General features: G+C 42.2%; 3 protein-coding genes across 4 annotated transcripts; 1 reads left to right on the plus strand and 2 right to left on the minus strand.

Annotated features, from left to right (window-relative positions):
• Positions 1-973: 973 nt before the first annotated feature.
• Positions 974-11440, minus strand: LOC124014085 (protein c-ets-1-A-like). Of its 2 annotated transcripts, XM_046328788.1 has the most exons (9): positions 11325-11440; positions 7292-7318; positions 6945-7064; positions 6556-6759; positions 6372-6446; positions 6076-6276; positions 2119-2331; positions 1645-1763; positions 974-1502 (listed from the first exon to the last, which is right to left on the minus strand). In XM_046328788.1, exons 2-9 carry the CDS (start codon positions 7308-7310, stop codon positions 1284-1286), a joined length of 1170 nt encoding a protein of 389 aa, XP_046184744.1. In that variant the 5' UTR covers positions 7311-7318; positions 11325-11440; the 3' UTR covers positions 974-1283. The 2 variants fall into 2 exon arrangements, with proteins under 2 accessions (XP_046184744.1, XP_046184743.1); XM_046328787.1 differs by lacking the exon at positions 11325-11440 and having other exon boundaries at positions 7292-8295.
• Positions 8303-11314, minus strand: LOC124014084. Its single transcript, XM_046328786.1, has 3 exons — positions 10178-11314; positions 9709-10038; positions 8303-9464 (listed from the first exon to the last, which is right to left on the minus strand). Exons 1-3 carry the CDS (start codon positions 10767-10769, stop codon positions 9136-9138), a joined length of 1251 nt encoding a protein of 416 aa, XP_046184742.1. The 5' UTR covers positions 10770-11314; the 3' UTR covers positions 8303-9135.
• Positions 11441-11761: 321 nt separating the features above from the next.
• On the plus strand, positions 11762-21682 carry LOC124014492 (caspase activity and apoptosis inhibitor 1). Its single transcript, XM_046329563.1, has 6 exons — positions 11762-11993; positions 15916-16107; positions 16508-16592; positions 16860-16917; positions 17349-17413; positions 21041-21682. Exons 1-6 carry the CDS (start codon positions 11889-11891, stop codon positions 21538-21540), a joined length of 1005 nt encoding a protein of 334 aa, XP_046185519.1. The 5' UTR covers positions 11762-11888; the 3' UTR covers positions 21541-21682.
• The last annotated feature ends 50407 nt before the right edge of the window (positions 21683-72089 follow it).

Genomic DNA, 72089 nt, shown 5'->3' on the forward strand with positions numbered 1-72089 from the left:
TTTAAAACAGTTATATAGTTTAATGGCTGTGATAGGCGAAAACTGAGGATGGATTAACAACATTGTAGTTACTCCACAATACTAAGCTAAATGACAGAGTGAAACAAAGGAAGCCTGTACAGAATAAACATATTCCAAAACATGCATCCTGTTTGCAACAAGGCACTTAAGTAAAATTGCAAAATATTTGGTAAATTAGTGAACTTTATGTCCTGAATACAAAGCGTTATGTTGGAGCAAATCCACCACATATCGGAGTACCACTCTTCATATTTTCAAGCATGATGGTGGCTGCATCATGGTATGGGTATGCTTGTCATTGGCAAGGGAGCTTTTTTTAGGATAAAAATAAAATGGAATAGAGTTAAGCACAGGCAAAATCCTGGAGGGAAACCTGGTTCAGTCTGCTTTCCAACAGACACTGGGAGACCAATTCAACTTTCAGCAGGACAATAACCTAAAACACAAGGCTAAATATACACTGGAGTTTCTTACCAAGAGGACATTGAATGTTGTTGAGTGGCCTAGTTAGATTTTCAATACAATTTAAGTCAAAACTGTATGGCAATACTTGAAATTGGCTGTATAGCGATGATCAACAACCAACTTGACAGAACTTGAAGAATTTGGTAAAGAATAATGTGCAAATATTGTACAATCCAGGTGTGTAAATTTCTTAGAGACTTACCCAGAAAGACTCACAGCTGTAATCGCTGCCAAAGGTGATTTCTAACATGTATTGACTTAAAGGGTTGAATACTTAAGTTATCAAGATATGCGTTTTATTTTTCATTTTTTTGTTGTACAACTGTTCGAACATTTCTTCTACTTTGACATCACAGAGTACTTAGTGTCGATCATTGACCAAAATGTTTTTAATCGACCTTTTAACCCAACAAAACGTGGGAAAAGTCAAGAGGGTGAATACTTTCTGAAGGCCCTGTATAAACAACAATTTAAACAAAACTGATATATACATATCACATATAAAAACATACAAGCCCCACAGCTTACAGTTGACCATGATCAAAGAAATGATTGCCAAATGATAAGGAGGTTGAGTTTTTGTAAACACAGTCTCTTGTCTCTTGACCCGTCTGCACCAACGTCTGGGTGAATTTCAAAGTCTTTCCTTGGTTCTTCAACCTCCTTCTCAAAACTCATTGGAGGAGAAGATCTGAGGTTCCTCCCCTTCCGCTCTACGGCTCCTCCCCTCGGACCTTCTCCTCCAATGCGTGTTTAGAAGCGGTCAAGGAATAAAGGAAACGCCCATTTCCCCGCTTTCACTCATGGCCTCCTTTGGACGTGATATCCAACATGGCGTGCAGTTCCCATGGTTCGTATCCCAGCAGGCCTTGCAGGTCACAGACGAAACGGTAGACGTAGCGCTTGCCAGCGTTCTTGTGGATGATGTTCTTGTCGTAGTAGTAGCGCAGGCCTCGACTCAACTTCTCGTAGTTCATCTTAGGCTTGTTCTTCCTCCGGCCCCATAGCTGGGCCACCTGGGATAACAAACCATTAAACTAATATTATCATCAACATATTATACAGTATATAGGCCTATCTAAAGTTGGCTAATTGACCTTACTTCAAAATAAGAACACTGTAACAACATGTTTGCATATATTAGGCTACAACTCTTGCCTCGTCAGGATCTGTCAGTTTAAACTCCCATCCATCCCCTGTCCAAATTATAAATGATTGACAGCTGCGGTCAATGAGGAGCTCCAATAGAAACTGCCACAGCTGAATGGGACCACTGCCTGTTGAGACATATAGGGAGGGATTAAACTGTTAAGCAAGTCATTTAAGAACACATTCTTATTTACAATGACGGCCAACCCCGAACAAACCCTAACGACGCTGGGCCAAATGTGCGCATCGCCCTATGGGACTCCCAATCACGGCTGGTTGTGATACAGCCTGCAATCGAACCAGGGTCTGTAGTGACACCTCTAGCACTGAGATGCAGTGCCTTAGACCGCTGCACCACTCAGAAGCCCCAGGACTAAGGAGATCAAGATCTAGGCAAAGGAGTTGGCTAAAGCAGAACCTAGATTGTAGATCAACGGGTAATCAAAGAGAGTGGTCAGTTTCTACACAAAGAACATCACTCACCAGTATAAGCAGACAGAATGCCTGCCGGAATTACAGCTCTACCCAGATCAGTCTTGTCCCCGATAAACTCTTTGAAGCTCCTGTGTGGGGGTGGCACATTGAAGGGGTCCTCAGAGATGGACTCTTCCACACCCTGCGTTGGTCTAGTCAAGGACAGAGAAGCGGTGATGTCCGTGTCCTCATAATGCAGGGTCCCAAACTCAGAATCACACTCTGAAGTCAAGAGATTGAGAAAATTGGTTGATGATAGGGAACTATTCCATGAATCTCTCTTAACAGAAGGAGAGACACCTCCAAAGCCCCTGGTCTAAAGCAATGATACATTTCCAAAGGCTTATCAATTAGAAATACATTGTGAATGTTAAACCCTTTCCCTTCAATCAAATATGAATCCAACACAAAAGGAGAAAAGTTCTTCACATAATTCAATAGAACACACATAGTGGTATGAAGAACACAAAGCATATCTATATGGTTTCCTACCAAGGTATCTATGGTGTCCTGCCAAGGTCTCTATGGTTTCCTACCAAGGTCTCTATGGTTTCCTACCAATGTCTCTATGGTTTCCTACCAATGTCTCTATGGTTTCCTACCAAGGTCTCTATGTTTTCCTACCTGTCCTACCAAGGTCTCTATGGTGTCCTGCCAAGGTATCTATGGTGTCCTGCCAAGGTATCTATGGTGTCCTGCCAAGGTATCTATGGTTTCCTACCAATGTCTCTATGGTTTCCTACCAATGTCTCTATGGTTTCCTACCAATGTCTCTATGGTTTCCTACTAAGGTCTCATTGGTTTCCTACCTGTCCTACCAATGTCTCTATGGTTTCCTACCAATGTCTCATTGGTTTCTTACCTGTCCTACCAAGGTCTCTATGGTTTCCTCCCTGTCCTACCAAGGTCTCTATGGTTTCCTACCTGTTCTACCAAGGTCTCTATGGTTTCCTACCTGTCCTACCAATGTCTCTATGGTTTCCTACCTGTCCTACCAAGGTCTCTATGGTTTTCTACCTGTTCTACCAAGGTCTCTATGGTTTCCTACCTGTTCTACCAAGGTCTCTATGGTTTCCTACCTGTCCTACCAAGGTCTCTATGGTTTCCTACCTGTCCTACCAAGGTCTCTATGGTTTCCTACCAAGGTATCATTGGTTTCCTACCTGTCCTACCAAGGTCTCTATGGTTTCCAACCAAGGTCTCATTGGTTTTCCTACCTGTCCTACCAAGGTCTCTATGGTTTCCTACCAAGGTCTCTATGGTTTCCTACCTGTCCTACCAAGGTCTCTATGGTTTCCTACCAAGGTCTCTATGGTTTCCTACCAAGGTCTCTATGGTTTCCTACCAAGGTCTCTATGGTTTCCTACCTGTCCTACCAAGGTCTCTATGGTTTCCTACCAAGGTCTATGGTTTCCTACCCGTCCTACCAAGGTCTCTATGGTTTCCTATCTGTCCTACCAAGGTCTCTATGGTATCCTACCAAGGTCTCTATGGTTTCCTACCTGTCATACCAAGGTCTCTATGGTTTCCTACCAAGGTCTCTATGGTATCCTACCTGTCCTACCAAGGTCTCTATGGTTTCCTACCTGTCCTACCAAGGTCTTTATGGTTTCCTACCAAGGTCTCTATGGTTTCCTACCTGTCCTACCAAGGTCTCTATGGTATCCTACCTGTTTTACCAAGGTCTCTATGGTGTCCTACCAAGGTCTCTATGGTTTCCTACCTGTCCTAGCAAGGTCTCTATGGCTTCCTACCTGTCCTAGCAAGGTCTCTATGGCTTCCTACCTGTCCTAGCAAGGTCTCTATGGCTTCCTACCTCTCCTACCAAGGTCTCTATGGCTTCTCACCAAGGTCTCTATGGCTTCCTACCAAGGTCTCTATGGCTTCCTACCAAGGTCTCTATGGCTTCCTACCTGTCCTACCAAGGTCTCTATGGCATCCTAGCAAGGTCTCTATGGCTTCCTACCAAGGTCTCTATGGCTTCCTACCTGTTCTACCATGGTCACATTGGTTTTCTACCTGTTCTACCATGGTCACATTGGTTTTCTACCTGTTCTACCAAGGTCTCTATGGTTTCCTACCTGTTCTACCAAGGTCTCTATGGTTTCCTACCTGTCCTACCAAGGTCTCTATGGTTTTCTACCTGTTCTACCAAGGTCTCTATGGTTTCCTACCTGTTCTACCAAGGTCTCTATGGTTTCCTACCTGTCCTACCAAGGTCTCTATGGTTTCCTACCAAGGTATCATTGGTTTCCTACCAAGGTCTCTATGGTTTCCTACCTGTCCTACCAAGGTCTCTATGGTTTCCAACCAAGGTCTCATTGGTTTTCCTACCTGTCCTACCAAGGTCTCTATGGTTTCCTACCAAGGTCTCTATGGTTTCCTACCTGTCCTACCAAGGTCTCTATGGTTTCCTACCAAGGTCTCTATGGTTTCCTACCAAGGTCTCTATGGTTTCCTACCAAGGTCTATGGTTTCCTACCCGTCCTACCAAGGTCTCTATGGTTTCCTATCTGTCCTACCAAGGTCTCTATGGTATCCTACCAAGGTCTCTATGGTTTCCTACCTGTCATACCAAGGTCTCTATGGTTCCTACCAAGGTCTCTATGGTATCCTACCTGTCCTACCAAGGTCTCTATGGTTTCCTACCTGTCCTACCAAGGTCTCTATGGTTTCCTACCAAGGTCTCTATGGTTTCCTACCTGTCCTACCAAGGTCTCTATGGTATCCTACCTGTTTTACCAAGGTCTCTATGGTGTCCTACCAAGGTCTCTATGGTTTCCTACCTGTCCTAGCAAGGTCTCTATGGCTTCCTACCTGTCCTAGCAAGGTCTCTATGGCTTCCTACCTGTCCTAGCAAGGTCTCTATGGCTTCCTACCTGTCCTAGCAAGGTCTCTATGGCTTCCTACCTCTCCTACCAAGGTCTCTATGGCTTCTCACCAAGGTCTCTATGGCTTCCTACCAAGGTCTCTATGGCTTCCTACCAAGGTCTCTTTGGTTTCCTACCTGTCCTACCAAGGTCTCTATGGCTTCCTACCAAGGTCTCTATGGCTTCCTACCTGTCCTACCAAGGTCTCTATGGCATCCTAGCAAGGTCTCTATGGCTTCCTACCAAGGTCTCTATGGCTTCCTACCTGTTCTACCATGGTCTCATTGGTTTCCTACCATGGTCACATTGGTTTCCTACCTGTTCTACCAAGGTCTCATTGGTTTCCTACCAAGGTCACATTGGTATCCTACCCGTTCTACCAAGGATTCTCTATGGTTTCCTACCAAGGTCTCTATGGCTTCCTACCAAGGTCTCTATGGCTACCTGCCAAGGTCTCTATGGCTTCCTGCCAAGGTCTCTATGGTTTCCTACCAAGGTCTCATTGGTTTCCTACCAAGGTCTCATTGGTTTCCTACCTGTTCTACCAAGGTCTCATTGGTTTCCTACCAAGGTCACATTGGTTTCCTACCCGTTCTACCAAGGTCTCTATGGTTTCCTACCAAGGTCTCTATGGCTTCCTACCAAGGTCTCTATGGCTTCCTACCAAGGTCTCTATGGCTTCCTGCCAAGGTCTCTATGGCTTCCTGCCAAGGTCTCTATGGCTTCCTGCCAAGGTCTCTATGGCTTCCTGCCAAGGTCTCTATGGCTTCCTGCCAAGGTCTCTATGGCTTCCTACCAAGGTCTCTATGGCTTCCTACCCGTTCTACCAAGGTCTCTATGGTTTCCTACCAAGGTCTCTATGGCTTCCTACCAAGGTCTCTATGGCTTCCTACCAAGGTCTCTATGGCTTCCTACCAAGGTCTCTATGGCAGGTCTCTATGGCTTCCTACCCGTTCTACCAAGGTCTCTATGGCTTCCTACCCATTCTACCAAGGTCTCTATGGCTTCCTACCCGTTCTACCAAGGTCTCTATGGCTTCCTACCCGTTCTACCAAGGTCTCTATGGTTTCCTACCAAGGTCTCATTGGTTTCCTACCTGTCCTGTCAAGGTCTCGGAGCAGAGGGACAGAGGACAGGTGGTTTCTGTAAGGTCCTTCCTGTTTGACCCGGTGGTAGTCCTGATATCTCACAGTCACAGGGTCAAGGGTCAGAAGCTGTGGGGGTTCTATTGGGAGATGGGAGAACTGACCATGGTGATTCTGCTTGTCCATGAGCTGCACATGGTCCACGTAACTGTCTGAGGAAGACAGAGCATAGCTGATTAAGATTATATGTATACTGACATAAGAGACATGCAGACTATATACCTCTGAAAGGATGCGTTTTTAATACCTTGGTTCATTTGCGACTGGCAGAGAGAATTCAACGTGCAAAGGACTAGAGAGGAACCACGATCATATTCACAATCTGAAACACACATAGATACACACATGCAATATAAATCTCTACTAACATCAAGGTTCAATGAATGAATAAATACACTGGTATGATACAGCATCACTTCCCCCCATTTGACCTCTCCGCATAGTTTCCAGATGTTCCCAGAGGATCTCTCCTGCTGTGTAGTCAGAGCTCAGGTCCAGGAAGGCCTCTCTGTCCAGGGTACAGAGCTCACTCCCAGGCAGCCCTCTCCAATCCGAGCCCAGGCTTTGGAGCCCGAACTCAGCCTGGCACCAGTCTAACCAGTGGTTCACCTCCCACTCTGACCACAGTTTAGGGTCTGGACACAAAAGAGGAAATACAATATTAGTCAAAAACACAATTTATATCGCTCTTTCCATCTTGATTTCCTGACACACTGTGCAGGTTAGGCTGAAACAGAGAGACCAATTACAGGTAGGCTATACAACAAAACTACAAGTTATATAATACCAGATGTCATTGTATGTATACCCCACATGGTACCTTGTGAGATGTGCATACGGCTGCTCTCCTGGGCGAAGCCAGCGAAGGTGGCCCTTATCGCCTGACTCAGGACCTCCTTACTGGTGGGGGTGAGAGGAGGGACATCCAGTGGGTCTACCTCTACACCGGAGACACGGGGAGCCAGGTCACCGAGTCATCCCAGAGACAATAACGAATCAGGGAGGAAAAACAGACAAGAGCTGAGAGCTCAATAGCAGACTTTGAGCACACACAAATTAACCGACCTCTAAAGACGGCACCATAAATGACAGTATAAAGTTGTAAATAAAGTAGTGAAAAGAATAAAACACAGGATTATGGTGAATGACAAAATGGGAGGGAAATACCGTAAGCGCTCCAGTCCATCCTTAGGTCTTTGGAACGAGGGATCAGGTGGAAGAAAGTGATCCAGCAGAGGGAGGAGAGGAGTTTTAATAAGACCAATGGGACGAGGAGGGAGGAGAAGGGTTTTAATAAGACCAATGGGACGAGGAGGGAGGAGAAGGGTTTTAATAAGACCAATGGGACGAGGAGGGAGGAGAAGAGTTTTAAAAAGGACCAATGGGACAAGGAGGGAGGAGAAGAGTTTTAAAAAGGACCAATGGGACGAGGAGGGAGGAGAAGAGTTTTAAAAAGGACCAATGGGACGAGGAGGGAGGGGACAGGTGGTGACGGATACGTGTCGATTGGCAGTGATGGAGGGGCGGGTATTGGGGACACTACCAAATAGGAAACGAGAACGCCCAATTAGGCAACATGGAAAAGACACGGCAAAAAGACATACAGGAAGGTTATCTAGAGAGACGATGCCACAACAGGAGCCATTACAACTGAGAAGGGTAGTTGTGATAGAGATAAGGAACTACTCTTTCTGTTTTTAAGTTGATAGCGTTTAACTAAGGCAATACACTAGTATAGCATCAAGATCATGGCAATTCAATTGGAAATATTTACACCAGCAGCAGCGAATCAGGTCTTCCTATTTCAACATGGCATGTGGTGATGTGACCTCCCAATGAGGGGCTGTAAGTGCATATCTGTGCAGGGGGTTTCTTCAACCCCATTCATATAACAGAAACACTAGGATTATATCAGGTAGTGTATCGTAAGTAAGTTAACATCTATGTGTGTGTGTGTGTGTGTGTGTTCCCCAGCACAGCAGGGAGAGCCTATAGAGCCAGACACCCATTACCGGACCACTGTGGCTGCCTTACTGCGATGAGGTTCTTCCATGAAGTGGGTTTAGGGAGCCATGACAGTGAGCAATTTAGTCACAAAATGAGTCACACATTGTGTAAGACATTTGTAGAAAACAACAAGGGGGGGGGGTGACAGACCTGGTTGGTGTTACAGGGGGAGAAATGACAGACCTGGTTGGTGTTACAGGGGGAGAAATGACAGACCTGGTTGGTGTTACAGGGGGGGGGGAGAAATGACAGACCTGGTTGGTGTTAAAGCAGCAATCAGCAGTTAAAACAATAAAAGTGAACTCCCCGCCACTGTTTCGTTAAGAGCTGAGGGACGGGGCTATAGAGCTATGGATGCAGGTGGTCCATGATATCAAAACTAAAGGTTTAACCATGTTTCAATGGTAGTCACTGTTTGTTTGTTTACATTAACTTTGTTTACAAACATCGGAGTAAAACAAGATCATATTTTGAGGTGTACGAAAATGGTAACTACGTTCAAAAAGTTATATTCTTCAAGAATCAATGGGTACATATCCTTATTAACTGACAAATCAATAAACATTTGTAGTGACTGCAGATTTCCCCTTTATGGCCTGGCCAAGTTTAATATGTTTTAATCTTGAAATCTGGGAGGGTTTGGTAAAGACTTTCAGTCTGTGCCAAGGGTTCTGGACCATTATGGCAAAGGAGGTAGTGACTGAGCTTCCCCTGCTGTATCCACAAAGCTGCCCCCCCCCCCCCCCCTCCCCTTAAAATCGCTACACTAGCACTGTCCCTGTCTACTATGGGAGCGCTGGTGGAACCGGAGTCCCCCACAGTTCCGGAATGTCTTTCCGCACTGACCGCAGACGTACGGCTTCTCCCCAGTGTGTATGCGGAAATGCCTGGTGAGCGCCCCCGAGTGGCGAAAGCGCATGGAGCACACCGAGCAGGTATAGGGTCTCTCTCCAGTGTGGATTCTCAGGTGAGTCTTCAGGTTCTCCAGGCGGTTGAAATCCCGGTCACACTCGCTGCAGTGGTAAGGGCTCTGGCCAGGGGGGGAAGACCTGACGCTTGGGGTGGGCCTGGGTGTGGTGTCTACGGAGCTCGCTGGGCTGGTGGAAGCCCTGGCCACAGAGTTTGCAGATGTGGCTGGGGTGGGGGATGGTGGGATTAGGGTTGGTTCTGATCTGGACTCCATAGATCTGAGGTGGGGCAGCAGGGATGATGGGAGCTGCTGCCTCTCTTGGTTGGAAGAGGTTGTTGGGGAACTGGGAGGAGAAGGCTGGAAGGGCACTGGCTGTTGGGGCAGTCAGTTGTGGAACATCTGTGTTGACCATATGAGGGTGAGCTGTGGAGAGAGAGAATACATTAAAACATATATATTTAATGTTTTATTACACAGGTTCCATATGCATACATCCTACACGCAGGCAAAGGTATTACTCATTCTAATAAAAATCATTTTGAGAGATACTGACTCATAATGGTTAGTGTTACTCAGTAAGTGGTCAATCTTATGAAGTCTGGTGGCATCTTGTGGGTGGTATAGTCAGTGGCTATTTGGAAGCTCTCTGCTATTATCTGGTACTTACACAGACTACGGCTGGTTCCAGGAAGCAGAGCGTCAGAGATATGTAAGTCCAAAGGGTCCGGTTTCCACTCCTCTAACATCTTGGACTGAACCAGAGACAGACTATCAGGACCAAAGTCTTCTTTTACCACAGAGTCAAAACTAGAACCAGAGCCGGAACCAGAACCGTTCTCCTCCTTCACTCTCACTTGCTCCGTCTCAAGGCTCTGGACCACTTCGTGAAGTGGTGATGGGTCATTATCTCCAAACGTTGTTTCTAGACCACTATGACTGATGCTTTCTGCACTTGCCTTGTGGTCCATAGACAAACTGGAGGCCTCTTCCCCGACTTCTGAAAAGAAAAAAGACATTCAGAACAATTGTCAGGCTTAAGAAGGTATGTCTTGTTCTTGTCTAGCTAGTCAAGCACAAACTGAATTTCTCTAATATTGTACGTATGACATATCATTTGGCTTGATAAATAGGCCTACCTTTAAGCAGGTCATGATGAGGGATAGACTGTCCTCTTGTAGCTGGGTGTAGGTCTTGGGAACACACCCGACCATCCTCGCTGATTTCACTGAAAGACCCATGGTCTTTCTGTCGTTCACTACTGATCTCTGCCTCCACAATTTCATATCCATATTCGTCCAATGAATATGATGACTTTATATTTAATTCGTTGTCCTTTGACTGCTTTTGAGTCTTTGCTAAGTTGTTGTTGTGGAGAGGACTTGTCGAGAACTGTCCCTGCGGACTTACACCTCTCGTTGTTTCCACACATTGACGCGCAGCATTCAACTCTTGCTCGGTTGTTTGCAAGCGTAGTTTAAGAGACTTGTTTTCCCGTAGGGTTTCGTGCATCTGATCGCGGACATCCCCAAGCGCTTGACCTACCAGTTTAGTGACTTCTAATACGGCAATTTCCACAGCCACTTCGAACGCACCGTGGATCGTCGCCGCCAGTTCGTCCTGGAAAGAGAGCGATACCTCACCCTCTCCAGCGGATTTCGAGGGGCGAGCTTGGGCTGACATTGAAGTCTCCCTTTTGATCCCTGTATTAGTTTTTGACTGAGGCTTCATGTTGCTACAATAACCTTACTGCTTGTCTGATTATAATATTACTGGCTACTATGTTGCAATGTGATTGGCTACAATATAGCAGGAAGAGAGTAACTCCGTCGGAATCTTCCTCGCTTACCCAGCATCTGGATATATCAGCTGGACATGATATGTTATAGAAAACCTTCTAAATGTCTATTGGCGAATGTTTTACATTTGCGCTATGAAATGTGTATCGCGCTCTTCTTCCCCAGCGTCTTACAAACAATGAATGTAAGGCAAAGAGGATCAATTATATTGACAAGATGGTTGACTGACCGCTCTAACGATGGAAATACATGTCCGCAAAGGCTAAAAGCACGCGGGAGGATGCGCGATCAGGTGGGAACATTCTAGCCAATGAGAGGGCAGGTACGCCTGTGAACAACAACTCCCATATAAAAATGTTTTTCACAAAGTTGCCGGAATGTTACGTGCATTACACTTAGGCTACATCAGTACACTCGTAGCAACCTAATCATTATCCAACTTATATTTGATTAAATGATAAGCTTCTCATATCAAAATAGTTCTTACCATATTCGCTGCGCTCTCATTGCCGCCCGTACAAAAACTCCGCCCTCTGCTTAACGCTTTTCGCCAAGACAGATTTTAGGCGGAGTCGACCATCTCACTTCACCGCTTCCTCTCGGCTGTATATACAAACAACATTAACGAGTCACGTCCGGGTCACGGGTTTTTTGAAGATTTCTAAAGTAAAAGTCCTCCATGTAATAGAATAAACGTTTTAATAACCTGTATTTATTCATGATATATGATGCTAATGTGTGTTATGTATTTGACCTTGGAAGTTGCAAATGCCACTTAAATATAAACATATATAAATCACTGTGAACGTTTTGACAATGATTGTGTAATATCATGATTAAATACAGGTTATTGACACTTTTCTACTATTATGGCGAGGCTTTTATTTAGAAAAATGTATAAAATTCCGTGACCCGGAAGAGCTTTTATGTCGGTTGCCGTCGAGACAGTGAGCAGCAGTCATCCCGTTCACAAGAGTAGCAGTAGCTAGTTGTGGAAGAGCACTTAGCTATATTGTTTGCTCGTAATTGTAACCAGTAAAACAAAACAAAAATGCTAAGGAAAAAATCTACTAGCAGAGAAAAGAAAAGGAAAAGTTCACATACGGAAGAGCAGCATGTCGACCGAAGACGAAGATGTACAGAGTCTAGTGTGGAGGTGAGAGAACATTGCTAGCTACGTTGGCTGCTTTGCTCATTTATACAAAAAAAAAAAACTAATTTTCCAAGTGTCTGTATCGCAATCACTTAATTAGTTTGTTTTATTCATGTTGTCTTTTTGGTCTCCTCACCTTCGCTCCTTCTGTTCTGTGTGCACCTTCCCATTACACACACACACACCAACCCCCCTCCCTGTCACTCACAACAACAAAGTTGAGATCACTTCTTCCTCTCTGTCCAGCAGAATCAGACCAAGGTAAAGTTGGTTTTATATCCCCCCCCCCCCAAAAGGTTTTAAAAGTATTTCTGTTAAATATTTTTTTTTGTTACAATTTTAAATGGATTTTGGTGAATGTCTTAATGTGAATATAAAACCAACTTTACCTTGATCAGAATTTATTTTCCTTTTTTAAATTAGGCAAGTCAGTTAAGAACAAATTCTTATTTTCAGTGATAGCCTAGTGGGATATTTTTGATTTATTTCACCTTTATTTAACCAGTTAGGCTAGTTGAGAACAAGTTTTTATTTACAACTGCGACCTGGCCAGGATAAAGCAAAGCAGTTACACACGGAATAAACAAACATGCACTCAATAATACAGTAGAAAAAGTCTATATACAGTGTGTGCAAATGAGGTGAGGTAAGGCAATATATAGGCCATGGTGGCGAAGTAATTACAATATAGCAATTAAACACTACAATGGTAGATGTGCAGAAAATGAATGTGCAAGTAGAGATACTGTGGTGCAAAGGAGCAAGATAAATAAATACAGTACGGGGATTAATATATAATAATAATAATAATATATGCCATTTAGCAGACGCTTTTATCCAAAGCTACTTACAGTCATGTGTGCATACATTCTACGTATGGGTGGTCCCGGGAATCGAACCCACTACCCTGGCATTACAAGCGCCATGCTCTACCAACTGAGCTACAGAAGGACCATTAGGTAGTTAGATGGGCTATTTACAGATGGGCTATGAACAGGTGCAGTGATCTGTGAGCTGCTCTGACAGCTGAGCGCTTGGTTACTTTTTCTTTACTCTGCGGTCCAACTCATCCCAAACTATCTCAATTTGGTTGAGGTCAGGTGATTGTGGAGGCCAGGTCATCTGATGCAGCACTCCATCACGCTCCTTTTTGGTCAAATAGCCCTTACACAGTCTGGAGGTGTGTTGTGTCATGGTGCTGTTGAAAAACAAATGATAGTCCCACTAAGCGCAAACCGTATGGGATCGTGTATCACTGCAGAATGCTTTGGTAGCCATACTTGTTAAGTATGCTTTCAATTCTAAATAAATCATTGCTCTTGTTTCTTGGCCCAAGCAAGTCTCTTCTTCTTGGAGTCCTTTAGTAGTGGTTTCTTTGCAGGAATTTGACCACAAAGGCCTGATTCACGCAGTCTCCTCTGAACAGTTGATGTTGAGATGTCTGTTACTTGAACTCTGAAGTATTTATTTGGGCTGCAATTTCTGAGGTTTAATGAACTGATCCTCTGCAGCAGAGAGAACTCAGTCTTCCTTTCCTGTGGCGGTCCTCATTAGAGCCAGTTTCATCATAGCACTTAATGGTTTTTGCAACTGCACATGAAGAATCATTAAAAGTTCTTGACATTTTCCATATAGACTGACCTTCATGTTTTTAAGTAATGATGGACTGTCATTTCTCATAGCCCTATCTGGTAAAGGCCAAAAAAACATTATACCACCCCGACCTTGTCACAACACAACTGATTGGCTCAAACGCATTAAGAAGGAAAGAAATTCCACGTTTCAATGAACACCTGTTAATTGAAATGTGTTCCAAGTGCCTACCCCATGAAGCTGGTTGAACTTTTCTTTTGTTGGTTACTACATGATTAGGTTGTGTTATTGGTTGTGTTTTATATATTTTTTGGTTACTACATGATTAGGTTGTGTTATTGGTTGTGTTTTATATATTTTTTGGTTACTACATGATTAGGTTGTGTTATTGGTTGTGTTTTATATATTTTTTGGTTACTACATGATTAGGTTGTGTTATTGGTTGTGTTTTATATATTTTTTGGTTACTACATGATTAGGTTGTGTTATTGGTTGTGTTTTATATATTTTTTGGTTACTACATGATTAGGTTGTGTTATTGGTTGTGTTTTATATATTTTTTGGTTACTACATGATTAGGTTGTGTTATTGGTTGTGTTTTATATATTTTTTGGTTACTACATGATTAGGTTGTGTTATTGGTTGTGTTTTATATATTTTTGGGTTACTACATGATTAGGTTGTGTTATTGGTTGTGTTTTATATATTTTTGGGTTACTACATGATTAGGTTGTGTTATTGGTTGTGTTTTATATATTTTTTGGTTACTACATGATTAGGTTGTGTTATTGGTTGTGTTTTATATATTTTTTGGTTACTACATGATTAGGTTGTGTTATTGGTTGTGTTTTATATATTTTTTGGTTACTACATGATTAGGTTGTGTTATTGGTTGTGTTTTATATATTGTTTGGTTACTACATGATTAGGTTGTGTTATTGGTTGTGTTTTATATATTGTTTGGTTACTACATGATTAGGTTGTGTTATGTGTTATTTCATAGTGTTGATGTCTTCACTTCTAGAATGTAGAAAATACTAAAAAATAAAGAAACCCTTGAATGAGTAGGTACAGTCTAAGTCGTAAGTTTACATGCACCTTAGCCAAATACATTAAACTCAGTTTTCACAATTCCTGAAATTTAATCCCAGTAACAATTCGCTGTTGTAGGTCTGTTAGGATCACCACTTTATTTTAACAATGTTAAATGCCCGAATGATTGTAAAGTGATTTATTTCAGCTTTTATTTATTTCATCACATTCCCAGTGGGTCAGAAGTTTACATACACTCAATTAGTATTTGGTAGCATTGCCTTTTAAATTGTGTAACTTGGGTCACACGTTTCGGGTAGCCTTCCACAAGCTTCCCACAATAAGTTGGGTGAATTTTGGCCCATTCCTCCTGACAGAGCTGGTGTAACTGAGTCAGGTTTGTAGGCCTCCTTGCTCGCACACGATTTTTCAGTTCGGCCCACAAATCTTCTATAGTTTATTATGTCAATTAGCTTATCAGAAGCTTCTAAAGCCTTGACATCATTTTCTGAACATTTTCAAGCTGTTTAAAGGCAAAGTCAACTTTAATGTATGTAAACTTCTGTTGCACTGGAATTGTGATACAGTGAAATAATCTGTAAACAATTGTTGAGAAAATGACTTGTGTAATGCACAAAGTAGATGTCCTAACCGACTTGCCAAAACTATAGGATCTTAACAATAAATGCGTGGAGTGGTTGAAAAACAAGTTTTAATGACACCAACCTAAGTGTATGTAAACTTCCAACTTCAACTGTATGTCCAACTTTTGACTGGTACTGTATGTGTGTGTATATATGTATGTAGATAGATATATATATCACACACACACACATCTCTTGAATTTCCAATAAGTTTGAAAAAAATATAGATAGGATTTGTAGGCTATATTGCTCAGCCCTTACACACAAGTTAAATATCAAAACCAACTGAATCGATTGTATTAGTTTGGGGGAAGGCCAACACACATATGAAACATTCATGTATATGTAACGTTAGATGGCTAGTTTGTCTCGGGAGATGAACTAGAGATGGGTTATTTTACCTGAAATTCATATGGTCCTTTTTGTTTTGCTGGTTCTTCGTATAATTTTCATGCAAAATCTGACTATTTGAATCCACTGGAAACAAAGTTTGTTTCCAACGTGATCGGTCTGTTCGGGGTGTAAGAGTTTTTAGGAACACTGCATTTTTCACTTCAGTGGTTACTTGCATTCTACCTTTTTGACACAATGTTGGCCCTCATTGACTCGGTTACTCCTGGTGAAAAAACGTACTGCTATATGACTCCTTGAAACAGGACTCCAAGGAGGAGCAGGCGGATCTGGAGCTGATTGAGCCTGGCAGCGACGTCGAGGAGGGAGGACTGGACCTGAGTGTGCCATTTAAACCCATCAGTGCCTATGTCGCAGACAGACATGAGATGCTCGATCAGTGCTTTCACGTGCTGGGAGAGAATAAGCTGCAGAAGATGCTGCCTGATGAACTCAAGGTGATTGTGTAGTGAAATTCAGGAGGTAGCATGAAAAGGACTGGAACCAGGGGTCCCTGCGTCACGGGTGTTGGCTGTGCAAAGTGGCTAGGCCTAAACTAATTTCGAACTCCTAACCCATGTGTGTGTTTGGTCAGCACATCTGTTCTATGCTACTTAATGTAAAGATTGGATGTGTTTGATGTATTGTGGACAATCAGTTAAGAGTATAATCAGACAGTACCATTAGTCACATTTTTAGTCATTTCTGTTTTAAATTAGATTTGGTGCTGTGGGCATTTGCCAGTTTTTTTTGTATAAATTTGTACTACATTGATAGGTTAAAAGTAGACTGTTATGGTATCTTGTCTCCCTCCTCCCCTCTCTTGTTTCCAGATTTGTTCTCTCTTTGTTTTTACAGAGTTGTAATCTGGATGAAATCAAGACATTGTGCAGGGAGCAGCTGGAGCAGCTGTCTCAAAGCCACCTCCTTCAGATACTGGAGGGTAAGCCCATGGGCCCATTCAGCATCACAAGGTGGTGGTCTACTGTTATCCCTGCTGTCTTGTCGGTTCTCTTAGTCTGTTATATGCTGGGTGGTGTTCAGAAAACACAAAATGGGGAAGTAGGCTATTACCGGAACTTTTCCCAACAAGAACTCTACAATTAAAAATATATCTATCTTTTAATGTTTTGCTACGTTGTGTCATTCTGAACACGACCCATTTTCACCTCATTAATCCGATGGTGTGTTTGGTTGATGTTCTCAAAAGGTGAAGAGCTGACTGGTTCATCTGAAGGGGATATGGAAAATGGCGCCACCGATAGCCAGTGAGTAGAACTGCATTTAATTGGAGCATAATGCTGCTTCTTCCCTTATCATAATCCGTTGCAAGGACCTGAAAAGGTCATGTTATCGCTGATGTTTTTGCTGTTGTGTTCAACCTGTGTAGCGAGAACCAATTGTAAGACATGGCTTTGTGTACACACAATAGGCCAAACTGCTTATTTGCTGTAAAAAGCTTTTTTTTTTTCGTTCTACAAAGAATGTTTTACTCTTATAGATTTCTATTGCTTTGCTATTACTGGTCTGTAGGCTAGTTGACATTTTGGTGCTAGTTGCAGGTAGAAATGCAAACATTTGTCATAATCGTATCCTGATTTTAAAAAACAACATTTTTATTCATTGTATCTGATTGGTCAATGTTAGTCTGGAAGTGATTCAACAAAGTGTTTTTTTTTTTTCCATTCTTTCTGTAAAGGCAGGATAATAATGTGGATTCTACGTCGTCCCTCAAAGAGAGTGTTGAAGTGGAGATCAAACAAGGTACTGGTAGCTGATATTGGTCTAGACAAGTTGTTCATTCAACCTCCAGCTGCGTACCCCCTCTAGCACCAGGGTCAGCTGTACCCCCTCTAGCACCAGGGTCAGCTGTACCCTCTCTAGCACCAGGGTCAGCGCACTCTCAAATGTTGTTTTTTGCCATCATTGTAAGCCTGCCACACACACACACACAAACTATACGATACCTTTATTAAACATAATAATGAGTGAGTTTTTGTCACAATCCGGCTCGTGGGAAGTGACCAAGCTCTTATAGGACCAGGGCACAAATTTTGCTCTTTATTTAACCATCTTGCATATAAAACCTTGTTTGTTCATCAAATTGTGAATAACTTACCACAGGTTAATGAGAAGGGTGTGCTTGAAAGGATGTACATAAATCTGCAATGTTGTATTTGAGTCTCAGTATTAAATCATTAAATCATGCTAATGAGGGCTGAGAATCCACTCTCCCATAGGTACGTGTTTGCAAAGGGCATCAGTGTCTTAACAGCACAATTTTCCAAGGCAGGATACTCTGAGTGCAGCCCAATCCAGAAACCTGGCAGTGGCTTCTGATTTAAATTCAATTTTCACAGAACCGCTTGTTGCAATTTAAATGAGGCGTTCTTGTTCAGATATCACTAAGTGGACTGGAGGCAGGGCATGAAAGGGATAACGAATCCAGTTGTTTGTGTCTTGGGAATGTAATTGCGCACCCAGCTCACTCAGGTGCCTCGCTATATATCACATTTGACATTGTCCGTAAGCGCGTTAATTTGCACAAAAAAAATCATACAATGATTGAAAGACCTGTTGTCCTTGTTAATGCAGACAGAAAAGAGCTCCCAACTTCTTAATCGTAGCCTCAATTTTGTCCCTGTACATTGAATATAGTTGCGGACAGTCCCTGTAATCCCAGATTCAGATCATTCAGGCGAGGAAGAAACCACCCAGATAGGCCAGTCATCATACAAGCGGTCAGACAAGTGGAAATTATGGTCAGTTAAGAGAACTTTAAACTTGTCTCTCAATGAAAAAAGTGTCAATACTTTCCCCCTTGATAACCAGCGCACTTCTGTATGTTGTAAAAGCGTTACATGGTCGCTGCCCGTATCGGTGCAGAAAATACATGAGTTCAGGGGCCTTGCTTTAACAAAGCCTCTTGGTGGATGCTGCATAGAATTCAATGGCTTGTATGCAAAGCTGTAATTGTTTCAAAACATCTCCTGCCATGTCACTGATGAGTCGTGAAACAGTGTTGTTTGATGAAGGCATTGTCTGTATCATTGTTTTTGAGCCTTTTCCCCCAGCATTGTCCCAGCCATATCCGCAGCAGCAGGGAGAATTAAGTCCTCCACAATAGTATGGGGCTTGTCTGTCCTAGTCACTCACCATCTAAGACGCTTCAAGCACCTTCTTATTAATGGTATCTGTTGCTTTTATACATGTCTTACTACTCGAAAGTCCGTCTTAATTCTCGCTCAATCATCTCCTGTGGCTTATTTGTCAAATGGGCATGTTTTCATTTCTACATGTCTACGCAAGAGTGAAGGTTTTAATGGACTGTTTGAAAATGTGAATCACATTTTGGGAAATAGCCGGTCTAGATTTTTGCCGGCATGTTGGCCACACTCTGCTCTCGTGTCAGGTGAAAGGAAAAATGTGTGCACGTACGATGGCTGCATCAAGGCTTTTGTTTGTTTGTTGCTCATCGTATAAAGTGCTTTTTGTTGATCGCTGATATGCTTCATTTTGGGTTGGGTAACATGAACCATTTACACACGTGGGCTGTATGAAAAATGTTTCTTACAGAAGAAATATGGAATGGCAAACTCGTAACCATGGTAACAGTTAAAAAGGAAATGGTTTGGCGATTTTTTTTATTTCAAAATGATTAAACTAAAAGGTGAGGGACACCACAGTTCACCTGACAAGACTGAATCATGACGTTAAGCTGTTGATTGTATTTTACAATTACGGTTCTCGTTGCATTTGTTGATGAGGAAATCTAAAAAATACTCTGGATTCATTCAGTAACATGATAAGACTGTTCCTGGTACATGGTGTTAAGGTGCAACGTAAGACGCAACAACAACAAATGACAAGGGTTTGTGTGAGAGGTCTAACTGGTGTTTCCAAGTGGCCACATATCTCTCCAAAGGGCGCACAGTTCTTAAGCAATTTCAATGCACTTTTTTGATTTTATTTAGTCTAAGGTACTTTTTTTTGTTGTTCTCCTGTCTGTGTCTGAGGAACTAGTGCAAACACACTTGTAGTTTAATTTAAAACAAAGCCCTGAATCCCCGACGTCACACAATTACTGTTTGCGCTATCCCAAAATTGTCAATTTTTATAAAGCGCAATCTAGATTTAGGTGGTCATGATTTGAAATCTTGTTCTATTGTCAACGTGACTACCAAAGTTATAAAATATAATCTTAAAATAGTGTTAGGCTTTCACAAGACAATTCGGGGAAACGGATTGTAATTTTGGTGAGCATAGAAAGGGGTCATAATGAGTACATTCAGGTGCATGTGCCACAGCGCATTTTCTTCACAATAAACCAAACAGGCTCATTCCGTTTAGAACAACCCAGGGTATAACGCAGTGTCATCTTGTAACTGTGCCTCAAACATCGTTTTCACAAATGTGGACACGGTGACACAAGTTTTATAATTCGTAAATGTGAAGTGTCTGTTTGGACTCTCAGGTGTTTGTCTTGCTTGTATGACAAAGTGGTATTAACTTGCCTAGTTAAATAAATATTATAATATTATAATTCTCAATGTCTCATCTTTCATAATATATTGAGTCCTTTTCATTTGCAGCATTTCTCTTTGACAAAACATTTCCGAAAGTTGCCCAATTAGCAGGAGGGAGGACGACTTCCTGTCACGTGGTGCTCAAGTTCAGAACAGCTGTCAATCAAAACCCCCATACAGAGCTGGGGAGCAGAGACCCTGAAGTCTGACGGCTTGTTGAGCATCTTACTGTACAGCCACTGTGTTCCAATGTAGGCGCTTATCAGCGTCCAAACCTGCCATTTCCAACCTGTATACGAGTGTAAAACAGTGGATTTTAAAGCACAAAATATTTAAAAGTTACTTTTGTGGTGTAGTATTACTTTAAGTCAATCGTCATAAAAACATTACTGAGTTTTCTGGGCCCTGATGTCTGCAGTAGTGCTGCACGGGGGTCAGCTGTTTGTTCATCCTATTGTATGAAAATCTGAGGCCCGACCCTAAACCCGCAAATATATCAAATGTGCTGTAGGCTACAGTCAGATGGTGGAACAATTTATTTTTATGGGGGTGAAAAATGGATATATATATATATATTTTTTTGTTGCCTAATTTAGATATGGTTCTGCTTAGAATTTCCAGGATTTTGGTAAGCTATTTGTAAGTCAACTTGTCTATAATTAGATACATGCAGCTTCTCTTCCGTGGTATGTGGCCCTACAAGACTAGATAAGCCTTTGCCTACCTGAATGTCATAAATGATAGAATGAATGCTTCAATCTAGTTGACATCGGTAAAGTTTTCTGTCATGTCTGCTGGGATGGTTGATGAGTGTGACGAACAGATTCCTTTTGACCCAAACTGATTCCTGTCACTTTGTCTGCAGAAGGTGGTGGCTCGGAGGAGAGCGACGTCCTTAGCATCAACGCCGACACCTACGACAGTGACATCGAGGGACACAAAGACGAGCCGTCTGAAAAAACTGAGGAAGCCGCCAGGACACCGGAAGTAGTTGCTGGAGAAACATCTAACCCCGGCCCCTCCGCGACCCCTGCCCCTGCCGACGGGAAAACCTCTGCGGACAAACCCCCCGAACCGAAGAAAGAACTCCAGAAGGACATAGACAAAAGCGTTAGCGAGATCCTAGCTTTAGCATCGACGCCTGACCAGGAAGACTCAAAGAAAACGATGGTGTCACCACTAGCCGCTGCTCCAGAGGCCGCCTTGTTGGTTACGAGGCTACCCGTTCAGAGTGCACCCGTCCCTGGCCTAACTCCAGCGCCAAGCCAGCCCTCCGCCCAGCAGCTGGAGCTCCTGGAGTTAGAGATGAGAGCTAGGGCCATTAAGGCCCTAATGAAAGCCAACGATGTGAAGAAACAGACGTAAACAAGGCAGGCTAAGGCTCTCAAAGACTTGTCGATTTTAGATGTTTCTAAAATCATTTCATTCTCAGAAAAGGAGTCATATGAGTCACTTGTTCTTTTGAATTTTAAGGCTTGTAATCGAGTAAAGTTTTTTTCCCCTTCTACTTAACGTGCTTTGTACATATTTATTTGAGAGAATGTGTTCAGTGGATTCTCTATCACGGGAACCGACGGCCCGAGCCGTGAGCATATGGAGCAGCTGCACCCACACTTTCAAAATAGGAGTGCAAATGTACACTGACTATACAAAACATTAAGGACATGTTCCTAAAATTGAGTTGCACCCCCTTTTGCCCTCAAAACAGCCTCAATTCATCAGGGCATGAATTCTACAATATGTTGACGTGTTCCACAGGGATGCTGGCTCATGTTGACTCCAATGCTTCCCACAGTTGTCAAGTTGGCTGGATGTCCTTTGGGAGGTGGACCATTCTTGATACATACACAATCCATGTCTCAATCGTCTCAAGCTTTAACAATCCTAATCTAACCTGTCTCCTCCCCTTCATCTAAACTGATTTAACAACTGACATCAATAAGGGATTATAGCTTTCACCTGGGGTGTCATTTGTGTCACACTAAATATCTGCTTGGGCCATTTTCTGAAAAGACTGCACACTTACAAAAAATATTGAGAGTTATCATCTTGGCTCATGCCATACATACCCATGTTTCTGTTTATAAATCAGACCGGTCCTGAAACACGCGTGAGCGAGCATTAAAACTCTGCCTGGAAATAAAAAAAGATGAAGTCTATTTAGTGTGAGAATATCGCCCGCATGTGCTATATACTTTGGAAGTATTTTGCATTAGGCCGAGGCATTTCTTCTAAAGTGAAGAGCAGTAAGCAAACACGGACAAAGTTTTTACGAAAGACTACTGCAAATGACTGTGCACCTGTAAACCGACCGTTAGATTTTAATATGGGATTATGTTTTGCATGGACTTTTTCTTTAACCTAGTGCTGCTGCACTGCTTTCATTCTGAAACCTTGTTCACCTTCCGCTGTAAGTAGACTTCAATGCTAAACATCAACTGTCTGTTCACCTGTTACATTCTACTGTAAGCTACAGAACGTTTCCCTTTCTGACGTATAGTGCAAAATACCTGCGCTAATAGCGTATCTAATACACCCAATTAAATGGGAAATGCACATGGTAATTTTAGGGCTATGACTATTTCGGGAACATGAACCCATCATGGCCAGAAAAAGTGAAGTGTGTTAAATGTTTATAAAAAAAAAAAAGATGGATTGTGTATTAATGCAATATTGTTTACTCAAAATTTAGTTTTCAGACGTAACCTAAAACAGTCTGTTCCACCGTTAAAAAATCATAATTTAAATTTAATTAATTTAAATTACATTTAAAAAAAACTGCGCTCATGATTGAATCGCATAGAGCAAAATACTAAATGTTTTATCTGTCCAGAGTTGAACATGTGGGGTCTGTCATCAACCTAGTTTTGGAGCATTCCGTATTATTCTGTACGTAAATCTGTAAATGCATTTACTATGTGTTACGTTTCTTATGTTACGTATTCATTTGTGGATGTCCATCACCCATTTTGTATGATATGTTACGAATTAGAGAAATGTATAAAATTGTTACGAATTGTAGCTACATGGCTAATGTTAGCTATCTGTCTTACATTTTGGGGTTTAGGGTTACATTGTAGGAGTTAGGTTAGGGTTAGCTAAAATGCTAAGTAGTTACAAAGTAGCGTAAAAAGTAGCGAGCAGTTGAAAAATAGCTCATCAGCTAAAATACTAAAGTTGCCAGTGATGAGTTTTGAACTAACAACCTTTTTGAGTTGTTGGACTTTCACGTTATTCACCCACCGAAACCAACAACCCTTTTATTTTTGCCTTAAAGCAACCATGTAACCATGTCAACCGACACTAATTCCAGTGTCCTGGATTTCTATGTATTATGTTACGTCTGGAGTAGGAGACCTTGCTTTAGTGTCAATGGGGGGTGGGGGCAGTCCATTGTGCTAATACAGTGTAGATGGGCTAAAAACACTCAAATGATCTTTTTTGTGATGTTTTTAATTTATTTAATTTCAGCTCATGAAGCTTGGGACCAGGTTGCGTTTAAAAAATATATATTTTTTGTTCAATGTATATAGTTCAAGTTCAAAGGCCGAGATCATTCTCGCACATTTTGTGAAGAAATTTGTTAACTTCCCTGTTCGTGAGCATTTCTCCTTTGCCAAGATAATCCATCCACCTGACAGGTTTGGCATATCTAGAAACTGATTAAACAGCATGGTCATTACAGAGGTGCACCTTGTGCTGGGGACAATAAAAGGCCACTCTAAAATGTGCATTTTTTTGTCACGTGTAAACCATGCCAGCCCAGGACCGCCACATCTAGCTGTTTTACCTGTGGAATCGTCTGAGACCAGCCACCTGGACAGCTGATGAAACTTTTGAGTATTTCTGTCTGTAATGAAGCCATTTTGTGGAGGGAAAATAATTCTGATTGGCTGGGTCTGGCTCCCCAATGGGTGAGCATATGCCCCATCCATGGCTGCCCAGTCATGTGAAATACATAGATTAGGTTCTAAGGAATTCATTTCAATTGACTGATTTCCTTATATAAACGGTAACTGTAAAATTGTTGATAGTCACGTTGCGTTTTCATATTTTTTTTGTTCAGTATAATTCCACTGCAAGATTCCCCTCCCAAATTGCCCCCTTAGTCACTTTATCCTGGAGTGTAGGCCGTCATTGTAAATAAGACCTTGTTCTTAACTGACATGCCTAGTTAAATAAAAAATCCTGGCTCCTGATTAGTCTGCTTGGCAAGTAATTTTAAATGTTTTCATGGCGACTGTTTCAAACAATGGCGCCTAAAGAAGTCAAGACCCCTGCTCCCAAGCTTCTGCAACCTCATTTTCAGACGGTCAGGTGACCATGTCCATGTGCTCATTAGATCCGCCCCACAGGAGGCCCACCTCCTACAGAATATTTGATTTATTTATTTAACTAGGCAAGTCAGTTAAGAACAAATTGCCTTAGACCGCTGTGCCACTCGGGAGACAGAAATGCAGTGCCTAGTGAAACTCTTCACGCCCCTTGCACAGTTGTCACATTTTTCTGCCTTTAATGTGAAAAATCTCCCTCAAGATCTACATAAATACAGAACTACATACAGTTGAAGTCGAAAGTTTACATACACCTTAAACAAATACATGTAAACTCAGTTTTTCACAATTCCTGACATTTAGTCCTAGTAAAAATTCCCTGGTTTAGGTCTGTTAGGATCACCACTTTATTTTAAGAATGTGAAATGTCAGAATAATAGTAGAGTGATTTATTTCAGCTTTTATTTCTTTCATTCCAGTGGGTCAGAAGTTTACATAAACTCAATTAGTATTCGGTAGCATTGCCTTTAAATTGTTTATCTTGGGTTTAATGTTTTGGGTAGCCTTCCACAAACTTCCCACAATAAGTTGGGTGAATTTTGGCCCATTCCTCCTGATTGAGCTGGTGTAACTGAGTCAGGTTTGTAGGCCTCCTTGCTCGCACACAATTTTTCAGTTCTGCCCACAAGTTTTCTATAGGATTGAGGTCAATGCTTTGTGATGGCCACTCCAATACCTTGAATTTGTTGTCTTTAAGCCATTTTGCCACAACTTTGGAATTATGCTTGGGGTCATTGTCCATTTGGAAGACCAATTTGCAACCAAGCTTTAACTTCCTGACTGATGTCTTGAGATGTTGCTTCAATATATCCACATATTTTCCTCACTCATGATGCCATCTATTTTGTGAAGTGCACCAGTCCCTCCTGCAGTAAAGCACCCCCACAACATGATGCTGCCACCCCCATGCTTCACGGTTGGGATGGTGTTCTTCGGCTTGCAAGCCTCCCCCTTTTTTTCCTCCAAACATAAAGATGGTCATTATGGCCAAACAGGTCAATTTTTGATTCATCAGACCAGAGGATATTTCTCATTTACTGTGGATATATATAGAGATTATTTTGTACCTGTTTCCTCCAGCATCTTCACAGGGTCCTTTGCTGTTGTTCTGAGATTGATTTGCACTTTTTGCACCAAACCTGAAGATAAATCTAACATATTTTATTATATATTCTGTGCTCAGATATGACACTGCCGTAGAGACTGGGGTAGAAGATGTTTATTTTGAGAGGGTACAGAAGGTTTCCAAAGAGAGAAATAAGACATTTACATGTGTGATGGGTACAGCTGCACAAAGTAGAGGTTTACTATGAAAGTTAAATATTTTAGTTGTGTTTTTGGGACCCTTTGAAACCAGAAAGGCAGTGTTGTTGACAATTCTCCATGTGTTTCCCTTTTATAACACTAGATGGTATACTTACTCTATCATACGTGGTCATTTCCTTAGAGCCACCATGCAGCCACCATGCAGCCTATCTCAGTTGCTGTTATCTGTCCTCCCACTCTTTATCTGCACTGATTGGACAATACTTGATATGTTAAAAGGCTCCTTGTCAGGCTGGCTTTCCCCTGGTCAGTTCTCATTGTCAGGCTGGCTTTCCCCTGGTCAGTTCTCATTGTCAGGCTGGCTTTCCCCTGGTCAGTTCTCATTGTCAGGCTGGCTTTCCCCTGGTCAGTTCTCATTGTCAGGCTGGCTTTCCCCTGGTCAGTTCTCATTGTCAGGCTGGCTTTCCCCTGGTCAGCTCTATTGTCTCAGTACAGTGAAGGACAGGATGCGATGGTGTGTGTGTGTGTGTGTGTATATATTTTTTGACTTAAATGAGAAATAGCCACTCCTGTTCAAATGTGTAAAACTTCCTTACTTCCTACCCTTCTTGAGCCTTGATTCCTTACTTCCTACCCTTCTTGAGCCTTGAGAATGTTATTGGGTTGGTGAAAGCCAGGTTTCAAACCTATTTCTGTCACGTACATAACCTTGTCAACAAAATTATTATTCAGAGGGAGGTCAAGGTGTCATCACAGGTTTCAGTATTAGGTCTCAACACTGGCACAGTGTCCAGGCAGATTATAGAGCCAAATGGCATATATTATAGAGCCAAGCCAGCAGCATTTACTTTAAAATACCATTTATTTATCATGAATACAAACTTGTATATATTCAGCGATCACGTTTTAAGTTGCCAACTATGTCAATATAAGTGAATTGAGCACATCAAAGGTAAATGATGAAGAGGGAAACGAGGCTGTTTTAATACAATAGGGATCGTACTAGGGTTCACGAGTGGCACAGCGGTCTAAGGCACTGAATATCAGTGCTTGAGGCGTCACTACAGACCCTGGTTTGGTTCCAGGCTATATCGCAACCGGCCGTGATTGGGAGTCCCATTGGGCGGTGCAAATGACCCAGCATCTTCTGGGTTTGGCCGGTGTAAGCCGTCATTGTAGATAAGAATTTGTTCTTAATGAAATAGTTCAGAACATAACGTTCCCAGTTCAATAAGCAATTCATGACCAGAGCTGTAGGTGGCACAATTACACTAGTTCACAGAGAACTATTGAGTATGCAATGTGTGAACAAAAATGTTGATTTTGATTAGCAGTCTCTCCTTAATTCCTTGTGTCCTCTCCACTTGATTCCTTTAAAACTTTTTTGGAGGAGAAAGCGAGGTACCACCAGATCTTCTCCTCCAATGAATTATGAGAAGGAAGCGAGAAGAAATGAATCGAGGAAAGACTAGTGGAGAAACAAAAGTATATGCTGCGTCAGTCTGTTAAATTACCCTACTCCCTGACCACTGATTTCTGTCAACTATCCATTAAAGTAGCATGGCCGAGACTGATACACTATCTGATCTATATAGTATCCACCATACTACTTTTACCTATCCAGTCTGATTCAGGTACGGTAAGAAAGGGAAAAGAGACTATTTGAATATTGTGCCACTGAAACAACCGCCTGTGGAGAAGCAATTGTGCATAGGCCAAGTGACTCATGGTGAAATTGATGCCATTTAAGTCCCTTTTTAAGCTGCGTTTGATACCTTAACCCTCTGTTGTTTTCAGATCTGCAAGGTGAAAGCTCAACCCCTACGCTGCTTATACCTCTCCAGACCCTTCAAATTGGCAAACATGGAAGGATTAGGACGAAGGGGAAGGGGTAGGGGGTGGGGCCGAATTGTAACCAGCAGATACTACAGGGAAAATAGGTCTTATAGGACAACATATTAACGATTGGCCATGGCCATTCTTCTTATGACGCCAACTCTCAACAATAGTGTAGTGGACTAGAAGATGGATACTTTTGTATATATAGTGTATGTGGACACAAATGAGTGGATTCAGCTATTTCAGCCACATCAGTTGCTGACAGGTGTATAAAAATCGAGCACACAGCCATGCAATCTCCATAGCTGAACATTGGCAGTAGAATGGCCTTACTGAAGAGCTCAGGGACTTTCAACTTGGCAACGTCAAGTCAGTTCGTCAAAATTCTTGCCCTGCTTGAGCTGCCCCGGTCAATTGTAAGTGCTGTTATTGTGAAGTGGAAACGTCTAGGAGCAACAACGTCTCAGCAGCGAAGTGGTAGGCCACAAAAGTTCACAGAACACGACCGCCGAGTGCTGATGTAACAGTATAACTTTAGACCGTCCCCTCGCCCATACCCGGGCGCAAACCAGGGACCCTCTGCACACATCAACAACAGTCACCCACGAAGCATCGTTACCCATTGCTCCACAAAAGCCGCGGCCCTTGGAGAGCAAGGGGAACCACTACTTCAAGGTCTCAGAGCAAGTGACGTCACCGATTGAAACGCTATTTAGCGTGCACCACCGCTAACTAAGCTAGCCGTTTCACATCCGTTACACTGAAGCGTGTAAAAATGGTCTTTCCTCGGTTGCAACACTCCCTACCGAGTTCCAAACTGCCTCTGGAAGCAACGTCAGCGCAAGAACTGTTCGTCGGCAGCTTCACGAAGTGGGATTCCGTGGCCGAGCAGCAGCACACAAGCCTAAGATCACCATGCGCAATGCCAAGTGTCAGCTGGAGTGGTGTAAAGCTCGCCGCCATTGGACTTTGGAGCAGTGGAAATGCGTTCTCTGGAGTAAGGAATCACGCTTCACCATCTGGCAGTCCGATTGACGAATCTGGTTTTAGTGGATCCCAGGAGAAGGCTACCTACTCCAGTGCATAATGGCAACTGTAAAGTTAGGTGGAGGAAGAATAATGGTTCATGGTTCGGGGCTACGCCCCTTAGTTCCAGTGAACGGAAATCTTAATTCTACAGCATCCAATGACATTCAAGACGATTCTGTGCTTCCAAATTTGCGACACAAGTTTGGGGAAGGACCTTTCATGTTTCAGTATGACAATACCCGCAGCAATGCTCCAACATCTAGGGGAAACCATTCCCAGAAGAGCGGAGGCTGTTATAGCAACAAAGCGGGGACAAACTTCATAGTAATACCCATGATTTTGAAATGAGATGTTGGGATGATACCATTGGTCATGTCGTGTATTGGACATGTCGGTAGATGCTGCTGTCCAGTGTCCAGCTCTATAAAGCACGATACACTGGGCTATCTATCTTCAGGTCCTATCTCCATGTACAGGAGGAGTACGTCAAAACCTTTTAATAACGGCAATCCGTGTGAAGACAGGGGTTTATCTGTTGATTTTTATATTCACAGTAACCCTAGGAGCACCTATAAGTCACCCTGCATATGCGTTAACCATGAGTAAAGATCTGCACTGTTGTTGAACTTGGCCTGCACACCCATATGCACCCATATGCCCACACCCATATGCACCCATATGCACCCATATGCACCCATATGCCCACACCCATATGCCCACACCCATATGCCCACACCCATATGCACCCATATGCACCCATATGCAAAGATGAAGAAAAGAAAAAACACCCACAATGGACTTTAAATCAGATAATTGGCCATGGTTTTATTAATGATATAAATCAAGTAAAGTAGGCACCCATTTGATCAATTAAAACAGCTTTTGAATTAATTTCTACTGCTTTTTCCCTCATCAACGGGGAATTAGAGTACATAGCATGCTCTCACCTTACATGTTTTTGCGCTTTGCCGTGATTTAGTCTGAAGCAGCTTTGTTCTGGTAAACTGTAAGGTTAGGGGGCGCAATTACATGCAGATTCAGAACCAAACAGCCCCCCCCTCCTCCTCCCCACAGGAACAAATGAAATGCAAAATAAGCGTTGAAGTGCCTCTTGGGTATTTGCATTTAAAATATTTTTTTACATTTTCTAAATGCAGATCGCTATTCTCCACGCCAACGTTTATCAACGGGTATCCCTCGTAATTAATTTCTGATTTCAAGGGGGAAATGTCCGCTTTAAAAAATATAAAGTCTGAAGTGTTCATAGTGTCTATGATTGATTACTGTTTTATTTTAAAACCGGTGTCATTTAAAAAAAACTTCCGTTAGGATGTGAATTATTATCTGGGATGAGCTGATAAACTGCTCTGACTATCACCGTGTAGACCTAGAAATAGTGGACAGCTGTGATCGTTATGCTGTTGACTCCAGCCAAGGTGGACTGTACATCACAGTGGCGTCTGAAATGGCACCCTAGTATTGTCTAATATAGTGCACTACTTTTGAAAATACGGTGCCATTTGGGATGCACAGAAGGGTAGCAGGGGCTTTCTTACTACAGTCATACATGTCATGAGGGTAGGGGGGCTTTCTTACTACAGTCATACATGTCATGAGGGTAGGGGGACTTTCTTACTACAGTCATACATGTCATGAGGGTAGGGAGGGCTTTCTTACTACAGTCATACATGTCATGAGGGTAGGGGGCTCTCTTACTACAGTCATACATGTCATGAGGGTAGGGGGGCTCTCTTACTACAGTCATACATGTCATGAGGGTAGGGAGGGCTTTCATGAGGGTACTACAGTCATACATGTCATGAGGGTAGGGGGGCTTTCTTTCATACATGTCATTACTACTGTCATACATGTCATGAGGGTAGGGGGGCTTTACTACTGTCATTGTCACTACTGTCATACATGTCATGAGGGTAGGGAGGGCTTTCTTACTACTAGTCATAGTCATACATGTCATCATGAGGGTAGGGGGAGGGCTTTCTTACTACTGTCATGAGGGTAGGTGAGGGGGCTTTCTTATTACATTCATATATGTCATGAGGGTAGGGGGCTTTCTTACTACAGTCATACATGTCATGAGGGTAGGGGGAGGGCTTTCTTACTACTGTCATGAGGGTAGGTGAGGGGGCTTTCTTATTACATTCATATATGTCATGAGGGTAGGGGGGCTTTCTTACTACAGTCATACATGTCATGAGGGTAGGGGGGCTTTCTTATTACAGTCATACATATCATGAGGGTAGGGAGGGCTTTCTTACTACAGTCATACATGTCATGAGGGTAGGGAGGGCTTTCTTACTACAGTCATACATGTCATGAGGGTAGGGAGGGCTTTCTTACTACTATCATACATGTCATGAGGGTAGGGAGGGCTTTCTTACTACAGTCATACATGTCATGAGGGTAGGGGGGCTTTCTTACTACTGTCATACATGTCATGAGGGTAGGGAGGGCTTTCTTACCACAGTCATACATGTCATGAGGGTAGGGGAGGGCTTTCTTACTACTGTCATGAGGGTAGGTGAGGGGGCTTTCTTATTACATTCATATATGTCATGAGGGTAGGGGGCTTTCTTACTACAGTCATACATGTCATGAGGGCAGGGGGCTTTCTTACTACTGTCATACATGTCATGAGGGTAGGGGGCTTTCTTAATACAGTCATACATGTCATGAGGGTAGGGGGCTTTCTTACTACAGTCATACATGTGATGAGGGTAGGGAGGGCTTTCTTACTACAGTCATATATGTGATGAGGGTAGGGAGGGCTTTCTTACTACAGTCATACATGTCATGAGGGTAGGGGGCTTTCTTACTACAGTCATACATGTCATGAGGGTAGGGGGCTTTCTTACTACTGTCATACATGTCATGAGGGTAGGGGGGCTTTCTTACTACTGTCATACATGTCATGAGGGTAGGGGGGTAGGGGGGGCTTTCTTACTACAGTCATACATGTCATGAGGGTAGGGGGGCTTTCTTACTACAGTCATACATGTCATGAGGGTAGGGGGCTTTCTTACCACAGTCATACATGTCATGAGGGTAGGGGGGCTTTCTCACTAAGATCGTTTTTTTTTTTTACTCATGAAGGGAAATAGACAGGTGCTCGTCAAGAGGTATGGATGGGAGGATGCCAGGTACTGTTGGACTGGACCCTGTAACAGGATGTTGCAAAGTTTTTTTGGGGAAATAAAAACAAAGTATTTGAATAGTTTGCCCCCTATAGCCTGCCATAGGGATGACAGCTAGACGGATACATCAACTGTGACTGGTAAATGACTGGACTCTGTGGTCCAGACCAAATCACATACATCAGAGTTGTGGTTACATCTCACGTAAACAGGTTTTACGTAAAGCCGTGGTTCTGTATTGTCTTGTGACAGTAGACATGTTGGGAATCCATTTAACATGTAGGCTGTGTATGTATATGTGTATATATATATGTGTATATATATATGTGTATATATATGTGTATATATATATGTATATGTGTATATATATATGTGTATATGTGTATATATATATACATATATACATATATATACATATATATATATATATATATGTATATGTGTATATATATATATGTGTATATATATGTGTGTGTGTGTATATATGTGTGTGTGTGTGTACGTGTATATATGTACACACATACATACACACATATACATACATACATACAGACATACAGACATACAGACAGACAGACAGACAGACAGACAGACAGACAGACAGACAGACAGACAGACAGACAGACAGACAGACAGACAGACAGACAGACAGACAGACAGACAGACAGACAGACAGACAGACAGACAGACAGACAGACAGACAGACAGACACAGACAGACAGACAGACAGACAGACAGACAGACAGACAGACAGACAGACATACATACAGACATACACGTATGTGTGTGTATATATATATGACCAATATACCACCGCTAAGGGCTGTTCTTATGTACGCGACGCAACGCAGAGTGCCTGAATACAGACCGTAGCCGTGGTATATTGACCATATATCCCCCTATGTGCCTTATTGCTAGTATAAACTGGTTACCAACATAATTAGAGCAGTAAAAATGAATGTTTTGTCATACCTGTGGTGTACGGTCTGATATACCACGGCTGTCAGCCAATCAGCATTCAGGGCTCGAAACTCCCAGTTTATTTATTTATATATATATATACTGTATATACTGTATATATATATAGTATATATATAGTATATTAAGTGTCAAAATGCAACTTACTTTCTTTTCACATTTCTCTACATTGCCTGGATCCCATCATAAATTCTCATTCACCAAACACAATTTGCTATCCAACTAAGTAAGACATTTTATTAAAATGAAAATTGGTTAAATGGCAGAGGGGTCCTATATTTCTTCCAAAGTGTTTATACTTTGATGCCAGCGATTTATTTTCTTCTCCCCCTCAATATGTGAACGAGTCAAATGTCACATCAATCTCTCAACTCAACATCCAAAATGGCGGCCTGCCCATTGTGATCCATCAATCAAAAAAAAGTTCTGAAGTGAAAGAGAGAAAAAAAAAAGTTACTCAAGATTCTCCACAGGGGACAGGACTCTAGTCTACAGTGCATGATTCTAGTCTACAGTGCATGATTCTAGTCTACAGTGCATGATTCTAGTCTACAGTGCAGTATTTTAGTCTACAGTGCATGATTCTAGTCTACAGTGCAGGATTTTAGTCTACAGTGCAGGACTGCAGGATTTTAGTCTACAGTGCATGATTCTCGTCTACAGTGCAGGATTCTAGTCTACAGTGCAGGACTCTAGTCTACAGTGCATGATTCTCATCTACAGTGCAGGATTCTCGTCTACAGTGCAGGATTCTAGTCTACAGTGCAGGACTCTAGTCTACAGTGCAGGACTCTAGTCTACAGTGTGCATTTGTTATTGCATAATATGTTTAAATAGCTTAAACCCATTCTTGTAAAAAAATACCTCTTTCCAGCCATCTTGTATGCCGAGGTCCACTTTGCTGATGTCGAATCTATACAGATATAATCGGATGTGCATGTCTCCGACGCCGTCCGAAGAAAGAAACTGTATATTGAAATAAGGAGACACTTCTAGATGAGTGCTCAGTTCTTTGTGTGCACATCAGCGTTACGTTTCTTCCAGTCTACTCCTCTCTTTTCCCATTTTGTTCTTGCTTGGAATTAAATTGAAGCAACAGCACACGCTGACAAACAATAAATAACGTAGCACCTCTGAGTGACTAAATAAACTGATTTCCCCGAGCAATGATTCATCACGCACATTTCATTTTCATCAAGTTAAGGCTGCAAATATTTTACCAAAGCAAAAGAGATATGTTATTACCAGGCATCCTTTTACAATTTGTTTTGAATTAAGTTGCCCTTATTTTTAATGGAGTAAATTGCTGTTGAAATCCTTAATAATCACGATTACTAGTTTTTACAGGTTCCTCCTCTGAAGGCTATGTCATCGATTAGAAATCAACGGTGAATGTCATGAAAAAGTATTATATTGGTTAATTTGGCTGACATTTGAATTATACGATTATGGGAGGAATACATCTATCGAAATAGCATGGTTGCTAATTTACTACTTTTTGATGAACCAAGAAAGGAGAAGAGTTGAAATAGTCCTACTTAGGAGGGTTTTGAAACAGTGGTTGGTTTGCAAACAGTGGGTAGTTTGCAAACAGTGGTTGGTTTGCAAACAGTGGGTAGTTTGCAAACAGTGGTTGGTTTGCAAACAGTGGTTGGTTTGCAAACAGTGGTTGGTTTGCAAACAGTGGTTGGTTTGCAAACAGTGGTTGGTTTGCAACAGTTGGTTTGCAAACTGGTGGTTTTGGTTTGCAAACAGTGGCTGGTTTGCAAACTGGTTGGTTTGCAAACAGTGGTTGGTTTGCAAACAGTGGTTGGTTTGCAAACTGGTTGGTTTGCAAACTGGTTGGTTTGCAAACAGTGGTTGGTTTGCAAACAGTGGTTGGTTTGCAAACAGTGGTTTGCAAACTGGTTGGTTTGCAAACAGTGGTTGGTTTGCAAACAGTGGTTGGTTTGCAAACAGTGGTTGGTTTGCAAACAGTGGCTGGTTTGGAAGTGTGCAAAACTAACATACCTCACATACACTTGCAGACACACAGTTGTCTTTGCAGCAATATTGCCGAAATCCTAAAAAGCCTCAATGTGGAAATTTGACATGCCACTCCAGCTTAACACCAGCATTTTGAGAAATCCCCCCCCCCTCCCATCCTTTGACATCTGACTTACATATTCCCTCTGTGCCCTACCCGAGTTTTCCCCAAGTAAAGGGCCTAGCATACAAATGCTGCATAATGCCAGCAAACATCCATTGATATTCCAGCGTGTTGGCTGGCGAGCCAATAAAGCAAAAATGTTCCTGACGGATATAGAGAGACATAAGCCAGGATAGATGACCTTGCACAGTCAAACAGGATAATAGAATGAAATATCGCAATATTACATCAAAGCCAACTCACTTCCATGGCAGCCAAGCTCAGTCCTGAGATAGTTGGTGGCTTGTCCTCTGAGAGGTTTCAGGCCATTTAGGTATCTCTCTCTCTCTCTCTCTCTCTCTCTCTCTCTCTCTCTCTCTCTCTCTCTCTCTCTCTCTCTCTCTCTCTCTCTCTCTCTCTCTCTCTCTCTCTCTCTCTATCTATATCTTATATATAGGCTGTCATTTTCATCATCTCATATATGAATATATATATATTCATATATATATATATATTCTCTCATATATATATATATATTCTCTATATATATATATATATTCTCTCATATATATATATATATTCTCTCATATATATATATATATTCTCTCATATATATATATATATATTCTCTCATATATATATATATATTCATCTCTATATATATATATATATATATATTCTCATATATATATATATATATATCTCATATATATATATATATATATATATATTCATATATATATATATATATATATTCATTATCATATATATATATATATTCTATCATATATATATATATATATATATTCTATCATATATATATATATATATTCTCTCATATATATATATATATATTATATCATATATATATATATATATATTCTCATATATATATATATTCTCATATATATATATATATATATATATATTATCATATATATATATATATATTCATATATATATATATATATATATATATATATTCATATATTCATATATATATATATATATATATATATATATTCATATATATATATATATGATGAAAATGACAGGCCTCTCTCATCTTTTTAAGTGGGAGAACTTGCACAATTGGTGGCTGACTAAATACTTTTTTGCCCCACTGTATGTATATATGTGTATATATGTGTGTGTATATATATATATATATACATAACATAACAGTCAAATGTTTGGACACACCTACTCTAAGGGTTTTTCTTTATTTTTACTATTTTCTACATTCTAGAATATTGGTGAAGACTTCAACTATGAAATAACACATGGAACCATGTAGTAACAAAATAAGTATTAAACAATTCAATATATTTTAGAGTCAAAGTAGCCACCATTTGCCTTGCTTTGAACACTCTTGGCATTCTCTCAACCAGGTTCACCTGGAATGATTTTCCAACCGTCTTGAAGGAGTTCCCACATATGCTGAGCATGCTGTTGGCTGCTTTTCCTTCACTTTGCGGTCCAACTCATTCCAAACCATCTCAATTGGGTTGAGGTCGGGTGATTGTGGAGGTTAGGTCATCTGATGCAGCACTCCATCACTCTCCTTATTGGTCAAATAACCCTTACACAGTCTGGAGATGTGTTTTGGGTCATTGTCCTGTTGAAAAACAAATGATAGTCCCACTAAGCGCAAACCAGATGGGATGGCGTGTCACTGCAGAATGCTGTGGTAGCCATGCTGGTTAAGGTGTGCCTTTAATTCTAAATAAATCACTGACAATGTCACCAGCAAACCACCAAACATCAGCACACCCTCCCACCACCTCCTCGATGCTTCACGGTGGGAACCACACCTGCGGAGATCATCCGTTCACCTACTTTGTGTCTCACAAAGGCATGGCGGTTGGAACCAAAAATCTCAAATTTGGACTCATAAGATCAATGTCCGTTGCTCGTGTTTCTTGGCCCAAGCAAATCTCTTCTTCTTATTGGTGTCCTTTTAGTTGTGGTTTCTTTGCAGAAATTTGACCATGAAGGCCTGATTTCACGCAGTTTCGCAGTTCCTTGAACTCTGTGAAGCATTTATTTGGGCTGCAATAATGAGGTCAGTTACCTCTAATGAACTTAATGACGGACTGTTGTTTCTCTTTGCTTATTTGAGCTGTTCTTGCCATTATGAACTTGGTATTTTACCAAATAGTGCAATATTCTGAATACCACCCCTACCTTGTCACAACACAACTGATTGGCTCAAACACATTAAAAAGGAAAGAAATTCCACTATTGAACTTTTAACAATGCACACCTGTTAATTGAAATGCATTTCAGGTGACTACCTCTTGAAGCTGGTTGATAGAATGCCAAGAGTGTGCAAAGTTGTTGTCAAGACAAAGGGTGGCTACTTTGAAGAATCTCAAATATAAAATATATTTTGATTTGTTTAATTAACACTTTTTTGGTTACTACATGATTCCATATGTGTTATTTCAAAGTTATTCTACAATGTAGAAAATAGTACAAATAAAGAAAAACCCTTGAATGAAGTGTGTCCAAAACTTTGACTGGTACGGTGTATATCTGTCTGTCTATCTCAGGCCTGGGCAATTATTTTCCGAGGAGGGCCACATTAGGATATATTTTTGCCATTGCGGGCCAGACTCATATTACAGGGTTATTATGTGTATGACGCTGTTGACAGATATGTAGTAACAAAATAAGTATTAAACAATTCAATATATTTTAGAGTCAAAGTAGCCACCATTTGGGTTATTATGTTCCAAACCATCTCAATTGTATAACCCTTACACAGTCTGGAGATGTGTTTTGGGTCATTGTCCTGTTGAAAAACAAATGTTGACAGATATATCTACTGTAAATCACATCCAGACTTATTTCATTTTTTTTAACATGCACAGAAATAAACCACATGCATGTTCTCCTTTCTATTTTCATGATTAAACATGCAATGAAACTACACTGAGGGAAAAGTACACTGTGCATTCAGCACCACGGACAGAACTCTTGTTAAACGGGTATTTACAGGTAAAACACCAGAAAGAGAGAGAGCTCAACATTACACTTAAACTACTCAATCAGTGTGAGGAGTGATGATGGGTGTAGAGCACTGAAGTCAGGTATAGTTTCTGACATGGCTATGCGGAAGGTTTGCTAAGAGGAACTGATGTAAAAATACTTGAAAGTACTACTTAAGTCTTTTTTTTTTTAGGGTATCTGTACTTTACTATTTATATTTTTGACTACTTTTTAGTTTTACTCTACTACATTGCTAAAGAAAATTATGTTCTTCTTACTCCATACATTTTCCCCTGACACCCAAAAGTACTCGTTACATTTTGAATGCTTAGCGGGACAGGGAAATTCTCTAATTCACACACTTATCAAGAGAACATCCCTGGTCATCCCTACTGCCTCTGATCTGGAGGACTCACTAAACATAGAACATCCCTGGTCATCCCTACTGCCTCTGATCTGGAGGACTCACTAAACAGAGAACATCCCTGGTCATCCCTACTGCCTCTGATCTGGAGGACTCACTAAACAGAGAACATCCCTGGTCATCCCTGATCTGCCTCTCCCTGATCTGGATCTGGACTCACTAAACAGAGAACATCCCATCCCTACTGTCATCCCTACTGCCTCTGATCTGGTGGACTCACTAAACAGAGAACATCCCATGGTCATCCCTACTCCCTGCCTCTGATCTGGAGGACTCACTAAACAGAGAACATCCCTGGTCATCCCTACTGCCTCTGATCTGGTGGACTCACTAAACAGAGAACATCCCTGGTCATCCCTACTGCCTCTGATCTGGAGGACTCACTAAACAGAGAACATCCCTGGTCATCCCTACTGCCTCTGATCTGGTGGACTCACTAAACAGAGAACATCCCTGGTCATCCCTACTGCCTCTGATCTGGAGGACTCACTAAACAGAGAACATCCCTGGTCATCCCTGGTCATCCCTACTGCCTCTGATCTGGTAGACTCACTAAACAGAGAACATCCCTGGTCATCCCTACTGCCTCTGATCTGGTGGACTCACTAAACAGAGAACATCCCTGGTCATCCCTACTGCCTCTGATCTGGAGGACTCACTAAACAGAGAACATCCCTGGTCATCCCTACTGCCTCTGATCTGGTGGACTCACTAAACAGAGAACATCCCCGGTCATCCCTACTGCCTCTGATCTGGAGGACTCACTAAACAGAGAACATCCCTGGTCATCCCTACTGCCTCTGATCTGGTGGACTCCCTAAACACAAATACTTCATTAGTAAATGATGTCTTGTGGCCCCTGGCCATCTGTACATGGATTGTTTTTGTGTGTCATCTGGTTTGCTCAATATAAGGAATTTTAAATGATTTTTAGTTTTGATACTTAAGTACATTTAAACCAATTACTTTTACTCAAGTAGTATTTTAGTGGGTGACTGTTTTCTGTTCGAGTCTTTACTTTTACTCACGTATGAAAATGTGGTACTTTTTCCACCACTGTGGAGAGGTAAGAGTGGTAAGAGATGATATGTTCCTTGTCTTGTAATATTTCATCACTGAAAATGTCTGTTCACATACATAGATTGACCCAAACAGTACAAACATCTTCTGAGCATGACTCCTAATCTTTGGAAAGTCTTGTTCATCGAGAAATGCTTAGAACCTCGTTAGAGACATTGTTTTGAACAGTTCTCCAATCACTGCATCAGACTGAAGATGGATAAGCTCAAGTTGCAGGTCAGTGGGAGCGTTATCCACATTGAAGGTGAAAGAAGAGGAAACCAACAGCATATCATTTTATCAAACACTTTGAAATCCTCAAAACGACAAGAAAACTCACAGTTCAAAGCACGCAGCAGCGATGTATACTTCTCCCACTGGTCATCTGATAGACTAGTAGTGTCATCTGATAGACTAGTAGTGTCATCTGATAGACTAGTAGTGTCATCTGATAGACTAGTAGTGTCATCTGATAGACTAGTAGTGTCATCTGATAGACTAGTAGTGTCATCTGATAGACTAGTAGTGTCATCTGATAGACTAGTAGTGTCATCTGATAGACTAGTAGTGTCATCTGATAGACTAGTAGTGTCATCTGATAGACTAGTAGTGTCATCTGATAGACTAGTAGTGTCATCTGATAGACTAGTAGTGTCATCTGATAGACTAGTAGTGTCATCTGATAGACTAGTAGTGTCATCTGATAGACTAGTAGTGTCATCTGATAGACTAGTAGTGTCATCTGATAGACTAGTAGTGTCATCTGATAGACTAGTAGTGTCATCTGATAGACTAGTAGTGTCATCTGATAGACTAGTAGTGTCATCTGATAGACTAGTAGTGTCATCTGATAGACTAGTAGTGTCATCTGATAGACTAGTAGTGTCATCTGATAGACTAGTAGTGTCATCTGATAGACTAGTAGTGTCATCTGATAGAATAGTAGTGTCATCTGATAGACTAGTAGTGTCATCTGATAGACTAGTAGTGTCATCTGATAGACTAGTGGTGTCATCTGATAGACTAGTAGTGTCGGAAGGTCATCTGATAGACTAGTAGTGTCGGAAGGTCATCTGATAGACTAGTAGTGTCGGAAGGTCATCTGATAGACTAGTAGTGTCGGAAGGTCATCTGATAGACTAGTAGTGTCGGAAGGTCATTTGATAGACTAGTAGTGTCGGAAGGTCATCTGATAGACTAGTAGTGTCGGAAGGTCATCTGATAGACTAGTAGTGTCGGAAGGTCATCTGATAGACTAGTAGTGTCATCTGATAGACTAGTAGTGTCGGAAGGTCATCTGATAGACTAGTAGTGTCATCTGATAGACTAGTAGTGTCATCTGATAGACTAGTAGTGTCGGAAGGTCATCTGATAGACTAGTAGTGTCGGAAGATGGGTGAGATTGTTGGCTTCTACTTGGCGGGTCAGGAGGAGTAATTTTCCCTTGAAGGCTTTGATAAGGCTGTACATCTGATATGCAAAAAGGCCCTTCCCTTGTAGTTTGGAATTCAGTTCATTCATGAGGGTCATGATGTCCACGGTTGAAGGCAAAATCAGCCAACCATTCTTTATCTTGAAGTTGAGGGAAATTCACATATTTTCTCTCCACTTGCAAAAACTCAGCAATCTCCGACTTCAGGTCCCACACCCCAAACTCAGCCATCTCACGTTTGTGTGGTAGGGGAGATCTGCATGACCCGACTCTCTCTCTTCCAACAGTGAGACAAACGGCCTGTGGTTTAAAGATTCTGCTCTTATGAAGTTCACCTGTTTAGTGACTGTATCCAAACAGGTCTCATTTTCAGAACACATTTACAGAGCAGGAATAATGCAATGCAGGAAAATAACTTTCTGATCTGGGTCCAGCTCAGCTAATTGATCTTGTATCATTTTCAAAAGGCCAATGTTTTTTTCCTGTCAAGTTTGGGCACCCATCAGTGGTCACACTGGATAACTTTTCAAAACTCAGTCCCAGCTTTGCCACACAGTTATTAACCTCCTCCATGAAATCTTTCCCTGTGGTTGTGCTCTTCATTGACTGCACTGAAGCAAGCTCCTCTGTCATTTCAAAGTCTGAGGTTATGCCTCGTAAGAATATCAACAACTGTGCCTTGTCACGTGCATCACTGCTCTCACCCAGGGCCAAGGAGAAATAGATGAAGTCCTTTACCTTGTCTTTCAACCATTGTTCCATATTCTCTGCGATTTCCTCAACACGCCGTGTCACTGTTTGATTTGACAGGGAAACATTGTCAAAACAGCTCTTTCTTGTCGGGGAAAAGTATTGCCGCAGAGTCAATTAAACATTCTTTAATTAATTCACCCTCAGCGAATGGCTTGCTATGTTTAGCAATTTTGTGGGACAGTACGTAGCTAGCTCTACATAGCTAGCTCTACTTAGCTAGCTCTCGCAATTCCGTCGTTTGCTGAATGCAGTTTTGTGAAAAGTCCTTGCTGCTTTTGCAACTTGAGAAAGCAACTCTTTCGATGCACTTGCCCTCTGCTCAGAAGATATGTTCCTATATTTCTCTGCATGCTTCGTCTGGAAGTGTCGGCACAAGTTGTAGTCTTTCAAGACAGAGATGCTCTCTTTGCACACTAAGCACACAGCTTTCCCTGATACCCCAATAAAGAAATATTTCCATGTCCAGTCTTGATGCAACACTCTACATTCACTGTCTACTTTCCTTTTCTTTTAAATCTTTGAAAACAAAATACTTTTTCAAAACTACTATCGCAAATTCTTTGTGATCTGAGCATGATTCCGCGGGCCGTATTGAATCAGGTGGCGGGCCGCATACGGCCCCCGAGCCAGCCGTTGCCCACGCCTGTTCTATCTATATCTCAGTGTTTCCAGTGAGCCTCGTACATTGGTTTGTCTCTACTATTTATTTTTGGTTTAAGTCAGTTAAATTGCTGTAAGGATCAGAGGCTAATCATTTAGAGCTACTAGACTAAGGGCTGTCAAATTCATTCAGATTGGTGCTAGTAACTACCCGCTCAGCTGCTGTTTTGGTGTTGTTGAAGGTGGGACTTTGTTAGAGCTGTCCAATCCACAAGCAGCTCCTGGCATTATATCTAAAGCGGACATTGCCATTGGCCGCACATAGCTGTATTATTTAGAAACCTCACGCAGCCGTGTTTTTAGTTTGAACACTGAAACGTGTGATGTCATCTACACCTCAATTAGGCTCATATAAATCCTCGTTATTTTGGTGAATGATTTTCAATTTGATGGTCATGATTTCTACATAGCGTACACTTTCTCCTTCTAAACTCCTAATGGGAGTGGAATGGATGTGGCTTTGGGACGATGACCACAAGAGCATCTGCTCACCGATTTGACAGCTCCAAATGCAGTTACAGCTCCGACACCGCCAAAACACCAGCATTGTGGGTGATGGCTAGCGTGGGTTAATGCTCGATCTGATTTGAATCTAGGCCTTACTGACTATAGAACGTTAGTATTCATGGTAGTTGGTCAATAGGCCGGGCAATGCCCATCTCGTCTACTTCCTATATCCTTCCCCCTCACTGGCCACGTTGCGCCCATATCTCCTGAGGACCAGGATCTGACTCTGACCACTTACCACAGACCTTATGTCAGGAGAATTTCTCTCCTCTCAGACCTTTGGGAAGGATGTAAGGAGAGAGGATGCAGGGAAAAAAGGTCAAACTTGGGACACTCATTAAAATGTTGCCAGTAACACAGTTAATCTAGATAACATAACATGTCTAGATAACCAGCTCTTCTAGAGTGAGTAACATAGTTAGTCACTCACCTGTCTAGATAACATAACCAGCTCTTCTAGAGTGAGTAACATAGTTAGTCACTCACCTGTCTAGATAACATAACCAGCTCTTCTAGAGTGAGTAACATAGTTAGTCACTCACCTGTCTAGATAACATAACCAGCTCTTCTAGAGTGAGTAACAGTTAGTCACTCACCTGTCTAGATAACATGACCAGCTCTTCTAGAGTGAGTAACAGTTAGTCACTCACCTGTCTAGATAACATGACCAGCTCTTCTAGAGTGAGTAACATAGTTAGTCACTCACCTGTCTAGATAACATAACCAGCTCTTCTAGAGTGAGTAACAGTTAGTCACTCACCTGTCTAGATAACATAACCAGCTCTTCTAGAGTGAGTAACATAGTTAGTCACTCACCGGTCTAGATAACATAACCAGCTCTTCTAGAGTGAGTAACATAGTTAGCCACTCACCGGTCTAGATAACATAACCAGCTCTTCTAGAGTGAGTAACATAGTTAGTCACTCACCGGTCTAGATAACATAACCAGCTCTTCTAGAGTGAGTAACAGTTAGTCACTCATCTGTCTAGATAACATGACCAGCTCTTCTAGAGTGAGTAACAGTTAGTCACTCACCTGTCTAGATAACATGACCAGCTCTTCTAGAGTGAGTAACATAGTTAGTCACTCACCTGTCTAGATAACATAACCAGCTCTTCTAGAGTGAGTAACAGTTAGTCACTCACCTGTCTAGATAACATAACCAGCTCTTCTAGAGTGAGTAACAGTTAGTCACTCACCTGTCTAGATAACATAACCAGCTCTTCTAGAGTGAGTAACATAGTTAGTCACTCACCGGTCTAGATAACATAACCAGCTCTTCTAGAGTGAGTAACATAGTTAGCCACTCACCGGTCTAGATAACATAACCAGCTCTTCTAGAGTGAGTAACATAGTTAGTCACTCACCGGTCTAGATAACATAACCAGCTCTTCTAGAGTGAGTAACAGTTAGTCACTCATCTGTCTAGATAACATAACCAGCTCTTCTCGAGTGAGTAACACAATCAGAGTGAGGTGTTCTCTCATTTGTGTGTTCAGATAGCTAGCAAGCTAGCCAAAATTAGTCAATTAGCTTTGGTGCTTGACTGATATTCTGAGATCAGAACATTGCTCTTTATCCGGAGTGTCCAGTGTGCCCTCCGAAAGAGAATGTACAAACAAACACCTACGTGTTGGCTGGCATTACTTGAAATCAAACCCAACCTTCAAATGTTACATAGTTAATGTTATGTCAGACTTTCTCGTCTTGGAAAATTCTGACTTCATGTCCTTAGGTTATAGTTTTCACAATTGTTAGTTCATTTTGGGCCAATCATTTGTTCAACTGGGAAAGTTATTTTTTTCAACCCAGTTCAGACAGTTCCATATAAGAGTGCAAACAACAACATCTGGTGGAGGGTAGCAAACCATTCTAAATCTGGTGGAGGGGAGCAAACCATTCTAAATCTGGTGGAGGGTAGCAAACCATTCTAAATCTGATGGAGGGTAGCAAACCATTCTAAATCTGGTGGAGGGTAGCAAACCATTCTAAATCTGGTGGAGGGTAGCAAACCATTCTAAATCTGGTGGAGGGTAGCAAACCATTCTAAATCTGGTGGAGGGTAGCAAACCATTCTAAATCTGGTGGAGGGGAGCAAACCATTCTAAATCTGGTGGAGGGGAGCAAACCATTCTAAATCTGGTGGAGGGGAGCAAACCATTCTAAATCTGGTGGAGGGGAGCAAACCATTCTAAATCTGGTGGAGGGTAGCAAACCATTCTAAATCTGGTGGAGGGTAGCAAACCATTCTAAAAGATCGACATCAGAACATCTCCTGTGCCAGTTTCCTTATCAGCAAATGAAACGTACTCAGCTGTTTGGTTATGGGCCCCAGCTGTTCTCAGAACATCATGGACCACCAAGCCTCCCAGTAAGGTTGATATATCACAGCATGTAGCACGGTTCCCTCACATTTTTACGATGGCAAGTGATTCCTCCCTCGCTTGCGGAGGGCTTGGAGACATTGAGCTGTCAGTTCCCTTCGGGCTTTCATTTATTTATTTATTTTATTTCTAGGATTTACATTCTCCAGAGAGCCACAAAGGAGTGAGCCGAGTAAATTACTTTTGTCAAAGTTGTGATAAACCTGTCAAATTGTTCTCCCACCAGCTGGCAGGCAATTGTATTCTATAAGTAATTGTCAAAAAGGAGCTTAACAGAAACGTTTGTCCAGCCTATGATTTTATATCAGGCCTTCCTTGGGGCCTCACTTTCCTTTACTCGGTATAATGCTTAAAAAAAAAACTGTTTTAAATAAGGAACGTTATACATTTATCTGGGAGGTACTGTTTAATGTGATCCTAATGTTTTGTACACTCAGTGTCAATAGACATATACAAATGAATATCAGTCATACTTTTGACAGTTGACTTTGAGAAAGAATGATTGATCTCCCTTGTCTAGGCTGAGTAGTTGAATCGAATGCTTGTAACCAGTTACAACATCTTGGTGATGATCAATCTATCCATGGTTTTGATCGTCATACACTTTGGCCACACAATGGCTTCAGGTAATGGTGTACTCATGCGTTTTAAACGTGCAATACTTCGGGCCTACAGGACACCTTGATTGCTCAAACGCACCAGTCAGACACCTGGAGTGGGTTTACCCGTCTGTAAATCTCCATCAAATAAAGTAACATAAGTCATCCTAAAAGCAAACGGATGCCATGGCAACCTCTCCTCCCCTCCACCGATCCCTAGCCCTATTCCCCTCCTTCATCACCACCACCACCACGTATGAATAGAGTGTTATTTCAGCCCAACATGTTGACAGACAATTACCGGGGAATGTCTGCCCGACAACGCTTCCCAAAGTGATTGCTTGTCCCCCCCCCCCTCCTCTGATTGCACATAGGTCCAATGGAAGAGACAGATTTAGTTGTTGTTGTAGCTTTAATGTCATTTGAAGCTAAAACAATCAGACACCATGACTTAGAAAAGCAGTGTCAGTGAATGAATCAAAGGGCCTTTTTTAAGGACAGTCACGCCTTGCTTTCATGGTTGTACGGAGATGTAAGCACATTAAATCACTTTTTTCTTTAAAGAGGGACCATGCAAAAAAAATGAATTATGGATGGTTAAGACCTTTCTAATTACCATTAAGATATAATTTACAGTATAAGAAATACGTTAATAATTTGACGCACAGTTGTAACTCATCATTACAACTTATTTAAACATTAGTAAGCTATTTATAAATGGTTAATATGTTTATAAGGGATGTGGTTATTATTTGTAAATTATTTATAAGTAATTATAACTATATGTGTTTAGGCCATTGGTTATTTGTAAACATACTTATGAAGAAGTTGTAAACGATTAGCCAATGACTGATTAATGCAAGGTAACAGCAGTGTGCTTGCTTAGGCTAGAGAACGGAGGTGTATGACATGAAGCAAGATTGAACTTGAAGCAAGATTTAAAAGTTGGTAAACAAATGGTACAGAAGTTATCAAGTTTTTTAAAACATTTTTAAATACTTGCTATATTTCTAATCAAAAATCTCAGACCATGTTTTCTCCTTCATATCGGGCTCATCTATTTGACTGACAGGAGTGATGACCAACGGGGATGAGTTTTCATCCTGTCAATATTTGTCTCGGGGTTTAAGAATGGGATAGAGTTTCTCAGTGAATGTGAATCCAGTGAAAGAATAGATATGAGAGCTGGTTTTCACATCATAGAAGGAGACCTGACCCTCCTCATAACCCACAAACACCCCCACCTTCTGAGGCGTCTGTCTGAGAGAGAGATGGACAGCGCTGCAGACTCATTTCCATTTCTCTTCCATATAGTTCAGGATCCAAATTTAGGGTTCAGGCTAATCTGCCCCTTCCCGTTGATGGACTCTCTGGCCGTTCCTTAAAGACCATTCAGTCTTACCCTCCACCTCATAGTAGAATCTTCCTGAAGAGAAACCTTCTTTTCCCAAGACATTGTAAATCATATCAAACCTCTCTGTGTTTGTCAGGGAGATTCAGTAGTGTTTTCCCATATTTCACTTCCCTGTCTTCAGAAAGGATGAGTCTGGGATGTGCTGTATCAGGGTCCAGAGACACATCCACTGTGGAAGAAAGAAGGTGAGAAGTGTGAGTAAGTGTGTGCATGTTGCTGAAGTGTACACTGTCAAACACTCAATTCACTGGGGTGGAAAAAGTCTGCTAAAATGCATTCCTGAGTTGTCTCAACACATTTGCTGAAGTTGAGAAAACTAAACATCTTATTACACTTGGTTGCCTTGATTTTCTTCTGGATTGACTCAACTTTTGTTTGAAAGTCCTCTCAACTTAAGGATATCATCAGCTGAACTATTTAAGATCAATGGACCAAAGTAGCTCATTTGAAGGGAAACCCCAATCGGGGTTCAAACCCCAGTCCAGCTTCTGTCAACCCAACACCGTAACCATTAACCCAAGAGTTACGAAGTCGGATAACTCTAGCTCTAACCTTAACTCCAACCTTAACTCTAACTCTAGCTCTAACCTTAACTCTAACTCTAGCTCTAATCTTAACTCCAACCTTAACTCTAACTCTAGCTCTAACCTTAACTCTAGCTCTAGCTCTAACCTTAACTCTAGCTCTAGCTCTAACCTTAACTCTAACTCTAGCTCTAATCTTAACTCCAACCTTAACTCTAACTCTAGCTCTAACCTTAACTCTAGCTCTAGCTCTAACCTTAACTCTAGCTCTAGCTCTAACCTTAACTCTAACTCTAGCTCTAACCTTAACTCTAGCTCTAACCTTAACTCTAGCTCTAACCTTATAACTCTAGCTCTAGCTCTAGCTCTAACCTTAACTCTAACTCTAACTCTAGCTCTAACCTTAACTCTAGCTCTAGCTTTAACCTTAACTCTAGCTCTAACTCTAACTCTAGCTCTAACCTTAACTCTAATTCTAGCTCTAACTCTAGCTCTAACCTTAACTCTAACTCTAACTCTAGCTCTAACCTTAGCTCTAACACTAACCTTAGCTCTAACTCTAGCTCTAACCTTAACTCTAACTCTAACCTTAACTCTAACTCTAACTCTAGCTCTACCTCTAACTCTAGCTCTACCTCTAGCTCTAACCTTAACTCTAACTCTAGCTCTAGCTCTAACCTTAACTCTGCTCTAGCTCTAACCTTCACTCTAACTCTAGCTCTAGCTCTAACTCTAACCTTAACTCTAATTCTAGTTCTAGCTCTAACTCTAGCTCTAACCTTAACTCTAGCTCTAGCTCTAACCTGAACTCTAGCTCTATCTCTAGCTCTAGCTCTAACTCTAACCTTAACTCTAATTCTAGTTCTAGCTCTAACTCTAGCTCTAACCTTAACTCTAGCTCTAACCTGAACTCTAGCTCTAACTCTAGCTCTAGCTCTAACCTTAACTCTAACTCTAGCTCTAGCTCTAACCTTAACTCTAACTCTATCTCTAGCTCTAACCATAACTCTAACCTTAACTCTAGCTCTAACTCTAGCTCTAATCTTAACTCTAGCTCTAACCTTAGCTCTCACTCTAGCTCTAGCTCTAACTTTAACTCTAGCTCTAGCTCTAACTCTAGCTTTAACCTGAACTCTAACTCTAGCTCTAACTCTAACTCTAAACTTAGCTCTAACTCTAGCTCTAACCTTAGATCTAACTCTAACCATAGCTCTAACCTTAGATCTAACTCTAACCATAACTCTAACTCTAACTCTAGCTCTAACTCTAACCTTAGATCTAGCTCTAACTCTAGCTGTAACTCTAACCTTAACTCTAACCCTAGCTCTGACTCTAGCTCTAACCTTAACTCTAGCTCTAACCTTAACTCTAGCTCTAACCTTAACTCTAACTCTAGCTCTAACCTTAACTCTAGCTCTAACCTTAACTCTAGCTCTAACCTTAACTCTAACCTTAACTCTAGCTCTAGCTCTAACCTTAACTCTAACTCTAGCTCTAACCTTAACCTTAACTCTAGCTCTAACCTTAACTCTAGCTCTAGCTCTAACCTTAACTCTAGCTCTAGCTCTAACCTTAACTCTAACTCTAGCTCTAATCTTAACTCCAACCTTAACTCTAACTCTAGCTCTAACCTTAACTCTAGCTCTAGCTCTAACCTTAACTCTAGCTCTAGCTCTAACCTTAACTCTAACTCTAGCTCTAACCTTAACTCTAGCTCTAACCTTAACTCTAGCTCTAACCTTATAACTCTAGCTCTAGCTCTAGCTCTAACCTTAACTCTAACTCTAACTCTAGCTCTAACCTTAACTCTAGCTCTAGCTTTAACCTTAACTCTAGCTCTAACTCTAACTCTAGCTCTAACCTTAACTCTAATTCTAGCTCTAACTCTAGCTCTAACCTTAACTCTAACTCTAACTCTAGCTCTAACCTTAGCTCTAACACTAACCTTAGCTCTAACTCTAGCTCTAACCTTAACTCTAACTCTAACCTTAACTCTAACTCTAACTCTAGCTCTACCTCTAACTCTAGCTCTACCTCTAGCTCTAACCTTAACTCTAACTCTAGCTCTAGCTCTAACCTTAACTCTGCTCTAGCTCTAACCTTCACTCTAACTCTAGCTCTAGCTCTAACTCTAACCTTAACTCTAATTCTAGTTCTAGCTCTAACTCTAGCTCTAACCTTAACTCTAGCTCTAGCTCTAACCTGAACTCTAGCTCTATCTCTAGCTCTAGCTCTAACTCTAACCTTAACTCTAATTCTAGTTCTAGCTCTAACTCTAGCTCTAACCTTAACTCTAGCTCTAACCTGAACTCTAGCTCTAACTCTAGCTCTAGCTCTAACCTTAACTCTAACTCTAGCTCTAGCTCTAACCTTAACTCTAACTCTATCTCTAGCTCTAACCATAACTCTAACCTTAACTCTAGCTCTAACTCTAGCTCTAATCTTAACTCTAGCTCTAACCTTAGCTCTCACTCTAGCTCTAGCTCTAACTTTAACTCTAGCTCTAGCTCTAACTCTAGCTTTAACCTGAACTCTAACTCTAGCTCTAACTCTAACTCTAAACTTAGCTCTAACTCTAGCTCTAACCTTAGATCTAACTCTAACCATAGCTCTAACCTTAGATCTAACTCTAACCATAACTCTAACTCTAACTCTAGCTCTAACTCTAACCTTAGATCTAGCTCTAACTCTAGCTGTAACTCTAACCTTAACTCTAACCCTAGCTCTGACTCTAGCTCTAACCTTAACTCTAGCTCTAACCTTAACTCTAGCTCTAACCTTAACTCTAACTCTAGCTCTAACCTTAACTCTAGCTCTAACCTTAACTCTAGCTCTAACCTTAACTCTAGCTCTAACCTTAACTCTAACCTTAACTCTAGCTCTAGCTCTAACCTTAACTCTAACTCTAGCTCTAACCTTAACCTTAACTCTAGCTCTAACCTTAACTCTAGCTCTAACCTTAACTCTAACTCTAGCTCTAACCTTAACTCTAGCTCTAACCTTAACTCTAGCTCTAGCTCTAACCTTAACTCTAACTCTAACTCTAGCTCTAACCTTAACTCTAGCTCTAGCTTTAACCTTAACTCTAGCTCTAACTCTAACTCTAGCTCTAACCTTAACTCTAATTCTAGCTCTAACTCTAACCTTCGCTCTAACACTAACCTTAGCTCTAACTCTAGCTCTAACCTTAACTCTAGCTCTAACCTGAACTCTAGCTCTAACTCTAGCTCTAGCTCTAACCTTAACTCTAACTCTAGCTCTAGCTCTAACCTTAACTCTAACTCTATCTCTAGCTCTAACCATAACTCTAACCTTAACTCTAGCTCTAACTCTAGCTCTAACCTTAACTCTAGCTCTAACCTTAGCTCTCACTCTAGCTCTAGCTCTAGCTCTAACTTTAACTCTAGCTCTAGCTCTAACTCTAGCTTTAACCTGAACTCTAACTCTAGCTCTAACTCTAAACTTAGCTCTAACTCTAGCTCTAACCTTAGATCTAACTCTAACCATAGCTCTAACCTTAGATCTAACTCTAACCATAACTCTAACTCTAGCTCTAACTCTAACCTTAGATCTAGCTCTAACTCTAGCTGTAACTCTAACCTTAACTCTAACCTTCACTCTAACTCTAGCTCTAGCTCTAACTCTAACCTTAACTCTAATTCTAGTTCTAGCTCTAACTCTAGCTCTAACCTTAACTCTAGCTCTAACTCTAGCTCTAACCTGAACTCTAGCTCTATCTCTAGCTCTAACTCTAACCTTAACTCTAATTCTAGTTCTAGCTCTAACTCTAGCTCTAACCTTAACTCTAGCTCTAACTCTAGCTCCAACCTGAACTCTAGCTCTAACTCTAGCTCTAGCTCTAACCTTAACTCTAACTCTAGCTCTAGCTCTAACCTTAACTCTAACTCTATCTCTAGCTCTAACCATAACTCTAACCTTAACTCTAGCTCTAACTCTAGCTCTAACCTTAACTCTAGCTCTAACCTTAGCTCTCACTCTAGCTCTAGCTCTAGCTCTAACTTTAACTCTAGCTCTAGCTCTAACTCTAGCTTTAACCTGAACTCTAACTCTAGCTCTAACTCTAACTCTAAACTTAGCTCTAACTCTAGCTCTAACCTTAGATCTAACTCTAACCATAACTCTAACTCTAACTCTAGCTCTAACTCTAACCTTAGATCTAACTCTAACCATAACTCTAACTCTAACCTTAGCTCTAACTCTAGCTCTAACTCTAACCTTAGATCTAGCTCTAACTCTAGCTGTAACTCTAACCTTACCTCTAACCCTAGCTCTGACTCTAGCTCTAACCTTAACTCTAACCTTAACTCTAGCTCTAGCTCTAACTCTAACCTTAACTCTAACTCTAGCTCTAACTCCAGCTCTAGCTCTAACTAACTCTAGCTCTAACTCTAGCTCTAGCTCTAACTCTAGCTCTAGCTCTAACTAACTCTAGCTCTAACTCTAGCTCTAGCTCTAACTCTAGCTCTAGCTCTAACTCTAGCTCTAGCTCTAACTTTATTAAGATGTTGCCATGTCAACAGAATTACAGTAATAGTTAGTTGATAGCTTCACCATCCGTAGATCATCTATAGGGGACTATCCAAATAAAGTGTTCCCCAAGACGTTTTCCTATTTGACAGACAACAATATATCTCTCACAGAAACCCCAAATATTGTTGGAAGGCCTGTCAATTTAAATGTGATTTTGAGTCCTTCACGACACGATACAACCTGGATTTCACTCTGAAGATACCCCATCAGCCTCGACAGGAATCTCCTCACAGTCCCTACTGATAGAGCACTGTGAACACTGATCTCAGACCAGTCCTTGGATGGGAGACTCACACTCTCACTGTAGCAGGAGACAGCCAAAGTTATGATGTGGTTTTCGGAGTAGTAATCAGAGTAGTGCAGAGAGATTGACCCACCTCAGTTTAATTATTTTAATTCCATTTAGTTCAGGGTTTTTTTCTGATCTTAAGGCACACATTGCGCAATACATTTCTCTAGAGATAAATCAGATCAATCCCAAACTGTGCGATGTAGTAGGGAGTTGTAGTTTTCAACGGGCCAATATTCTACATAGTTTAGTGCAGAAAACTTGGTAATTAACTGCAATGACCATAATCGATTGAGCACCAACTTGTCCGGTCTGTGTGATTCTGTAATATACAAAACAACTGAAATATTTTACTAAAGTAAATTAATGTGAGAAAATGATGGTTCATAAATGATCAGCAGTAATGTACAGTCACTTCCATCATGGGACTTTTATTACAGTCACTACCATCATGGGGACTTTTATTACAGTCACTACCATCATGGGGACTTTTATTACAGTCACTACCATCATGGGACTTTCATTACAGTCACTACCATAATGGGACTTTTATTACAGTCACTACCATCATGGGACTTTCATTACAGTCACTACCATCATGGGACTTTTATTACAGTCACTACCATCATGGGACTTTAATTACAGTCACTACCATCATGGGACTTTTATTACAGTCACTACCATCATGGGACTTTTATTACAGTCACTACCATCATGGGGACTTTTATTACAGTCACTACCATCATGGGGACTTTTATTACAGTCACTACCATCATGGGGACTTTTATTACAGTCACTACCATCATGGGGACTTTTATTACAGTCACTACCATCATGGGACTTTCATTACAGTCACTACCATCATGGGGACTTTTATTACAGTCACTACCATCATGGGACCTTTATTACAGTCACTACCATCATGGGACTTTTATTACAGTCACTACCATCATGGGGACTTTATTACAGTCACTACCATCATGGGACTTTTATTACAGTCACTACCATCATGGGACTTTTATTACAGTCACTACCATCATGGGGACTTTTATTACAGTCACTACCATCATGGGGACTTTTATTACAGTCACTACCATCATGGGACTTTTATTACAGTCACTACCATCATGGGGACTTTTATTACAGTCACTACCATCATGGGGACTTTTATTACAGTCACTACCATCATGGGACTTTTATTACAGCCACTACCATCATGGGGACTTTTATTACAGTCACTACCATCATGGGGACTTTTATTACAGTCACTACCATCATGGGGACTTTTATTACAGTCACTACCATCATGGGACTTTTATTACAGCCACTACCATCATGGGGATTTTTATTACAGTCACTACCATCATGGGACTTTTATTACAGTCACTACCATCATGGGGACTTTTATTACAGTCACTACCATCATGGGGACTTTTATTACAGTCACTACCATCATGGGACTTTTATTACAGTCACTACCATCATGGGGACTTTTATTACAGTCACTACCATCATGGGACTTTTATTACAGTCACTACCATCATGGGACTTTTATTACAGTCACTACCATCATGGGGACTTTTATTACAGTCACTACCATCATGGGGACTTTTATTACAGTCACTACCATCATGGGACTTTTATTACAGTCACTACCATCATGGGGACTTTTATTACAGTCACTACCATCATGTGGACTTTTATTACAGTCACTACCATCATGGGACTTTTATTACAGCCACTACCATCATGGGGACTTTTATTACAGTCACTACCATCATGGGACTTTTATTACAGCCACTACCATCATGGGGACTTTTATTACAGTCACTACCATCATGGGGACTTTTATTACAGTCACTACCATCATGGGGACTTTTATTACAGTCACTACCATCATGGGACTTTTATTACAGCCACTACCATCATGGGGATTTTTATTACAGTCACTACCATCATGGGACTTTTTTTACAGTCACTACCATCATGGGACTTTTATTACAGTCACTACCATCATGGGGACTTTTATTACAGTCACTACCATCATGGGACTTTTATTACAGTCACTACCATCATGGGGACTTTTATTACAGTCACTACCATCATGGGACATTTATTACAGTCACTACCATCATGGGGACTTTTATTACAGTCACTACCATCATGGGACTTTTATTACAGCCACTACCATCATGGGGATTTTTATTACAGTCACTACCATCATGGGACTTTTATTACAGTCACTACCATCATGGGGACTTTTATTACAGTCACTACCATCATGGGGACTTTTATTACAGTCACTACCATCATGGGACTTTTATTACAGTCACTACCATCATGGGGACTTTTATTACAGTCACTACCATCATGGGACTTTTATTACAGTCACTACCATCATGGGACTTTTATTACAGTCACTACCATCATGGGGACTTTTATTACAGTCACTACCATCATGGGGACTTTTATTACAGTCACTACCATCATGGGACTTTTATTACAGTCACTACCATCATGGGGACTTTTATTACAGTCACTACCATCATGTGGACTTTTATTACAGTCACTACCATCATGGGACTTTTATTACAGCCACTACCATCATGGGGACTTTTATTACAGTCACTACCATCATGGGACTTTTATTACAGCCACTACCATCATGGGGACTTTTATTACAGTCACTACCATCATGGGGACTTTTATTACAGTCACTACCATCATGGGGACTTTTATTACAGTCACTACCATCATGGGACTTTTATTACAGCCACTACCATCATGGGGATTTTTATTACAGTCACTACCATCATGGGACTTTTTTTACAGTCACTACCATCATGGGACTTTTATTACAGTCACTACCATCATGGGGACTTTTATTACAGTCACTACCATCATGGGACTTTTATTACAGTCACTACCATCATGGGGACTTTTATTACAGTCACTACCATCATGGGACATTTATTACAGTCACTACCATCATGGGGACTTTTATTACAGTCACTACCATCATGGGACTTTTATTACAGTCACTACCATCATGGGACTTTTATTACAGTCACTACCATCATGGGACTTTTATTACAGTCACTACCATCATGGGACTTTTATTACAGTCACTACCATCATGGGGACTTTTATTACAGTCACTACCATCATGGGACTTTTATTACAGTCACTACCATCATGGGACTTTTATTACAGTCACTACCATCATGGGACTTTTATTACAGTCACTACCATCATGGGACTTTTATTACAGTCACTACCATCATGGGGACTTTTATTACAGTCACTACCATCATGGGGACTTTGATTACAGTCACTACCATCATGGAGACTTTTATTACAGTCACTACCATCATGGGGACTTTTATTCATTGTTTTATTTTGTGTTGTTACAACATTTAACCCAAATAATGGATAGTGCATTTAATGATAAAAAAAAGAATTGAAACCGTGATTATTTTGTAATAATGTAACTGAAACAGGTCCGACCTGAAAAAGGTCTAATCTCCCAGGACATTTTATTTCACTAGGCAAGTCAGTTAAGAACAAATTCTTATTTTCAATGACGGCCTAGGAACAGTGGGTTAACTGCCTGTTCAGGGGCAGAACGACAGATGTGTACTTTGTCAGCTCAGGGGTTTGAACTTGCAACCTTCTGGTTACTAGTCCAACGCTCTAACCACTAGGCTACCTGCCACCACTGAAGTTAGATCAAAGAGAGGGACACTGACCTGTAGGAGGTGGAGGTGGGCCTCCGTGTGTGACCAGAGAGAGGGACACTGACCTGTAGGAGGTGGAGGCGGGCCTCCATGTGTGACCAGAGAGAGGGACACTGACCTGTAGGAGGTGGGCCTCAGTGTGTGACCAGAGAGAGGGACACTGACCTGTAGGAGGTTTAGGTGGGCCTCAGTGTGTGACCGGAGAGAGGGACACTGACCTGTAGGAGGTGGAGGTGGGCCTCAGTGTGTGACCAGAGAGAGGGACACTGACCTGTAGGAGGTTTAGGTGGGCCTCAGTGTGTGACCGGAGAGAGGGACAATGACCTGTAGGAGGTGGAGGTGGGCCTCCATGCGTGACCAGAGAGAGGGACACTGACCTGTAGGAGGTGGAGGTGGGCCTCAGAGTGTGACCAGAGAGAGGGACACTGACCTGTAGGAGGTGGGCCTCAGTGTGTGACCAGAGAGAGGGACACTGACCTGTAGGAGGTGGAGGTGGGCCTCAGTGTGTGACCAGAGAGAGGGACACTGACCTGTAGGAGGTGGAGGTGGGCCTCAGAGTGTGACCGGAGAGAGGGACACTGACCTGTAGGAGGTGGGCCTCAGTGTCTGACCAGAGAGAGGGACAATGACCTGTAGGAGGTTGAGGTGGGCCTCAGTGTGTGACCAGAGAGAGGGACACTGACCTGTAGGAGGTGGAGGTGGGCCTCAGTGTGTGACCAGAGACAGGGACAATGACCTGTAGGAGGTTGAGGTGGGCCTCAGTGTGTGATGAGTAATGACACAGTAATGAGGTATTGTAATGATGTATTGTAATGGTGTATTGTAATGAGGTATTGTAATACGGTATTGTAATGATGTATTGTAATGAGGTATTGTAATACGGTATTGTAATGATGTATTGTAATGAGGTATTGTTATGGATGTTAACAATAATAATGGTTATGTCTAGTACAAGTCACAACATGCTATGCAGCTCAACCTGAGGCAAAAGAGCAGAATACACTCTGCACTTGAAGTAGTTCCCAAAAAGCGATCACCTCGTAATCGTCGTAGCCTTAGGACCAAACCCTCTGGACGCTTACAAGCCACTGGAATTGAGTCCCTAGCGTTCACCGAACCATTTTTTTTATTGTACTCTGTGTAGCTCAGTTGGTAGAGCATGGCGCTTGTAACGCCAGCGTAGTGGGTTCGATCCCCGGGACCACCCATACGTAGAATGTATGCACACATGACTGTAAGTCGCTTTGGATAAAAGCGTCTGCTAAATGGCATATATTATTATTATTATTATTATAATGGCCTCCTCAGATCTTTTATCATCGCCTTATTATCGCCACGCCAGGCTCGTTAAGCTGGCAACCACGGTGGGAGACAGCGTAATAAAATGCAACTTAATCAAAACCAAACAGGCCCGAGAGGAATGGCTCCCCACAGTCAAATATGTGAAACAATCAGTCCCCATGTTAGAGCGCTAGTTAACCTCATCATAGGTCTTCATTTAGGAGACGGAGGAACCAGACGCAGAGGCCATCGGGCTCGAGGTGTTCATTATTTTCAATTTGCGTTTTGATTAAATGAGGCAGCCGGTTTATTTGGGGGGGGGGGTTGTCATATCATCAGACACCTTTGCTTTCGATATACTCTAGTGAGCCCATTACAAGTTGTTAACTTCAAAAAGGAGGGACATTCTGGTCATTCACTCGCAGTACTCTGAACGTGATGGGAATCTGTCTCTTCTAGTCTGGTCGTTCACTCGCAGTACTCTGAACGTGATGGGAATCTGTCTCTTCTAGTCTGGTCGTTCACTCGCAGTACTCTGAACGTGATGGGAATCTGTCTCTTCTAGTCTGGTCGTTCACTCGCAGTATTTTTGAATGTGATGGAATCTGTCGCTTCCAAAATGGCCTCTGATCCCTTTTGAAGGGAAAGGGGAAGTGAAGTCGTCAGCGAAGTCGTGCTATAGCCCCCCCCCCCCAAAAAAAAACATAACACTGTCCCCTTCTTCTCATACAGGTAATGCAAGAGAGGGGACATTCAGGAAATAGACTATTTCAGCCTTTTTACTCTGGCAAGAAATCACCCGAAAGCTTTGCCCGAGTCTGTTTCTGTAATGGGCTGCGCCATGGGAATGTTTCCATGGAAACATGGCAAAGGCGCCAGTACAGCTCAATGCTGCTCTCAGGAGAGTAGGCTATCTGGGTAGTTTCTGTTTTAGTGGGAAATGGTGATAACAGCACTGAGTGTTAGATAAAACTCCACAGGAGAAAACTATTTGTTTATAGCGAGGAGTCTAGAGTTTTAAATGTTCAATTATGTTATTCCTCATGTGCCGATTTGTTAATTTGTAAGAGGATCCATCTTAAATAAAAAAAATTTAACTACAATTTATAAAGCATTTACAGTAAGAGTTCTTCTCGGATCCCAAAAGTTGGACCCGGACCTGAGGACACTCAGATCCGAATGAACTGATCATTTAAAAAAAAAGGGGGACACGGACCGAGAACTATCAGACCCAAACAACAAATGAACCCGACGACAACCAGACCCAATTGGACCCTATTGACAAAAAAAGATCAGCCAAGTTGCTCTTTTGGTGTTTTTTTTATGGTGGCTAGTCATTCCGTAAGTCAATAAAATTCACCTTATTAGCAAAATAAATAAACATGTGTATTTCATTCTCTGTTAGATGTCAGACGTCGGGTGGCTTAGCGGAGAACAAAAAATAAACAAACAGATCTTTGTATTGGATTAGATCATTTGAACTGGGATTCATTTATATTCATAGCTCATGTAAAAAAAAAAAAATTTTTAAAACAAGAAGGCAAAAACCCCTTTTGGAGTAGAAAATGTAACATTAATTTCGAACACATTACCCCTGGCCGGAAGTCCTACTGAAAATACCCATTAGAATGCCATACCTGCATACTCCCGAAATATATATATTTTTTTAATGTGTCTAAGCCAATTACCAAACCCTTAGTGATAAGGAAATACTAAGCAGAGTTGGACTCGGCCCAAATGGATCAACTGAATTGTTGAATATTCGCAGGCCTCCACTTTGAATTATTAACAGAGTTCTTTCCAACACAAATGTTCCGTCTTTGCGATACCTTTGAAAAAAGTCAGTCTAACTAATAAGGTAGAATTAAAGACATGTTTCAAAAGGAAGCTGGATTTTTTTCCCCCCTTGGTCCCTTCCAAAGAAAAGAAGAAAGAGATCGAAAGAGATTGTAAGGTGTGGTAGCAACACAAATAGGTGTGCAGTGTTTTTTGTGAGCTCTGAATGCTGTATATCCCATCACAAGATCAAGAGCATTTTCTATGTCAATTGTGTCCTTTTTCTACAAAGAGTACAATACACTTTTCCCAAAACTTGATACAACATTGATCCAATACCATACAGCACTTGCCTTTTCACTTATAAGTAGTAGTGGCATTGTAGTAGAGAATTGTTATGACATCTATGTATGACATGTTTGTGACATAATCTGTGACATATTTTTTGATTTAAGGACATGTGATTCACTATGAATGTCTTGAGTCATCAGTACAGCAAATCCATTGTATATCTGAATTTATGTTATCTGAATTCAAGGTATTATTACTGCAGGCCTAGTTGTATTTGGAAACCGGCGAGCAGTCCCTTTAGTTGAGTGTTCCAAGATGGACTCCCCTGGTCCCTCAATGTTTCCCTGTCCTTGGCAGACTCGTTGGAGAAGCGCTGGGACAAACATTGGATTAGTCACTGAGAAAACAATTCCCTTGGATATGCCCAATGTCTCTCTCTCTCTCTCTCTCTCTCTCTCTCTCTCTCTCTCTCGCTGTCTCTCTCTCTCTCTCTCCCTCTCTCTCTCTCTCTCTCTCTCTCTCGCTGTCTCTCTCTCTCTCTCTCTCCTTCTTTGTATCTCTCTCTCTCTCTCCTTCTTTGTATCTCTCTCTCTGTCTCTCTCTCTCTCTCTCTCTCTCCTCTCTCTCTCTCTCTCTCTCTCTCTCTCTCTCTCTCTCTCTCTCTCTCTCTCTCTCTCTCTCTCTCTCTCTCTCTCTCTCTCTCTCTCGCTGTCTCTCTCTCTGTTTATCTCTCCACTTCCCTGTCTCTCTCTCCTTCTCTGTATCTCTCTCTCTCTCTCTCTGGGGATGAATCATATTTCTCTCTAACTCACACACCCACACCTCTGCTAAAAAGTCAATAAAAAAAAGCATTGTCTTCTCACTTTCTGCTGTTGGCGTCAGGCTGTCTAAATTGTCTCAGAAGCAGTGGAGTGTGAAATTGAGTTCAAAACTGTGTGCAGCGCGAAGAGCCTGAGAGGAGCGTATGCTTGGTTATCTATTCATATCGCGTTTGAAATTCACTTGCTGTTTTGCAGGAAGAGGTCAATTAACATGTTGGTGATGTTGTTCTTGGTTCTTGGCAGAATTCACCAACAGGATGGAAGAGGGGAAAAGGGTTGGAAGGGTGGCCATTCGACCCTCAATATTGTCTCAAATAGATTGTTCCTCTTGGAGGCCAGTGAAGCTTTTAAAGTGAAAAGGTCCAGATAAATGTACTCTGTTCATGTTTCTTTGAGAGCCCATGAACCAGGTGGATGAGTTCTGTGCGTGGTCGCAATCGTCACTTCACCAGAGCGCAATGCTTGTTTTTTTGTAAAAGGGACACATTTAGCTTGATAACATGTATTGTAGTAACAGTAACTTGCGGAGTCCACGTGTTTTTACATTTTGTTATTGTTTCTTCTTCATCCTCAGGTGAGGTAGAATATTTGTTCTTCATCCTCAGGTGAGGTAGAATATTTGTTCTTCATCCTCAGGTGAGGTAGAATATTTCTTCTTACAGCCCAATGTCAGAGTCTATGCCAGGATAATAACACTTGTCCATATTCATTTGCCGAAAACAAATGATTTTGCTTGGGAATGTTACTTTTGCTGAGTTTTGTAGATTTAATCAACAGTGCCACTCAGCAGTTCCACGGCCCGAGTCTCTCCTGAGCAAGCGATGATGAATGTTTTGAAACCAGATGATATATGCCTATAGATTGCTCTTGCGAATTTCTGTCGGTTTCGAAGACTAATGGGTCCTCTCACATTTCAGAGCATTCTATGCAAAGATCATTCAATGATTTCAGCTCTTCTCCTCTCAGCGTGATGCATGAGTCAGAGGGGATTGTAAAGACGGCCTCCTAAACTTCGTCACCAGACTTAGAGGACTGCTTTGTGAATGTCACAGCCCACAAATGATTTGTGCTGTCAGTGGGAGAAAAAAAACGAGTTCCTGAAACATGTTTTTAGTTTTTAGATTAGCAGCACTCCGAGTGCCCTTCAGTGTCTCTAACATGACAGACGCTTTGTCAACCTCTTCAACTTCTGTAGCTCAGTTGGTAGAGCATGGCGCTTGTAACGCCAGGGTAGTGGGTTCGATCCCCGGGACCACCCATACGTAGAATGTATGCACACATGACTGTAAGTCGCTTTGGATAAAAGCGTCTGCTAAATGGCATATTTTATATTATTATTATTATTTAAGTGACAGAAAGTGTAGTGTGAGAGAAATATCATCAAATTCGAAGGATTCACTTAACTTTAACTTGTCTGTTAAATTAATGATATATAGCCATAGATTTTTTTGAAGAATATAACTTAAGAGTTATGTTCAACTGTCGTACCCCATCAGAACCCAAAATATAAGGCTCTATTCAGTCTGTATCGCTGAAGAGTCATAGCACAGACACTGCCTGGCCTCAGCACTTAGCACCTCTGTTAAAATACCTTGTTAACATACTCCAGTAGCATTGTTTGTCAATGCATATTCGTGCGCATTGCTTATGCTCTAGATTCTAAGCTATCTGCGCTAATGTTGCTATTTTGTAGAAAGCCCTTGTTGTTACTAGCCAGACGGCCACAGCTAGATAACTACCTAGCAAGATAACAAGCAATTGAATTCACTCTGCATAAGCCCATACTGCCAGTGGCAGCCTATAGTCAAATGTTTACCTAGCTAGGTAACATTAGCATATTCGCTAGCTAGCTATCTAAGGACACTGCACTAACTCGGCAGCTGACACAGGCAGATTTTTTCATGGAAACTAGCTAATGCATTGTTCTTTAATCATAATGTCAATACTAGCTACAGTGGTTAGCTTGCTTGGAGGAAGTATTTAGCCTACAAGATGTACAGAGAAAATGCTCTCTTTTTTTTCTGGTACTTTTTTTGGCTAACCACATATTTTCAGATTGGCTGAAAAGTTGTTGGCCACTGACACTTGCATTGCGGTTATACAAGTAAAATCTATAGGTTAGTTGCTACCGGGTCGGCGCCCAGCAGGTACCGCTTTTGTTTCTCGCAAGAGAAGGAACGGCCTCCCACTGTGATAAGTACCTATTGGCAGTGAGAATCCCGATGTGTTTCACGCACTACAGATTGTGCGATGGAAATGTAAAGGTAATATCCGACACATGCAGCCAATGCAGTCCAGGGGCGGACTGGGACAACAATCCGGCCCTGGCATTTTATCCACAACAGTCCACATCACTGTGTGCGTCGTCAACTAACCCCACCCCTCCGAACGGGCCACAAGCCATACACACACACCCTATCCCCACACATACACTCTGACCCTACACACTCTACAGAGGCAGTAGTGCTGACAGAATTGGCAGTACAGAACAGCGTTTATCAAACATTTCTGTACCAATGATTAGCGAGACGTGGTCCTTCTCAGCTCATATACAATACAGTGCCTTCGGGAAAGTATTCAGACCCCTTGACATTTTCCAATTGTTTTTAGGTTACAGCCTTATTCTATAAGTGATTCAATTGTTTTTTCCCCCTCATCAATCTACAGTACACACAATACCCCGTAATGACAAATATTTTTTTTTATACATTTTTGCTAATTTATAAAAAGAAAAAACTGAAATGTCACTTTTACATAAGTATTCAGACCCTTTACTCAGTACTTTGTTGAAGCACCTATGGCAGCGATTACAGCCTTGAGTCTTCTTGGGTATGACGCTACAAGCTTGGCACACCTGTATTTGGGTAGTTTCTACAGAACCTCTCAAGCTCTTGTCAGGTTGGATGGGGAGCTATTTTCAGGTCTCTCCAGATATGTTCGATTGGGTTCAAGTCCGAGTTAAGCAGAACGGCTTGGCAGGCCAGATCTCGGTGGACGTAAGTCTCGACCTTCAACCTCTCCTGAGCCCGTTGGGGAGTTGCAGCGATGAGACAAGATCACAATATGGATATCACAAAATGGGGGAGAAAGATAATGAAATAAAAACGCTATTTCTCTGTTAGTGAGCATTTCTCCTTTGCCAAAAGAATCCATCCACCTGGCATATCAAGATGCTGATTAAACAGCATGATCATTACACAGGTGCACCTTGTGCTGGGGACAATAAAAGGCCACTTTAAAATGTGCAGTTTTGTCACACAACACGATGCCACAGATTTCTCAAATTTTGAGGGAGCGTGCAATTGGCATGCTGATTGCAGGAATGTCCACCAGAGCTGTTGCCAGAGAATTGAATGTTCATTTCTATACCATAAGCTGCCTCCAAACGTCATTTTAGAGAACTTGGCAGTACAACCAACCGGCCTCACACCCGCAGACCACGTGTAACCACGTAAGCCCACAACCTCCACATCTGGCTTCTTCACCTGCGGGATCGTCTGAGACCAGACACCCGGACAGCTGATGAAACTGAGGAGTATGTCTGTCTGTAATAAAGCCCTTTTGGGGGGAAAAACTCATTCTGATTGGCCTGGCTCCACAGTGGGTGGGCTTGGCTTCGAAGTGGTGGGCCTATGCCCTCCCAGGTCAACCCAAGGCTGCACCCCTGCTCAGTCATGTGAAATCCCTAGATTAGGGCCTAATGTATTTATTTAAATTGACAGATTCTTCTTCTATGGACCTTATGAACTATTTAATATTTATTTAAACTAGGCAAGTCAGAAAAAAATTCTTATTTACAATGACGGCCTACCGGGGAACAGTGGGTTAACTGCCTTGCTCAGGAGCAGAATGCCAGATTTGTACCTTGTCGGCTCAGGGATTCGATCCAACAACCTTTCGGGTTACTGGCCCAACGCTCTAACCACTAGGCTACCCTGTCAAAATCATGTTGAGTTTATATGGAAGTATATATTGGTCAGGACTTGAATGTGATTGGACAATACTTTGTGTTGACCCATAGCAACTCTGAATGGTTCTACATTGCAGGAACCTGAAACTTGAACTGCTGCATCCCAGTGGCCATGGATCTGTTCTTATAAAAATCACAGCTAAAATGCTAAACCCATTTCTGTCAGAATATGATCATATCTTGTAACGATATTCGCAGGTGGAAGAAGGTGAAGAGGACCAAGGTGCAGCGTGGTACGTGTTCATGGTAATCTTAATAAAGAAACTGAAAACTAGAACAAACAAAAAAACAAAGAGGAACAAACTAAACAGTTATGTCTGGTACAGACTCACAAAGACAGAAAACAACAACCCACACCCATAGTGGGAAAACAGGCTGCCTAAGTATGGTTCTCAATCAGAGACAACGATAACCAGCTGCCTCTGATTGGGAACCATACCAGGCCTAAACATAGAAACACAACACCTAGACATACAACATAGAATACCCACCCACATCACACCCTGACCAAACTAAGAATAGAAACATACAAAGCAACCCACGGACAGGCCGTGACATATCTGAATCTATATCCAGTTTGAACATGGATATTGGTAACCACATCACAAAACTGAGAAGCTCAATCTGTGGTGTGAAGCCTAAAACTGAACTTTGGAAAATGACAAAGCACTTCATGTAAGCTAATCACAGTTCCCTGGGGACATGTTGGACCATTATCTACTTTTAAGCATCTGCACTCATTAAAAGGGTAAATACGTAATTACTGGCATCCTAATGAATGTGTCATTTGCCCCTGTCTTTGGATTCTAAGAGCCGCCATCCCTCAGCCCCCAGTAACTAGGACATGCAAACTAACAAACAAACAGATTGCATGTTATATTTAATAAGTAATTTGCCCTTTTCTGAAATACAAAGATGATTCAATGTGCTTAATGATGTAGAGATTCCTACTTGGAAAATGTTCTGCATCCAACTAATGCCAGTGGTTAATTTCCATAAACCGGTAAAATGGAGATTATATTTATTTTTGGTTGACTTCAGGATCTATAGTGGCTTGAAAAACATACTAGAAAAAGCCTTTGTCGCATGAATATGCGGTGGACGTAAGTGTTTCCTCGTTACTTAATTAATCATAAGCGGTCCAAAATGTATTTTACAGTGAAAAGTAATTGTGAGTTTGGGTGCTATGGTGCCGAGTCCGAATCCGAGTCCACGTTGTGTTCAGGTTCGAATCCGAGTCCACCTTGCGTTCAGATTCAGTCCAGAATCCACGAGTTTAGCTGTTGTAGACGCTACGTCAAACGCTATTGTAGACGCTACATCAAACGCTGTTGTAGAAGCTAGACACGTAGACGCTACGTCAAACGCTGTTGTAGACGCTAGACACGTAGACACTAGGTCAAACGCTGTTGTAGAAGCTACATAAAACGCTGTTGTAGAAGCTAGACACGAAGACGCTACGTCAAACGCTGTTGTAGAAGCTACATCAAACGCTGTTGTAGAAGCTAGACACGTAGAAACTACATCAAACGCTGTTGTAGAAGATACATCAAACGCTGTTGTAGAAGCTAGACATGTAGAAACTATGTCAAACGCTGTTGTAGAAGCTAGACACGTAGACGCTATGTCAAACGCTGTTGTAGAAGCTAGACACGTAGACGCTATGTCAAAAGCTGTTGTAGAAGCAAAACACGTAGACACTACGTCAAACGCTGTTGTAGAAGCTAGACACGTAGAGACTATGTCAAACGCTGTTGTAGAAGCTAGACACGTAGAGACTGTGTCAAACGCTGTTGTAGAAGCTAGACACGTAGACACTACGTCAAACGCTGTTGTAGAAGCTAGACACGTAGACGCTACGTCAAACGCTGTTGTAGAAGCTGGACACGTAGACGCTACGTCAAACGCTGTTGTAGACGCTACATCAAACACTGTTGTAGACGCTACGTCAAACGCTGTTGTAGAAGCTAGACACGAAGAGACTACATCAAACGCTGTTGTAGAAGCTAGACACGAAGAGACTACATCAAACGCTGTTGTAGAAGCTAGACACGTAGAGACTACGTCAAACACTGTTGTAGACGCTAGACATGTAGACACTACATCAAACGCTGTTGTAGACGCTACGTCAAACGCTGTTGTAGAAGCTAGACACGTAGAAACTACATCAAACACTGTTGTAGAAGCTAGACACGTAGATGCTATGTCAAACACTGTTGTAGAAGCTAGACACGTAGACACTATGTCAAATGTTATATAAATATTCATACACATAGCTCATATATTATACAGCGCTAAGCTAATCTGCCTGACTCAAGTCATTTCACGTACCCCTGCTAAAACAGGAACCAGGTCACTCACCCTGCAATAAAACCTACCCCCCTAAAACTGCCCCTCTCAGTTCTCTACCTCACGAACGCCTGACACCAATATTTCCTTGTATAAACATACATCTCACCCCCCCTCTACTGGTCGGGTACTCAGAACAAGACTTTGCTGTGCACCAATGGGGCTCCTGCTCTGGCTAGAGCAGGTCCGCCTCCAACCCTACGGGACCATTCAGAAGGCGACAAGACTCTACCTACTTTATTCTATGTATAAAAATGACTGTAAACCTTTGTATAAGCCTCTTTTTCACCTGACTCCTTGCTGAGTTATATGAACTAGATCCGTGCACGTAAAACTGCGGGACAAGATATCTTTTGACTCAATAAAACTGCCTTTTGTTACAACTGAAATCCACTCTGTCCAGCGCCCGTGATTTGGTCTCGACTCTCCAGTATTTAAACACTAACACAAACACTGTTGTAGAAGCTGGACACGAAGACGCTACGTCAAACACTGTTGTCGAAGCTGGACACATAGAAACTATGTCAAACACTGTTGTAGACGCTACATCAAACACTGTTGTAGAAGCTGAACACATAGAAACTATGTCAAACGCTGTTGTAGACGCTACGTCAAACACTGTTGTAGACGCTACATCAAACACTGTTGTAGACGCTACGTCAAACACTGTTGTAGACGCTACATCAAACACTGTTGTAGAGACTACGTCAAACACGGTTGTAGAAGCTGGACACGAAGACGCTACGTCAAACACTGTTGTAGACGCTACATCAAACACTGTTGTCGAAGCTGGACACATAGAAACTATGTCAAACACTGTTGTAGAAGCTGGACACGAAGACTCTACGTCAAACACTGTTGTAGACGCTACATCAAACGCTGTTGTAGAAGCTGAACACATAGAAACTATGTCAAACACTGTTGTAGAAGCTGGACACGAAGACGCTACGTCAAACACTGTTGTAGACGCTACATCAGTCTGTTAAAAGGCTTTTAATGGGCCGTGAGTGAGAGGAGGCAGGGACCCCTACTAGCTACTGATACAATACACCATCTCATTAATTGATGGTGAACCGCGCGCTAGCCGGGCCAGTTTGAGGAACAAAGTGCCACTCTGTGAATACTCTATGTATGACACTGTCAACCAGGGAGACGATAGACGGGCACCGGCTGGCATTGCCACCACAGCTCTGCCCCCAGACGTCGCTAATGGCTTATGGTGGTCCTTCTGTAGCTCAGTTGGTAGAGCATGGCGCTTGTAACGCCAGGGTAGTGGGTTCGATCCCCGGGACCACCCATACGTAGAATGTATGCACACATGACTGTAAGTCGCTTTGGATAAAAGTGTCTGCTAAATGGCATATATTATATTATTATATATTATGTCTTGCAACTGTGGCATCGAAAGGCTTCTGTAACAGGGTTGAGGTGCCTCTATTTGAGTAATTACGGTTGTCACGTGAAATTTGTATGCTTTCCTGTTAGTCCGTTTGAATTAATTCTTTGAGTGTTCTGATTGGTTGCAGGTGCTAGCTTTTGTTGTAAATTAGAACTTGTTCTCAACTAGCTTACCTGGTTAAATAAAGGTGAAATAGAAAATTGCTCTGTAGAATGCACCTCCACCTGTTCCTACAAAATGGTGATGCATTTCCTGGAGCGGGAGAAGGGAAAGATCTGCTGCTGTCTCCTAGTACCACACCAGACCAGTCCACACCACACCAGACCAGTCCACACCACACCAGACCAGACCACACCAGACCAGTCCACAACACACCACACCACACCAGTCCACACCAGACCAGTCCACACCACACCAGACCAGACCAGACCAGACCAGTCCACACCAGACCAGTCCACACCACACCACACCACACCAGTCCACACCAGACCAGTCCACACCACACCAGACCAGACCAGACCAGTCCACACCAGACCAGACCAGACCAGACCAGACCAGACCAGTCCACACCACACCAGACCAGACCAGACCACACCAGACCACACCAGACCAGTCCACACCAGACCAGACCAGACCAGTCCACACCAGACCACACCACACCAGACCAGACCAGTCCACACCAGACCAGACCAGACCAGTCCACACCAGACCACACCACACCAGACCAGACCAGACCAGTCCACACCACACCACACCACACCACACCGGAACCAGACCAGTCCACAACACACCAGACCAGTCCACACCACACCACACCAAACCAGACCAGACCAGTCCACACCACACCAGACCACACCACACCAGACCAGACCAGACCAGTCCACACCAGACCACACCACACCAGACCAGACCATACCAGTCCACACCAGACCACACCAGACCAGACCAGACCAGACCAGTCCACACCAGACCACAGCACACACCACACCGGAACCAGACCAGTCCACAACACACCAGACCAGTCCACACCACACCACACCACACCAAACCAGACCAGACCAGACCAGACCAGTCCACACCACACCAGACCAGTCCACACCACACCACACCACACCACACCAGACCAGACCAGACCAGACCTACTGTAGCTTTCAAACCTGCTTCATTCACGGATAACACATCTTCTATTCAGTCTCTGTGTGTTTGTGTCAAAGTGTTAGCTGTAAGTATCTGGAATACAACTGGTGTTTGACTGAGTGGACTTGGAGAAAGCCAGAGAGATAATTATTGTGTTTTATGTATATTGTGTCCATTGCTACATATAAGGGTTTACCTATGTATTGCATGTGCACTTGTAGGTGTTTCGGCCTAGCTCAGTGCTTTCTGTGGTACTGGGGCAGCCAGCTGAAAATACAGAGTGTAGGAGTTGATAAATGTTATTTAGTTGCGGCATGATTGGCACAGTGTTCTGTCACTCATGGGACACTACGTCACCACAAAATCTAAAGGGAAGAGCTCGAAAATTCAAGCCCCATACTGTAGGTACTGTCATTGATTTAACATTTACATTTTACATTTAAGTCATTTAGCAGACGCTCTTATCCAGAGCGACTTACAAATTGGTGCATTCACCTTATGACATCCAGTGGAACAGTCACTTTACAATAGTGCATCTAAATCTTAAAGGGGGGGGGGGAATACTTATCCTATCCTAGGTATTCCTTAAAGAGGTGGGGTTTCAGGTGTCTCCGGAAGGTGGTGATTGACTCCGCTGTCCTGGCGTCGTGAGGGAGTTTGTTCCACCATTGGGGGGCCAGAGCAGCGAACAGTTTTGACTGGGCTGAGCGGGAGCTGTACTTCCTCAGTGGTAGGGAGGCGAGCAGTTAGAAGTGCCCATCCAAGAAGGCTCAAGATCATTGGCAACAGATAAAAATATGTCAAATCAATTTATATTTACTGTAGCTTTGATGGACTGATCATGTCAACATCATACTTTCAAAATCTTAGCTAGGGAGCTAGACAACCAGTCATCATTTGTATTTATATATTTAACCTTTATTTAACTAGGCAAGCCAGTTAATTAAAAATACAAAATAAAATAAAAATGTAGGACAAAACACACATCATGACAAGAAAGACACCATAACACGACATAAAGAGAGAGCTAAGACAACATAGCATGGCAGTAGCACATGGCAACACAGCATGGTAGCAACACAACACCACGTCCCGGGTGAAGAGACATACCTTCTGGCCGAGCCCATATCGTGGAGCAGGGGTCTGGTGGCAATCCGCTTGTCACCTATACCTGGAAGTGGTCTTCAACAGAACGGCCCGGGCTCTCTTCCAGGTATGGCGACAGCGGTGGATGAATATCTGGGCAGAGGGATTGCGGACTTCCTCCTCTTGCTCGGGGGAGAGCGGATGCTTATATCCCAAAGCGGCAACATCCGGAACCATCCGGATCCCAAACGCAGCAGCAGCATCCGGAACCATAGTAGGACACCAAAAGCATTGTCGCAATTAAGGCCAGGGTCCAACAAGAGACCGTGTGACTAGCAAGCCTGGAGAAATGGTTATCTGTTATCTGTTGAGGCACTTGGCGGTGCGGAGATACTCCAGGTTTTTGTGGTTGGTCCACACAATGAACGGATGTTCCGCCCATTCTAGCCAGTGCCTCCATTCCTCCAACGCCATCTTCACCGCGAGAAGCTCCCGATTCCCCACATGGTAGTTTCTCTCTGTGACGTTGAGGCAGTGGGAGAAGAAGGCGCAGGGATGCAGCTTAAGGTCCAGGGCAGAACGTTGGGACAGAACAGCCCCCACTCCGAAGTCCAAAGCATCGGCCTCCACCACGAACTAATAGGAAGTGTCAGGATGAACCAGAATATAGGATCAGTGGTGAAGTGGTGTCTGAGGTCCCGGAACCCCCGGTCAGCAGCAGAGGACCACTTGAACGGAACCTTGGTAGAGGTGAGTGCAGACAGGGGAAGAACAGGTTGTTGTAACCCAGGATAAAGCAGCAATAAAAGTTGGCAAACCCCAGGAAGTGTCGCAGAATCACCCTGGACATAGGCTGAGGCCAATCCACCACCGCTCTCAACTTCTCGGGATCCATCAGGACATTCCCAATGGAGATGATGTAGCCCAGAGAGGGAATGGTGGAGTGATGGAGCTCACACTTTTTCACATTCATGAACAACTGGTTCTCCAGAAGGCGCTTGAGAACCTGTCGGACGTGGAGCATGTGTTCTTGGGGGCGAGTGGGAGAAGACGAAAATGTCATCAATGTTTTCAAAGACGAACCAGTTCAGCATGTCGCAGAGAACATCATTCACCAGAGCCTGGAACACGGCAGGGGCTTTGGCGAGGTAAAAATGCATGACCAGATATTCGTAATGGCCGCTGGCCGTGTTGAAGGCGGTCTTCCACTTGTCCCCCTCTTGTATCCGCACCAGGTGGTAGGTGTTTCGTAGATCCAAGGAAGACATCCGGGACAGGTTGCACCGACTTCAGACAATGGGCGTGGCAGAACGGACTCCAGCCCGTGATAGCACCCGTAGACTAGTTGAGGAGGGGATTGTGTTGCTGGAGCCAGGAGAATCCCAAAACCACAGGAATCTGGGTGGACTTAATGAGCAGGAATTGAATGGCCTCGCTGTGATTCCCTAGGTTAGGTTGATGGGAGTGGAGTTATGGGTGACCCGACCTATAGAGTGCCTGTCCAGCCCTCTAATATCCATGGGAATGGAGAGGGGCTGAGGGGGGATGTTCAGCTCGGGAAGTCAGTATGGCGTTCAAAAAGCTCTCATTGGCCCCAGAGTCAATGAGGACCCAGAGAGATTTGGACTGGTTTCCCCACAGCAGAGTAAGGGAAGGAGAAAATATCTCCATATGGCCCACCAGAGTACTCATTCCTACCAGTGAGCCTGGTCTTTTACCGGGCAAAAGGACACAAAATGACCAAAAGTCC

Source organism: Oncorhynchus gorbuscha, linkage group LG25 (assembly GCF_021184085.1).
Source record: "Oncorhynchus gorbuscha isolate QuinsamMale2020 ecotype Even-year linkage group LG25, OgorEven_v1.0, whole genome shotgun sequence".
In the NCBI taxonomy this organism is placed as follows: domain Eukaryota; kingdom Metazoa; phylum Chordata; class Actinopteri; order Salmoniformes; family Salmonidae; genus Oncorhynchus; species Oncorhynchus gorbuscha.

Coding starts and splice junctions, on each gene's coding strand:
- LOC124014085 (XM_046328788.1), bottom strand. Junction 6,760..6,944: donor CCGTATGCACATCTCACAAG/GTACCATGTGGG, acceptor TTTTGTGTCCAG/ACCCTAAACTGTGGTCAGAG. Junction 6,447..6,555: donor TCTGGAAACTATGCGGAGAG/GTCAAATGGGGG, acceptor TGTGTGTTTCAG/ATTGTGAATATGATCGTGGT.
- LOC124014084 (XM_046328786.1), bottom strand. CDS start 10,769: ATGAAGCCTCAGTCAAAAACTAATACAGGGATCAAAAGGGAGACTTCA. Junction 10,039..10,177: donor TCATCATGACCTGCTTAAAG/GTAGGCCTATTT, acceptor TTTTCTTTTCAG/AAGTCGGGGAAGAGGCCTCC. Junction 9,465..9,708: donor TGGAACCAGCCGTAGTCTGT/GTAAGTACCAGA, acceptor CTCTCTCCACAG/CTCACCCTCATATGGTCAAC.
- LOC124014492 (XM_046329563.1), top strand. CDS start 11,889: ATGCTAAGGAAAAAATCTACTAGCAGAGAAAAGAAAAGGAAAAGTTCA. Junction 16,593..16,859: donor CCTCCTTCAGATACTGGAGG/GTAAGCCCATGG, acceptor TGTTCTCAAAAG/GTGAAGAGCTGACTGGTTCA. Junction 17,414..21,040: donor TGAAGTGGAGATCAAACAAG/GTACTGGTAGCT, acceptor CTTTGTCTGCAG/AAGGTGGTGGCTCGGAGGAG.